General features: G+C 47.1%; 1 protein-coding gene and 1 long non-coding RNA gene across 5 annotated transcripts; one reads left to right on the top strand and one right to left on the bottom strand.

Moving 5' to 3' along the window:
* Window positions 1-21,837: 21,837 nt before the first annotated feature.
* Window positions 21,838-38,148, bottom strand: LOC123364269. The gene is made up of 4 exons (XR_006577055.1): window positions 38,010-38,148; window positions 35,811-35,953; window positions 22,474-22,612; window positions 21,838-22,015 (listed from the first exon to the last, which is right to left on the bottom strand). It is a non-coding gene; the product is annotated as an uncharacterized LOC123364269 (long non-coding RNA).
* NFE2L3 (NFE2 like bZIP transcription factor 3) lies at window positions 36,703-65,974 on the top strand. 4 transcript variants are annotated; one of them, XM_045006230.1, is made up of 5 exons: window positions 36,703-37,533; window positions 53,765-53,941; window positions 56,395-56,478; window positions 56,917-57,024; window positions 63,905-65,974. In XM_045006230.1, the coding sequence occupies exons 1-5, from the start codon at window positions 37,069-37,071 to the stop codon at window positions 65,153-65,155; spliced, it is 2,085 nt and encodes a 694-aa protein (XP_044862165.1). In that variant the 5' UTR covers window positions 36,703-37,068; the 3' UTR covers window positions 65,156-65,974. The 4 variants fall into 4 exon arrangements, 2 of the variants coding, with proteins under 2 accessions (XP_044862165.1, XP_044862166.1); XM_045006231.1 differs by having other exon boundaries at window positions 64,183-64,357; XR_006577054.1 differs by having other exon boundaries at window positions 56,922-57,024; window positions 64,183-64,198.
* The last annotated feature ends 5,815 nt before the right edge of the window (window positions 65,975-71,789 follow it).

Here is a 71,789-nt window from a genome sequence, read left to right as displayed (position 1 = left end):
CCTGAATCTTTTTTTTTTTTTTAATTCAGCCACTGAACCAGAAAATTGACTATTAACACAGCTCTTCTCTAAGAACTTGCCAGCTATTTTCAGGATACATGCAATCAGTCATTGATTGTTGTTTGTTTTATTATAGTGCCTAGGAGCCCCAGTCAGAGACCAGGACCCCATTGTGGTAGGCAGCGTACCAACACGGAACAAAAAGATCAATCCTTCCCCAAAGAGTTTACAATCTAAGTATAAGACTAGAGACAACGGATGGGTACAGACAGACCAGGGAGAAAAGAAAACTATGCAATAATATTGGTCAGCATGATGAGAGGCAGTGATCTCGACACTACAGCAGCCTAACCATTGTCAAGTTTTTTGTAGGCATCATGTCAATGGAAAGCTTTGAGGAGGGATTTGAAGGTGACTAATGGGTAAATTAGTTGATGTTTTTAGGGAGTAACTCCCATGCATGGGGGGCAGTATGGGAGAATGCAAAAAGGTGTTTGTTTGAAAATTTAACAAGTAGGCAATGGATGCTGACTTCATGGGCCAAACAGAGGTCAGTGTCAATGGATCAATAGCAAATGAAAGTGAGGATCGACCGTGAAGAACCTTGGAAGTAAAGACAAGCAGATTATACTTGATGTAATAAAGGCGGAGTCAGTGAAGGAATGCAAACAGGGTGACCAGATCACCACACTAAAATATTGGGGTGACACCAGCCCTGCCCACAGTCCACTCCCGCTCCTCCCATGTTCCCCCCTGGGGAGGAGGAGCGGGGATGCAGCACGCTGAGGGGAGGAGGCAAGGACGGGGTAGCTTGATTGCAATTTTTCCCTGTGGGTGCTCCAACCCTGGAGCACCCATGGAGTCGGCGCCTCCCTCCCGCTCGCCTCCTTACCTGACTATCGGGACAAATGGCCTCCTGATCATACATTGATCGGGACGTGGGACAAAGGGTTAAATATCGAGATAGTCCCAATTTTATTGGGACCAGGGGCGGCTCCAGGCCCCAGCACGCCAAGCACGTGCTTGGGGCAGCATGCCGCGGGGGGCACTCTGCCGGTCGCCAGGAGGGCGGCAGGCGGCTCCGGTGGACCTCCTGCAGGCGTGCCTGCGCGGAGAGCCCGCTGGTCCCGCGGCTTCGGTGGAGCATCCGCAGGCGTGCCTGCGGGAGGTCCACCGGAGCCGCAGGACCAGCGACCGGCAGAGCGCCCCCCGCGGCGTGCCACCGTGCTTGGGGCGGTGAAATTGCTAGAGCCGCCCCTGATTGGGACATATGGTCACCCTAGATGCAAGAAAGGACTGACATGGTCAAAACAACAGGCTAGGAAAATGACCTTGGCAGAGCATTCTGAAGGGATAGGAGTGGGACAAGACTGCATTTGTCAAGTCCAGCGAGAAGGAGGTTGCAGTAAGTGAGACATGAAATGATGAGAGTTTGGGTCAATAAAGACTTTCTTAAAGTCTCTAAAGCAGGGATCAGCAACCTTTGGCCCGCGGCCCGCCAGAGTAAGCCCCCTGGTGGGCGGGCTGGTTTGTTTACATGCTGCGTCCACAGGTTCAGCCAATCGCAGCTCCCTCTGGCTGCAGTTCACTGCTCCAGGCCAAAGGGGGCTGCTCTAAAGCAAACGTGTAATTTTTTTTCTAGCAAAGAGCTCTCTTGCCATTCTTTTTATATCTGAATATTTTAGATAAATAACCTGTTGCTCATAAGATAGCTCTTGATCACTTAAGTTATCCTTTTTACACTTTTCAATAATCATTATGTTTTGCATTTCAATGGGACTTGCCACGTTAGGGGGCCAGTTCTGCCAGTGAGACTATTTACAGGTTTTAACGGGAACATGTGATGGGGTTTACAGACCCCAGGCTCAGATAAAAGGAGTGATTTAACAGTATTGGGCCAAGAAGGCTCCAATCTTCAGCAGCTGCCAGGCATGCTCTCTTTGGAGGACCTGCTTAAAAGGGAGCTCTGGCAGTCCAGCATGGGGGAGTATGGAGGAGAGACTGGCTTCAAGAAAGCAGACAGGCTGTAGCCACTGAGGCAGAGCAATTTACAGGGGAAGGACTGGGACTGTGAGTAAGACTAGGCTGGGATCCCCCTCCCCCTGACTAAGTGGGGGACAACTGGACTTGGAGGGTGAACTAAGAAACATCCCCACCATTCCCTTCAGCTGAAGCCCTGAATTACTGAGACAGTAAGCAGAAGGCTGGACCATGCTCCAAACTGAAGGGAAACAGGGAAGGTAGGAGGCGGCTCAGGGGATTATGCGCTGGTACCTCTCACTGTACCTGAACAAGTTTGAGGTACTGCATTGAGTGGCATGTGACCACAAGAACGTGGACTTCTTTTTGCAGGACAGAGGAGACCTATCCATACAGATCAACCCTGCAGCACTCAGCCTGAGGGGATGGGTGTGTGATGGGGCTTACAGACCCCACACTATGGAAAAAAGAAGTGGGGGAACAGTATAGGGCCAAAAAGGCCCTCTCTCTGAGCTGGGCATGCTCCCTATGGAGGGCCTGCTTAAAAGGGAGCTCTGGTAGTCTAGCGGGGGAGCATGGAGGACAGAGTGGCTGCAAGTAAGCAAACAGGCTGCAGCCACTGAGGCAGAGCAATCTATAGGGAATGTACTGTGATTGTGAGTAAGACTTGGCTGGGATCCCCCTTCCCTCTAAGGTGTGAGGGGGGACAACTGGACTCTGAGGATGAGCTGGGAAACAGCCCCACCATCCCTTGCATCTGAAGCCCTGAACTTTCTAGGCTGTAAGCAGAAGGCTGGAGGCCAGGCCCCAAACCGAAAGGAAACATGGGAGGTAGGAAGAGGCTCAGGGGAAGGTTGATCTAGTGTGGCAGCCTAAAAGGGCTGAGACACCCCTCACCTCTCTCCCTTTAGGCCCTGGGCCAGAACTTAGTGGAGAGGGAAGGCCTGGGTCCCTCTATCATTCCCTCTTCCCCCAGACTCCTGAGAGATCCTGGAGGATTCCAAGCGGGTATGACAAACTGTGGCTTGGCCACTGGAGCCACAGACTGTCCGGAAGAGCCATCTCAAGGTTTGGGGAGATTATTTGGCTGTGGCCTCACGCAGGCCTGCTGGCCCCCACCCAAAGCCCACTACAGACCACTTGTGGAGGAAGGTGCTACCTGTGGTGAGTGAAGACATCCAAATCAGTCCAGTGTGAGCAATGGTGGCAAAATCTGGCCCTGGGTGTGCAAATTGGTTTAGAATTCCCAACAAGTATTTTCCTCCACACCTTAAGATGGGCTTGCTCTGAGTGTTATGATTTTTAACACCAGGTTTGTTCAGACTTTAGGTGTTGCATTAAAGCCTTTACAGAATTACATACAAATGCAGTTCATAAATAGAAATGTTTAGGGAAGTGGGTTGATTCTTCAATTAAGGTAGGGCATATGCACTAGTGTGGTGATAAATTCAGTATATACACATTCAGGCTCTCTGGTTAGGCCCAATGTTTGCCTGATTCAGCATAGCATGCTTTAATAATGTAATTCAATTCTTCCTCATTTTTAATATTATTTGAGCCTGTTAATATAATTTGGTGAGCTATTACAGTTGTTACAGCTGCTAGTTTTGCCCTTAATACTGATTTCACTTATGACCTCAGTCAGAACAAGATTTAAAGTTTGGGATGATGTAAGTGAATAAGGATTATTAGATTTATTCATATGGCAATTTAAATAAGAAACTGCCTGGCTTAAAATAAACGATAAATGAAAAATGCATGTGATTTATAGACCCATCCATTCTAAAGATTTATAAGTGGAGGAGGATGATTAAGTAAGAGACAGACCTGATTACATGAAATATGTAATTTTTATAATGCAATATTGGAAGCAAGCTGCTAAACAGCACCAGCATAACAATGATTGGCTAAACAGTTTATTACAATATTACTGTACAGCTGGTATGCAGTGGACATGCAGACCACTGAGCATTTTTATTCCCTTTACCTCACAACTGGGGGATAATATGTTTGATGAAAAGGCTCTTCCTTTCAGTCACTGCAATGGAGTCTCTCTCAGAGCATGCTATGAAATTTGTGTCCCTTTTAAGCTTTGTTTATTCCACTCCTATTTCAGAGCCCCGATGAATCTTCTCTCTTTTTCCACTTTCCTACAAACAGAAATGCAGGCTTCCTCAAGGCCACACGCCATGATTCCTGCCCTGTCCTCTGCAGTCCACCAACTTTCCAGAATCAGCCACAGAAGGGGATTGCTGCAGGGCCCTATATGGCATTCACTCCTTCACAGGGGTGGAGCAGGCTCAGACGCACTGTCGCAGAAACTAGAGGACCAAAAATAATTGTTCAGCTTTTCTACTAGTTATCAGATAAGAGCAAACTAGTTTGTTCCCTGCATTAAGCTTATATTATATTGCATGTCATAGACTTTAAGGACAGAAAGGACCTTTATGATCATCTAGTCCAGGGGTCGGCAACCTTTCAGAAGTGGTGTGCCAAGTCTTCATTTATTCTCTCTAATTTAAGGTTTCGCCTGCCAGTAATACATTTTAACGTTTTTAGAAGGTCTCTTTCTATAACTCTATAATATATAACTAAACTATTGTTGTATGTAAAGTAAATAAGGTTTTTAAAATGTTTAAGAAGCTTCATTTAAAATTAAATTAAAATGCAGAGCCCCCCGGAACAGTGGCCAGGACCCGGGCAGTGTGAGTGCCACTGAAAATCAGCTCACGTGCTGCTTTTGGTACACGTGCCATAAGTTGCCTACCCCTGAACTAGTCTGACCTTCTGCATAACACAGGCCACAGAATTTTACTGAGTGCTTCCTGAATTTTATCTTTATTTTAGCACTGAATAGGTGCCACTGAAGGACAACATTTCTTTCTGTGAATACTTGCTCCTGATTAATGTACTATAAAGCCTCATGAATTACATAGATTAATAGTACTTTGACATCTCTAAACCCTAGAGCCCTATTGTGAACTGCAGCTTGAAGAAGTGTGTGCAATCTGATCACAAACAAATAAAAAATAATGCACTGTCTGATGATTGTGACTAGACAATGCATACTCACCTGCAGCTTTGGTTAAGGGTACCAGCCTATGCCACAGTAGAAGAATTAATAAACTTTTTATTGGGAAAAGTAACACATGCATTCAAAATGAGGGGGTCTTCAATAACATAATTTGCATGAAACAGAGTTGACCCAGAAAATTCTAATCTAAATCCCAACCTGATTTGTATAGAGTAATTTAATTTCCTCCCTACAAGTTATATGGATTTTATCAATTATACCAATTAAATTGTCAAGCAGATTTATTGACCAGTCATCCTCATGACACTTTCTTTGATGTACTATTCTGGTATCATCAACTGGTCATGCATGTCTATTTCAGGTTTTGGTGTCATTATGTGCATTTGAAAAGCAATCAGAATTCTCAAAAGGAAGGCTTATAATAAATTACTGCTATGAGCCAAACTTTCAAAAGGGGTCGCTACATTTTTCACCTACAATTTTGTGCCTGCAATTAATGGAAGGTGCAATCAATTTAGATGCCTGACAATCTGATTTGTGGGATATATGACAATTCTGACTACAAATCAGGCAGTTAGGGATCTGTATGTTAACAGCTAGATTCCAAAATAGATTGCTTTTGCAAGAATGCACATGCAATTCATTGTGGATGCAAAATTTCAGGTAAAAAATTAGAGGCCCCTTTTAAATTTGCCAACCTCAGTTTCTTTTTACACTGAATTCTTTCTATTCCTTGGTGTGCCAGTCAGTTGATAAAATTTTCTGAAATAACCTTGTTTGACTAATAAAATAAATTTGAATTTGACAGAATGAATTAATAGAATCAGACACCTCATTTCCATGAAATTAGTTGCAAAAAATATATTTTTATGTGTTGTAACTCTGGATTTCTTTTTAACCTGTTCTAAAACATTACACACAGGTTTGCAAAGACAAGAGAAAAATGTCAGGAAAGTCAGCTACTATCTGCTAGTTGCAGTCAAAGAGAAATAAAGGTGCCCATTACCCTGGAGAAGATTCGTTAGTCAAACAGAAAAGAGCAAATCTAAGTAACAAGTAATCCATTCATTAGAATGTATTTCCCCTCTCCAACTAGCTGGGTTGCTGTAGTCGGAGCAAGAGCAAAGCTGACAGAGTCAGTGGAAAGTGAAAGTAAAAGTATTCTGGGGTGTGGTGCAGCCATTAGACAGTTCTAGGGCAGACCACCACTTTCTAAAGTTAGGGATGCCAACTTTCTAATCACACAAAACTGAACACCCTAGCCCCCCGCTCACTACATTCCCCCTCCCTTGGTGGTTCACTCTCCTCCACCCTCACTCACTGTCACTGGGGTGGGGCAGGGGGTTGGGGGAGGGTGGGGGGGTGAGGGCTCTAAATGGGGGTGCAGGCTCCAGTGTGGGGCCTGAAATGAGGGGTTCAGGGTGTGGGAGGGGGCTGTGGGTTGAGGCGGGGGGGTGAGGTGCAGGAGGGGGTACAGGCTCTGGAATGGAGATGTGGGCTCAGGTGGGGCTGAGGATGAGGGGCTTGGGGTGGAGGAGCGGGCTCTGGGTTGGGGCACGGGCTTAACTTGGCAGCTCCTGGTCAGCACCACGCTGCGCTCCAGAAGCAGCCAGCAGGTCTGGCTCCTAGGTGGCGGGGCCAGGAGGCTCTGTGTGCTGCTCTCACCCGCAGGCTCTCAGCCACAGTTCCTGGCCAATGGGAGTGTGGAACTGGTGCTTGGGGCGGGGGCAGCATGCGGAGCCCCATGGCCCCCCTGCCTAGGAGCCGGACCTGCTGGCCACTTCCAAGGCACAGCACAGCACCAGGACAGGTAGGGACTAGCTGCCTTAGCCCTGCAGCACTGCTGACCGGACTTTTACCTGCCCAGTTGGCAGTGCTGACTGGAGCTGCCAGGGTCCCTTTTCCATTGGGTGTTCCGGTCAAAAACTGAACACCTGGCAACCCTAAGTTGTATTTAAGGATTGTTGATGTTGAAGACAATGTGGACTCATCCTGTTCCTTTGGAGATCCCTGGTCCTATAGTATCATCGTGGCACATTTCAGAGCTGGTCTCTGTATTTCCCACCCCAAGCATTCAAAAATCATAAGTCAGGTCCCTCACCCCACCCCAAATCATAAGATTTGCTTTAAAGGATCTTTTTAAAAAATACACGAGGGGGGGGAGGGGCTGTAATTTGCCTTCTAGCTACTGAGCCTTTAAGGTACACTCTGGTCATGTTGTCAACCATGAGGACTAGAAACTTTCTTTCCCACCCCCCACCCCCCAATGGAAGACGAGATTCTCACCTACTCACATGCTTCCACAAGCTAGAATTTAAGAAAAACACCCCCCAAAAATGACACTTGGCAACACTATTGGGATTAGCTCCAAATAGTACATTAGCAGATAAAACTGCAAAGTGCTTTTAAACCAGATTACAAAGAAGTCAGTTTTTAGACAGTTTTACATGCCACTTGCCATTAATGTGTGTTATAAAATAAAAATCAATCAATCAGGAGCAGGTCAGTTGCCAGACAAAGGGGTGACAGTGATAGTTAGCACTCTTATTTAACCCCTATGACAGGGATCGGCAACCTTTGGCATGCGGCCTGCCAGGATAAGCACCCTGGTGGGCCAGGCTGGTTTGTTTACCTGCCGCGTCCGTCTGCAGGTTCGGCCGATCGCGGCTCCCACTGGCCATGGTTCGCTGCTCCAGGCCAATGGGAGCGGCGGGAAGGGCGGCCAGCACATCCCTTGGCCCGCGCCGCTTCCCGCAGCCCTCACTGACCTGGAGTGGCGAACCACGGCCAGTGGGAGCCGCGATCGGCCGAACCTGCAGACGGACACGGCAGATAAACAAACCAGCCTGGCCCGCCAGGGTGCTTATCCTGGCAAGCCGCATGCCAAAGGTTGCCGATCCCTGCCCTACGATTAGTGTAAAGGTCTGATGGTCTCTCCAGAATTAACTCATGTCATCCAGATGGGCCATTTCATCTTCAATCACTGGAAGTCAAAGTTCCATAAGTGCTATACCTACCTGGAGCCAGAATCCCACTATCGACTGTCTTTAGCATTGCAGTATTTATTCTGACGGGACATGCTAGTACAGAACTATCATCAGCTGAAGTTCTTTATGGAACAGATTAGCCACAGCTGCAATGAAAATTAACCACCTGGTCTAGGGTCAGTCAGCATGTTATGATGAAAAGTGCCCAGTGAAATAAAGATGCTAAGCTGAAATGACTTGTTAGCAGAATTTACAACAATCTTTACAACACTGGCATTTTCCAGCCAAATGCATGCAGGTGAGCATGTGTATGTATTTGCAGCACCCAGAAAGTACAGAGCCAAATAACACTTCCTCTGTGCCAATGTCCTTTCCCAGAATTCCCATGCATGAGGCAGCTACAGCTAGCACATACTGAGCATGGGCAGTAGGGTGCTGCTAGTGTTGCCAGCAGCACTAAACACGACACAAGAAGTTGTTTTACTGGGTGTGTGGCATGGCCATGGAACTGTCTCCCCTGTTCACTAAAAGTCACCAGGAGCCCTCTACTGGAGGCAGCATAGGGCTACATCCTTTCTAAAGCTGTTACCTTCAGCACCTCCCGAGACATTCTGCCCAGCTCCTCTCCCATCCACTGCCACACCATTGCTGCGCCTCCACTCCAAAATACAACTCTGGTTGTTAGGACCCTTACATGTGCCCCAAAATCCCCTTCCTCCTGAGGCTGTGCAAGAATATAAGACTAAGAACCTTGATCAAAGGATGCTTGTGCAAGAAACAAGCAGATCCACCTTAACAGACCAAGATGTGGAACAGGAATGCTTTTAAAACAACAGCAAAGGAAAAGGGTTTTTTAAAATGTTTAAAGAAATTTGTGAAATGGTTTTATTTCTTCATGCACAATAACTTCAAGCTAACAGATAGTAACGGAGACAGATATCAAGAACTATTGCATTGCAGAATGGTCCTGACACTAGTACGATCACGGGATGCATAAATAGGGGAATTTCAAGTAGGAGTAGAGAGGTTATTTCTCCTCTGTATTTGGCACTGTTGTGATTGCTGCTGTGACTGTGTCCTATCCTGGTGCCCACAATTCAAGAAGGTTGTTGATAGATTGGAATGAGTTCAGAGAAGAGCCATGAAAATGAGTAAAGGTTTAGAAAACATGCCTTTTAGTGATTGAGGTCTTTGAGCCTATCTATTTACCTGATTAAAGAGGTTAGGAGGTGACTTCATTGCAGTCTATAAGTATTTAAACAGGGAACCAATATTTAATAATGGTCTCTTCAATCAAGCAGAAAAAGGTGTAACATGATCCAATGGCTGGAAGATGAAGCTAGACAAATTCAGACTGGAAATAAGGTGTAAAATTTTGACTGTGTGGATAATTAACCATTGAAACAATTTGACAAGGGTCGTGGTGGATTCTCCATCATTGACAATTTTTAAAACAAGATTGAAAGTTTGTCTAAAAGCTCTGCTCTAGGAAGAATTTTGGGGAAGTTCTATGGCCTGTGTTATACAGAATTTCAGAATAGGTAATCACATTAGATGATTCTGGCCTTGGAATCTAGAACTATGAATTAAATATATTACCTGTAAAAATATTTAAAAAAAAAACAAACTTAGGAAACTATGTAGACATCAAAAATCATGTACTCTATTAAAAGGGCTTAACCGAGAGAAGATAATGGTCCTGAAATATTAATACAGACATCCTAAATGAAACTAAAAACTAGTGTTCTTGGCACAATCACTAAAGGGAAATCTCCAGGCCACAAAGGCAAAGCACATTAAGAATTATGGGAACTAAAAACAAGCCCAGTACCAGAGCTACTGTACAAGGACTGGAAAAAATTAAAGAAAAGTTTCATCTTGCACACAAGTTAAGAATAGCCATACATCATTCTAGGTTACATCAAGAGCAAGACAATAACATTTTGCTTAACATATTGGAAACGTAATTTCTTCCAGTTCACTATCATAGTACAGATAAAAAGTCATCTCCATGCAAAAATGTTTCTATGCATTTTTTCCTCTATTTCACAGAAGCAGGGCCCATGTCCGGGGGGAGGGATGGGGAGAATCACCTTACAAGCAGGCTTAAATTTATATATTTGTACTGATTTGCAATATATAATTTATACATGTGAAACTGCATTGAACCCAGGTGTTACAGAATGGAGAATATGCTCCTTCATTCCCATTTTAAAGTCATTTGATAATTGTGGGCCTGATTTTCTCATCACACTAGTTTTACACTGACTTCAGTGAAGTTACTCCTGATTAACCCCAGTGTCGGAGAATCTCTATAGAACAAATTCTGATCTTGTTGACACCTCTAAATCTGGAGCAATTCCACTGAAGCCAATGGAGTTCCTCCTTGGCCTTCCAGCCACCTTTGACACAGCTGATTGCAGTTCTTGAAATTCTTTCCTCCCTTGGCTTCTTTGTCCCGGCCCTTTCTTGGCTCTATTCCTACCTCTCTAAATGCTCCTTCGGTGTCCTTTGGAGGCTCCTCCTCATCCACCCCCCGATTTTCTGAGAGACACCCACAGGGCCCTGTCCTTGGTCCCCTTCTCTTCCCCTATACATCTTATCTCTAGGTAATCTCATCTGCAAACTCTAATTCAACTATCAAATCTGTGCTGAGAACTCACAGATCTACCTTTCTACTCCAGACTTATCTCCTGTCCAAACTAAAAGCTTGACCTGTCTGTCTCTGCCAGTTCAAGCTGAATATGGCTAGACAGAGCTCTGAATCTCCCTCCCCTTGAAGTCCTCCCTCTTTTCTAGATCACCATGGACACCACCACCATCCTGCCTGCCCTGTCACTCAGACCATAATCTGAGTGTCTTCTTGGACTCTGACCTCTCTCTAGGTCCTCATAGCCAGGCTATGTCTAAATTTTGCTGATCTTTTCTGCACACCAGCTCTTTCCTACTCATCCACACAGCTAAAACTTTTGTCCAGACTCATCTCTCATCTTGATTACTGCATCATCCTTCTCTCTGGCCTTGAGAAATGCAATCTTATCCCACTCATATTAATTTAAAATGCTGTGCAAAGCTCATTTTCATAGCTCATCACTTTGACCACATCAGCCCTCTCTTTGCATCCTTCCACTGGCTTCCTCTTCTTTATTGTATCAAACAAACAAACAGATGGTGTTCATTTTCAAGGCCCCTCATAGTCCATCTCTACCCTAGCTATCTTTTCTTATTGGTAACAAGCTGTCGATTCTCAACTCCAATCAACCCGGGATGTCAGCGTTCACTGCCCAATTGTTAAACTCTCAAATACACACCTTCATGCTTTCTCATGCTGCCCCATGCTCTTGGGAAGCACATCCCACAAATATCCACAAAGCCATCTCAAATCCTTCCACAAACCTCTCCTTTGCCATGATGCCTGCAAAAAACTTGAGAAGTTAGTCCACTGGTGTGCTGAGACCACAGCCTGTCATGCTGCCCAGTAGTGTCTCATTGTTTCCTTGTCCTCCTCCATCTGTTTGTAGTCATCTGTTATTTCTCATTTCTGCTTAGATTGTCAACCCCTTTCGGCAGGGGTCTTTGTGTTGTGTTTGTACATCACCTTGTACGATGGCTTAAGTCATAGACTTGGATCCCTCTAGGCCAGTGGTGGGCAACCTTCAGGCCTGGCTGCCGCTTCCCGCAGCTCCCATTGGCCAGGAACAGCGAATCACGGCCACTGGGAGCTGCAGGCGGCCGTGCAAATGTAAACAAATGGTCTGGCGGCCCACATGCGGCCCGTGGGCCACAGGATGCCCACCACTGCTCTAGGCACTATGGTAATACAAATCATTAATAAATAATAATAAAAAAACTAGAATGCGATCAGAATCTGGCTGTACAGTACTGGTCTATCTTTTAGAGATGCTAAACACCTGCAACCAATGTCAATGGGAGACGCAAATATCCAGCCCCTCTAATATTAGGCCATATGGGCTTAGCTATTGTGCCCCAGAATCTGGTGTTCTGTGCCTCAACTGTGTTCTGTTATAACCTGACTGAAGACTTATCTGTCGTCTTTGACTCAAATTTTGTTTCATGTCGTAATTTTAAAACCGGTTTTAAAATGCTTCAGGACACATTTGTCAAAAGCATAAATGACATTGTATTATAAACATAGGCTGACAAAAATAATTAGCTAGAGCTTTCTGTATGGCAAAGATACCAGGACAGTGATGAAATGATTTTCAAAGGAGTCAGCTATGAATAGTTCATAGGCCGCTGCCAAAAATCAGCGAAGACTATTTAAAATATAGAATTAAAATATAAGTCGAGTGATCATTAAGAAGGGAGAAAGCTTCATGAATTATTTGAAAATTGTCATACTGTGAATGAGACAACAATGAATTGTTGAGCTTTGCCAATAAGTACTATTAACTACTACTCTTTTGATGCTTACTGTGTAGGGATATTAAAGGTCTATATTAAACATGGTTTATATGAGAAATGATATATTGATTTATTGTTAATCTTATTTGTTGTGTGTGCTTAAGGAGGTCCTGACCTCAGTAACTTTTATTGTTTGATGGCTATTGCAGCATCAAACTTGGGCCTCATCTTATGTGTCAATGTACCCAATTATTGTAATGGTTATGGTTTTATTGTACTCCCAATTATTATAACTATAATTGTTTGGATTTGTGTTTAGGTTATATCTGGTCTTTAGTCAATTGTAATGGTTTTAGTTATATTCACCTGGTTATAATTGTTTGCTTTGTTTACAACAGATCACCTGTGTCCTACCATAACAACAACTACTGTAATGATCATAGATCAAGGGGCAAAGTGTTAGCAGCCCCCCCAGTAGATAAATGTAAATGCAATGTCAGTACTGTTTTTACAAAACAAATTACAACCTACCACTGGTATGATATATTCTCTGGATGGTCCCCAACCACCACTGGCATCCTACCAGTAATGCTACATCGCTTGATAGTTGTCTTAGTATTAAATTGTATTTGTATTATTAAAATGTTTAGTATGTGCTTTTGGCACAACCCATGTTGCCTCACAGTAACTTATTTTAAACAGGTTACATAGAAAGTGACACTAACGAGTATATGTATATCGTAGTGTCAAAAGGGGGATTATGTAGGGATATTAAAGAAGGTCTATATTAAACATGGTTTATATGAGAAATGATATATTGATTTATTGTTAATTAATACTTTATAACTTAAGGTAAATTTGTTATTCCCAACATTTAGCCTCTAACCTGCAAGCCACCAGCTGTGTCTGTGTAAAGCCTGCTCAAAGAAATACTTTGTATAAAACTTGCTAAACATTAATTAACTCTTAAGTAAGCCAAAACAGTAGCTGTTATAGTGTATAGATAGAGACCCCCACCCTCTGTAAGTTTTCATCTCACTTTATCTTTGCTTGTTAAAAGACAGGGAGTCTCACATAAATTGGTAACACCCCAAAAAGTAAAGAGACAGTAAAATAGATGTGATTAAGATAGAGAATGTATGTAAATGAATGGTTAGGGAGTCACCAGCTTGAAGAATTCAGTGTCGGCTGAAGAAGGTGTCAAGTGGAATCAACCAGATGACCCCCGGAGGGCAAACTGGAATCCACCCACTACACCTCAAAGGAAGGAAAAACAAAACATCTAATAACATGGAGCCAGCCATCTGCTGATTGATTTAGCAACAGCAGAATGAAGCAACTCCTATGAACTAACATAGGGAAAAATCCCTATAAAACTGAACTCTAAAGAATAAGGACTTTGAGTCAATGGTTCTGCTGCCAGCCTCCAGGAGCATCAGGTGCACCTGACCCAGACTCGGCTCCACTCTTGTGTACAGGATACCTGGCCAGTATTCTGTCACAAGCAACTTCAAGCTGGTAACTATAACATCTATACAGAACCTGAATGAATGATTGTGTGGATGAATATGTGTGTGTGTGTGGGTGGGTGGGTGTATAAGGAATAAGTAGTAATAGAAATAAGTAGGAAAACAACGTTGTTTGCTTTTGTCTTTTGCTTTACTATTATATTTACAATAAATGTGGCATCTTTGCCTTATCCCTCTTAATAAGGTCCTGCTAGTTTTTATTGGTATAACAACTGAATAAAGTTATAAGGCTATAAATTTCAGGGACCAAATCCTGTTCTCTGGCATAGATTGGTGGCAATATACTGAAGGAAATGGAGTTATTTTGGATTTATACTTGTATGACCAATAGCAGAATAAGGCCACAAGTGAATTAGATTAATTAGATGGAGTAGTTACACATTAAAGACCCAAGTCCATTTAGAAAGAAAATTACTTTTCAAAGCACTGAAAAAATCATTTGAAAACTTAAGGAAAAACTTAACTAAAGGTTTCCAATATTACTGTGTACGTGTATTAGGGAATAGCTGGGTACGTGTATTAGGGAATATTCAGGTTAGCAAACAGCTATCGTAAACTGCAATGTCACACTGTCACTAAAATACAAATAATTATCAACTATTCCAGTGCTGCCTTACATACCTGATACTGTATGTGGGCAAAATGTACCCACATCCCTGTCCCCTGTAACGGGTACCGTACTTCAGGTTTAAGTTCAGATGGAAGTTTGCCATGTGCTACCCTCACACAGAGGCTCCTCTGGTTTAAATATTGCCTCCTTGTTCAATAGCAGTTTAAAACCTAAGGCAAGTCAGACCACCTCTAATTAAAAGGGGTTAGGAAGAAACTTTCCCTTTGGGCAGGTCCTCCCATAATTGCTAATTTCAGGGCTTCTTGCTCCTTCCTATCGGCCATTGTCAGAGTCAGGATCTTAGATTAGATTGACCACAGATTCAGTAAAGCAATTCCAATGTGCTTGCATAAATGCGCTGAAGCCCAGATTTTAGGCAGCATCCAAGCTATGCTCAGCACAGCTCAGGAAGTGGGGGACATTAAGCAACCTTTACACCAAATGGCCACCAGTTTTGTCCCCAGCATGAAGTAGAGTAGCTACTCTATTTTTCACCAGGTGCCCATGTCTTCTAAAGGCCATTGTGGCAGCTAGGGATATCTGGAGTATAGTGAAGCTCTAGCTATCCCTCCTCCCACCTGAGCAAGCCTCCTACCCCAAGGGGTGGCTTAGGAGCCACTAGGGCAGACCTACTCCATCTGAGAATTCCCCTGTCTATTTAGGGAGGGCTTGTTTTCTAGTGTTGCACTGCTGTAGGAAGTAGTGTGGTGAGCTCCAGGGGATACAGAATACCTGGCATTATTCAAATGGCACAAGAAGTGGCAATGACTGACTAGAAGGAATGAGAAGCAAGTGACCTCTTCCAGAGGACAGTCACTACAGTGCAGAGTCTTTGACATAATGAAAAAGTAGAAATGATGGGGAGAACAAGGGTCTCCTGTTGGAGTACAGGATCCCACAAAAGACTGCTGTGTCTTGTTCCATTTATGACAAAGCAACAGACACAGGCTGAATGCCATTAGTTGACAGCAACTCCCACCTCATCTTCTTCCAGCTCCTTTCTGTAATAAATGCTGATGGTTTCATATTAAAAAAATATTCACACTGCCTTATGGATATAAATAGTGCAACATAAACCATGCAATATCAAAAGCACAAAGACATGTGCATCAGCTAAAGGAGTAACTCCACAAGTCGGCCAGCAGATGTCTCTGTATTTCTTGTATGTACCATGTAATAGAATTGTTTTTTATTGCTTTATGTGAAGAACGGTAAAATTCAGACATTTAAATGCACATTAGAGTGGGGGACCAGGCAAAGCTCCAGACTCAAAATGGTGTCCATTTCTTTTATTTAAATTTCTCTCTTTGGAATAATCTTGAAAGCCTTTTTGGAAGAAGAGGATGGGGCTAAGGACAGGGGTTGAGCAAGATATGGGTTACTAAATTAGGATTGTAAATTTTTCATTTACATTTAAAAATTAAGAATAGATTTGAGACTCAGCAGTAACTTTACTATATTCTTACTAAGGCTTAAATAACACAACCAGAGAGGCATGATAAGAAAAACACCTTTTCACATAAAATCAGATTTTAAATGTTATCAAATTGCAATCTATACACAGAAAGACACCAATTAAATAAAACAAAGTCCCTCTTAAGTGAGCATTAAGCATGGATCACTAAAACATCACCACCAAGTTCACTCAGACTATTGTTAATACACCAAGTTGACCGAAAAGTGTCCAGATTCCAAGTCAATTTATAGGAGGTGTAATCAATCTGAAGACTGGCCACAATCAATGCCTGGAACAGCCCTAACACATCACACTCCTCTACTGAGACCCCTCTGTTCTCGTGAGATTTCAAAATGGCTAGTAACCAGTTAGCCAGGTAGGAAACCAGCCGAATGCAAGCACCACATCTCGCTCCCAGAACAAGCAGAGGCTTGGAGAAAGCCAATTCCAGATTGCTGAAAAGCTGCTGCAGAAAATAAAAGAGAATTCAGATGGGGGAGGTAAAGGAAAAAATTAAACATCGTGTCTGAGGACTAACAGAAAGGGCACTGTGCAGACACCTTCACAAAATGACTGGTTGCTAGGATGCTGTGCAGGACCCTCCTCTGAAAGTAACTGAAGTGCTTAGAAAGAGGAGCTTTGAACAGCATCCTCCAAGCCAGGGACGTGTAGAATCACCCAGGGACAGAGCCATGGTCCAGGTTGTATAAGGGAGATCAGAGATGGTGGGATAATGCTGCACCTTGACACATACTATAGAGCTCCTTCTTGGTAATGGCTACAAAAGGAACATTTACCAGGACAATAATCTGCCTGGGAGTGCAAGGATCTCATCTGTGGAAGGGGAGACCACCAGTGAGGGGAACACAGAATTCCACCCTGCAAGCACAGTCCCTGCAAAAATTTTCTGCAGATGTTGTGCAGCCCACTGAGGGAGCACCGCCCGGAATTCAGTGAGAACCTTATCCAAAAAATGTAAGAGCTGCCACTATTTCCAGTATGACTGACAATGAACAATCAGGTGGGACAGGTTGGTCAATCCAGGCTGAGTAAAGGCAGAAAACGGGCTCCTGCAGGAATGAGCTTCAGAGGGGAAAAAGTGGGTTAAAAAACAGTGGCCCTTCCAAGAGTCACAGTCTAAAAAAAGCCGGGTCAGGCTGTGTGCTGTATAGAAGCTGTTAAAAAGGCCACTATAGAATGGAGGCAAATCTAAACTCTAATCGACCAGGTGCAAGTCAAGGCCAATCCACACAACACAACAGAGGACAGAAAGGGCAAGGGACCTCCAGGCCAAACAGGAGTCTGAGTACAGCAACCACTGAACAAAGTGGAGGCGAAAAGCTGCCATCCTACTGACCAGGCCAATGAGCCCCTGGCCATCCTCAATTTGTGGCTGGAACAGTAAAGCATGGCACAACCAGTGGTAACCATCAAAAAAAATGGTTAATATTCTTCTGAATCTGGTCCAGGAGGCCCAGAGGAGGATCCAGCCACACCAGTTGGTGCCACAACATTGAGGTCACAAGTTTGTTAGCGATCAAAGCTCATCCTCAAAAAGAAAATCCAGGAAGGAGCCAGCGCCATATCTGAAGGCAGTTCTGCACCTTCTCCTCAGCCCCCTCCCAGTTCCTTAACATGCATGTTCAGATCCAAAAAATAAAAATAAATAAATAAATAAATAACCTAGCACCTAAATCCCAGAGGTACACCATTGTACTTCTTGGGGCAACAGTAGGGGAGCGCTACAGCGCCAAGAGCCTAATAAGATCCAATTACTCTTTGCCCAGTTAATTCAGATAGAGGACACTTGTTCATATACTTGTAAACAGGCACAAGCTGCCTGCACATCACCTTCAGATGTCATGAAAACAAATGTTATCCCCATAGGCTGACAGATAAAATGGGAAATCATCTAGCAACCCTGGCACAAACAGGCCAGTCAAATGGCTTCTTGGGAGATGCACGAATGGCTCCAGACTCAGGGCATACAACATCCCAGACAGAAGGCAGCCTGACGTATGCAGACTAGGAAGGAGCAGCTAAGACCCCATTAATCTTTAAGACACTAAAAATGTTATGGTTAAGAAATATATGAAGTGAACATTGCCCCAATCCCAAAAGCTTCTAACATTTTGAAAAGATAGCTATGGTTAACTCGATAAAGGCCTTCTTTTGAGCCATTGAAATAAGCTGCACAGCCAGATTAAAAGTTTGCTGACAGTATAAACGTCACAAATTAAGAACAAGTATATAGCAGTTGGAATACATTATGTTTGGTCAGGATGTAGCAAAGAGTCCAGACAGTCCTTTAGCTGCCTGGCTAAGGACCTGATATAATCTTATAATTAGAGCAGAGAAGAGAAATAGGTCGTCTCTTATTCCTTAAATTGCAGAGGTCTCCTTTTCTGTGAAACAGGGTGATCTCTGCCCTACAGCCGCTGAGGAGTAGCTCTTTCTCCTAGCTCCATTACAGCACCACTAGAAAAAAGTCAGGACCAATAAGATACCAGAAAGGTTTGTTGAATTCAGGTACAGAAGCTTTGCTTGTAGAGAGCTGCTGGTCTGCAATAGAGAGCTCCTGTAATGGTAGCAGGATGTCCGGTAAGCAGGCCAGATGAGCTTGTCTAATGTGTGTCCCTCATCCGGCACCGAGACAAAAAACAGACATGGTTTTATCCAGTTCCAGACACGGGATGCCACAATGGGGAGCGCGCTGCTCCATCCCTGCTGGTATGACTTCACACACACTATGTATGCGAGGTCATACCAGGGCAGGGCAGCATGTTCTTCAAAATGGTGCCCCCTCCACCCCCATGCAGCACGCTGGTGTAGATGGGGTCACGTTGACGGAGGCAGGCCCAAGCTGTTCCCAGAATGTCCAGTGTTCTAGGATTGTGCAGGTGGCCACCCTAGCATCCAGGAACTGCGGCGCCTCACCAACTAGACAGGGTAACCCCTGGTGTGGTTCTGCCATTGCCAGCACTTCACAGGCCTTGGGTGATTACAGGGTACTGTAAAAGGAAAGAGCTGCTGTCTGGATCTCAGCAGGGTCAGGTTCAAACGACCAATCGGCAGCCAGAGACAAGAGACCTGCCAATGGTCCAAAGTCTTTTTCTCCACCCAGAAGAAAGAAAGAAAACAAACCCTCCTGGAAGCATCCATGTCATGTAGCTCGATAAGATGGCTCAAACCAGGACTCCCTGCACCTTCTCTTCCAACAAGGATCTCAGGAGTCAGTGTTTCTCAGTTACAGTTTGATGAATGTGCACTGAATTCCCCCATCAAGGTTGCCATGAAGGTCCAAGATATATCTCAATCCAGGGTGCTCATGGCCTGATGCAAGGCCTACATGGCAACCTGGGTGCACTGCTGGCAGACCAGTTGGACCTGCACCTTCCCACATCCCACCACTGTCTCAGAGATTCATACAGTGGCTTTTGCAGCCACCAATGCTCCCAAGCCACAGGGAATATTTGGGTGAAATTTGAGTCCTGTAATAATTTGATATTAAAGTACCAGTTGGAAGCACTGGCAGGAAGAGGGATAGACACTGACAGAACCATAATGATGATTAGACAAGTCAAAGGGAAACAGAGAAGACAGGAAATATATTCACACTGGCCTTGGGGTATAAAAGTGATCTAATCTACACCCGAGACCTGGTTGGGAGTAACCTTCAAGGGTACTGCCTAACAGCAGGTGAGAGAACGTCCAAACATCTACTAACCCAAAGGTGTGCAGGAGACATAGTTCCCTGGCTGACCGAGGGTGTGGCTCCTCATGGTTCCTGTCTAAAACAGTCTACAGTGCAATTGAAATCCCCTTCCAGGACAATAACAGTATCAGAGTCACATCCAAGCATGGCACGGGCAAATGTCTGCAAAAAGGAAACAAAGTCTCACCTAGCATGGGGTCATACACACTGAAAAGATTAAAAACCAATAGTGCCAATACCTCGAGGAGCCAGCCCAATCTCCTTCACAGACAGGATCTATGCCCCTGCACCCCAGGGAAAAGAAAACAGCTCCCCCAGCAGTGATATTGGGCACAGGCACCGACTTTCCAATGTGCCAGAGGAAGGGAGGCTCGACCCCTGGCTCTGCCCCAAGCTCTGACCCCACTCCACCCCTTCCTCCAAGGCCCCACCCCTTCCCCACCCAGCCTCTTCCTGCCTCCACTCTCTCCCCCAAGAGCACCACATCCTCCCCCCTTCCTCCTCAGAGCCTCCTGCACACCGTGAAACAGCTGATCCTGGCAGGCACGAGGAGGGAGGGGGAGGTGCTGATTGGCAGGGCTGCCGGTGGGCGGGAGGCACTGGGGGGGAACTGATGGGGGGGCTGCCGGTGGGTGCCACGGGGTCGACGTCTATGACATTGGCGCCATGGCTCAAGAAAGGTTTTCCCTTCCCTTTCTTTCAACCAGTTCCCCGATTATCAGGGTCTGAGTTAGTCTCTTGCAAAAGGACAACATCAGCCCGCGTTTGTGTGAGAAATTCAAAAAATGATGCTTTTTTATGACCATCCTGACCTAAAAGTCCTTTCTGTCCTGAAAGTCTATGAAATGCAATATACTATAAGCCATGCTTAGAGAGCCAGAGTTGAGCAGCACCACGGAGACTAGAAGGGGAGAGCCAAGAAGCAGAGAGAAATGAAGGAAAGTGGAAGTTCTTTGAACAAAAATGAGCCATGGGGAGGCCTGCGTATCTTGTACAGTCCCCGCACATGTCCTGACCTTGCTCAACAACTTTTTGAGACAGAAATGTTTTACGATCAACCAAGGTCTCTCTCAAGAGAAGGGAAGCTGAGTGATCAAAGCGCTGTAAATCAGAGAAACAGGCCTCAAACTCAACTCCCCACTTCCCTTTAGTGCTGTCCAAAAAACCACTAATCTCTTGCACACTGTACCCACCCTTCCTGGCTAGCTGAATGGCTGAGATATCGGGAACCAATGAGGAGTCAGACAGCTCATCATTGTGCTCTTCATCTCCTTCAGACCGCCAGCTCAGAAAAAACACTGAGGGCTATTACAGTCTCATTATTCATGAAGGTAAGAGATTCAGTGGGAGCAGCTGGCATATCTATTTTTCCAGAGTGGCAGGCAATGCAGGCCCAGGCTGGGACCTAGCATCATCACTGCAGTATGCAGGATCAGGGACATGAGGGCTCGCCATGCCAGGGGAAAACAGCAACCCACTGGGACAGAGGCGGGCAAACTTTTTGGCCCAAGAGCCACATCGGGTTTGGGAAATTGTATGGAGGGCCAGTTAGGAGACGGGGTCCCCACATCTAATCTGCAGTGGACCCCATGGAGAAACTTCCCACCCCACAAGGAGAAAGGGGAGTGTAACGGGGTCCACTGACCACTATGGCACCTCCTCATGACCGATACAGGAATTAGCTCTGGTAGCCATGCACCCTGCTCTGGTGGTGTTCTGCCCATTACCTCTTCTGCTCCTGGACCCACGAAGCTTCAAGGACCACAGCGTCCTCTTCAGTAACAGAGCCCTCCAGCTGTGCCACACACTGTGCTCCCCCTTCCGGGGAACGTCTCTGCAATCCCCGTCCAGCCACTGCTCTCAGTTGCAATTGCAGTCTGTCTAGCCACTTCCCCAGGGACAAGGGAGGCAGGGGGGTGAGACCCTGTGGAAGGTCGCTGCTTGCTGCACCCCTTCTGACTCCTCAGTAGATTTCTCTGGGCCACTTCCCCAGCACCCTTTTTGCCCTTGCCTCAGGGCCTTAGCCTGCAGATCCCTACAGCCCACCAGGAGCTACCTTTAGCTCCCTGGGTCTCTGTCTGTGGCACTGCTTTGTCCAGGGTTCCAGCTTTCTTCAGTCTGCAAGGCAGCCAGTCCTTCTCCCTCCTCAAGCTCCCGGGAGTAACTGAAGTTGCTCTGCCCTGCAGCTCTTCTTATAGGGGTCTGCCAGGATCTGGTTAGCAGCTCCCCTCAGCCCTTCTCTGATTGGCTGGCTCCTGTGCAGCCTCTCTAAGGCTCTATTAACTCCTTAGAGCCCAGTCTGTGGCAGGCACCACATCACAGGGGGGAACAACAACAGCCTGAAAACAAAGAGCAAGTTACAAAACAAGAAGATACACAGACTAACAGAAATCCAGCTAGTGACCACAGCATGTACCAAACACAGCCTCACACCCAGGAACTCCCACAATCCCAAAAGAGAGAGAGAGAGACCAGCATTCACACACACAGTTAGCAACTTCAGTCACAAGTCACTCCATCAGCACTTCTTCATTATTATAATCATTGCTTATTACTTTATAGCACCACACCCAGGCTAAGGACTTCACAGAAACACAAAGAAGACAGGTCCCTACCCTGAGGAGCTTACAGCCATCTAAGTGATGTATTTGGCAGTCCAGTGAAGATATAACATCCACTAAGGCAGGTGGCATGCAGAAGGATGTGGGCTACAGAAGTATGATTCTGTGGTTACTCATTTTAGGCACACATACATTTTGGTGGTTGATCTATCATGTTTGTTTTTTAACGTACTCACTGTTTGCAGGCAGTCAGCAGAAGAGAGTTTTTAGGAGTGGTTTGAATTAGGCAAAGGTGGAGACTTGGTGAACAGATCTGGAAAGGGCATTCCAATCATCAGGGATGGCATGGAAGAAACAGGGAAGGCACCAAGATGTCTGTAAGAGACAAGGGGATACTGATGCTGGCATTGTCCGAGCAGACAATGGAGACCATGCAAGAGGAAGCCAGGCCAGAAATATAGGTAGAAGCTGCCTTTCTCTGCAAACTGCCTTTTAGGAACCCAGATACTATATTGATATGAGCCCTATAGGTACGTACATACAAACATAGCACCAGTTTCCACACACACTCATGGACATATAGAGTCCATTTCTCCTCTCACGGCAAGGCAGTCAGATACTAAGGTGATAGGTGTGATTAAGAACCTAGATTGATAAGACAAACATTGATGTTATCATACTCTACACTCTCTTTGCTAAAGTGCCTTGGTGGGTCATAGGGCCATACAAACAATTAGGATACTTTGACACACACCCCCGGCACACAGCAACTGACATGGGTGAACTGTGAGTCATGGACTCAGATACCAATAAGGGGAAAGAGACAGAAATTAATATTAAAACTATAGGGAGGAAATATACTTTTTAAAAAAATGTATGTTCTAGAAGAAATCAAATAAATTACAAAAATTAGCATAGTAGCTTCAGAACAGTATAGCTCCCAGCTAAAATAAATAACCTCAGAGCTAAAATAAGCCTTTGTCCAGGACTCCAGACTAAACAAAAACTTTTCTGATTAGTTTAGCTCTCTGCCAGGCTACCAAGGCCCTCCAGAGCAAGACAAATGGCCTCCCAATGAAGGAGGAATAGTAAGATGAGTCCTGTCCAGGCAGACCATAAAGGAGACAATGTGTGAGGTCAGAGGTCCACTACTGTCAAGACTCATGTAAAGTAGGAAATCAAACATCTTCCTGATTTTGAAAGGAATCTACTGGCTCTTTCTTTTCTTTTCCCCAGTTGGCAGATAGAAATTGGAGTTGGGTCACTGGACAGGAAAATCTCAAGCTGTTCAGTTTCCTGCTGGAGGCAGCGGTGCACGAGAGCCTGCATGGAGCACCAGAAGGGAGTTTTGAGGAGGGATTTGGAGACAGAGCGTAAGCTGATAGCTAGTTTGTCATTTGAGGATGAACTCAGGGATTGCCTTGCATAGTGTAGGAGCATGGCCGCTTTTTACTATTCTACAAACTGGCTCCACACAGGGCCCATTGATCCTGTGGGCAGTTGGCCTGGTGTGCAAGTGAGAGACCTCTTTATTTTTGAAGGAACTTCCTCTGCTGTAAGGGCAGCAAGCATGGCAAAGCAATTGCCTTCCCCTTCGCAATCCCTTAGCAGCCCGCTATGGCTATATATATATCCCAGTTGATTACCTCCCTCCTGCTGGGGCAACAGGAATTACCATAGCCCTAGGGATCCACACACCATATAGGCCAGTCAGGCTTAGCAGGGTAACGGATAGGGGTAAGGATGGGAGGGTGAGTGGTTATATAAGCATCACATGGCTGCCTATGAGTAACCTAATGCCCCACTCCCTCATGATTTGCCTCCGCCTCTATAGTTATGGAGCCCAGCAGCACTGTGCAGCAATTTCAAGTTCCACAGACACAGGGGTAATTAGAGACTCTCTCCATCAAGGACTTATGAGGATCTAATCACTGAAATATCTGATACCTGACATACAGGAGGGCTGGCTTCAGTCACATAAGGGTCAAGATCCTAAACATACCATGACAGAAGTCAGCATCCTCCGATTCCAGTAACTGCAGTTACATCCTCCCTTTAAAAGAATCAAATTAAAATAAAGGGTAGGGCCAGATTTTGACAATACATTAATGAAGGAGATTAATATATTTTTGCATTTAGGAGTTTTGTTTTGATAACTGGCTGTGGCAAGAATGGGAAGTACTATAAGGACTTACATGGGAATGACTTACAAACGGTAGATGCGGTAAGATCTCTTATGCTGGAAGAAGCTTAGGATCAACGAAAAGTAAGACAGTGGTGCCACAAGCACCAGGGGAGAGGTTTCTAAAAAGTGTGCCAGTTGGTCAGAGTCAGATTGACAAGTTAATCAGTGGGACAGAAGTCAGTCAGCTAATAGGCTAGCAAAGCTAAGAGGCTAGCAAAGCATTGGAGACAAGTTTTTGAAATCTATAATCTTGTGAGTGTGAACACCTCTTTCCCAAACTGCTCTGAAATAAGTCCACACGGTGTATAGAATCGGGGAAGGATAGTTCAGTGGTTTGAGCATTGGCCTGCTAAACCCAGGGTTGTGAGCTCAATCCTTGAGGGAGCCATTTTGGGATCTGGGGCAAGAATCTTCCTGGGGATTGGTCCTGCTTTTTGAGCAGGGGGTTGGACAAGATGACCTCTTGAGGTCCCTTCCAACTCTGATAATCTATGATTCAAACACTTGCTCCCTTATTGGGGTTTGGCTTCAGTAACCTTGGCTGCTGCAAAGGTTCCTACTTCAGGACTACTTATCTCACACCATAAATCTGCTTTCTCTAAAGAGCCACTCCCTGCCTCCTTTATATCTGGGTGAGGTAAAGTAGCATCTGAATGAGTCAGTAGAACCCACATAACCCTTTACCAGCAGGATCAGCAACTGATAACAGAGTGGGATGTTTGTTAACACTTCTCTGGGGGAGCATTAGGCATTACTGAACATCTTGATAGAAAAAAAAAAGTGTGTTTATGTTTATACAGAGGAATAATGGACCGGATAATGGAGGTATAAAGCATAGGGAGTTGCATGGAAGAAGGTATGCTGATAAGGTATTACAGAAAGTAAATGATGATCTGAATTTAGTAGCAGAAGAAATAGCAAAACACTTTCTGATAATGATATGCATCAGATAAAACTAGACTGAAACTGTCAGCAAGTTTCTCTGGGGGAAAAAAAAAGGCTGGCTTCGAAGAACTTAGATGTTTAGAGTCCATTTCTCCTTTGACTTGCACTGGTGTAAATCAAGTGAAACTCCACTAAACTCAATGGAGTTACACCAGTACAAAATCAAAGAGGTGAATAAGATCTAAAGTATCAGCCTCCTTTGTTTACCTCATAAATGTTCACCAAGTAACTAAACTATTGACTCATTGGAACAATAATCTTCAAGCTCCCAAGAGAGCAAGCGTTCAGTCAGAATCAAAGACAGATGTGCTCCCTGTGACAAATGAGGTCCTGGGAGCAGACAAACTGATATAAACTATCACTGTTATGCAGTCCTTGCTTAAGAGGCAATGAAACTGATTTATGGTAAGAGAATCTCATATGAAGGGCTCTGTGGTGCCCTGGCAATGACCACACTTGCAGTTAACTTCCCCAGATAGACAAATGAAAGTGACACTTCAGTAATAGGCTCGATAACTGCTGAAATAATAAACCTTGGTGAGGATGACAGTGTTTTTTAACAGCTTGGGAGTCTTTCGTGAGAACATCACCTCTGTACCGGTCTTGGACTAATTCACGAATCATATCTGTGCACAAACAAGAAAAAAATTGCTCAGTTGCCTAATAGATAATAATGAAGGGGGTAGGACCTACCTTTGTAATAGGAGGTAGTAACAGACACCCACCAGAGCTGCTGCACTGTTGGTTTAAGACAGAATACCCAAACTTGTTGACGCCAAAGCCTATCTTGTGTGTGATGCTGGCAGACCAGGTGCCAGCTCATGCCAGGGACCCCAGGCCTCACTAAACACTGACAAATGCATAGCTGGAAGCCAGTCTGGCTCGCCTTTGTGAGAGTACTGTTAAAATAAAAGACGGTTACTCACCTGTAGTAACTGTTGTTCTTCGAGATGTGTTGCTCCTATCCATTCCAGTTAGGTTAGGTGTGCGCGCCGCGCGTGCACGGCTCTTCGGAACATTTTTACCCTAGCAACACTCGGTGGGTCGGCTGGGCGCCCCCTGGAGTGGCGCCACTATGGCGCAGGATATATACCCCTGCTGACCCATCCGCTCCTCAGTTCCTTCTTGCCGGCTACTCCGACAGTGGGGAAGGAGGGCGGGTCTGGAATGGATAGGAGCAACACATCTCGAAGAACAACAGTTACTACAGGTGAGTAACCGTCTTTTCTTCTTCGAGTGATTGCTCCTATGCATTCCAGTTAGGTGATTCCCAAGCCTTACGTAGGCGGTGGGGTCGGAGTTAGATATTGCAGAATGCAAACTGCTAAGCCAAAGGCTGCATCAGCTATGGACTCTTGGACCAATGAGTCAAAAGTGTGGATCGAGGACCAGGGAGTTGCACGACACATCCCCTGAAAGGGTATGTGAGCCAGGAAGGCAGCAGAGAAGCCTGAGCCCTGGTGGAATGTGCAGTAAGATGGCTCCATGGAACATGGGCCAAAAATCCAGGAGGTGTGGATGCACAACGTCATTGAATATGAAATCCTCTAGGAGGAGATAGGTAAGCCCTTCGTCCGGTATGCCGGTACGACAACGGTTTAGGGGCATTACGAGAGGGCTCTGTCCGCCAGATATAGATTGCGGACGCCCTACGGACGTCGAAGGAGTGCAATTGTTGTTCTCCTTGCAATGAGAGTGGCTTCGGAAAGAAGACCTGAAGGAAGACATCTTGGTAGATATAAAAGGCCGACACCTCCTTAGGGAGGCAGGGCGGACGTGGTAAGAACTGCCCTTGTCCTAGAGGAACACATTATACTGTGGGCCTAGCGTGAGAGCCTGAATCTCGGAGACTCGTCTGGCCGTTTGAAAGGCTACAGGAAAACCGTCTCCCAGGACAGGTATATCAATGAGCATGCTGAGATTGGCTCAAATAGGGCAGGCATAGACTGGTTAGAACCAGGTTGAGGACCCAGGTTTATGGCGGGGCCCCACTTGGGGGGTATAAACGCTCCAAGCCCTGAGGAACCTGATGGAATGGATCGGGACCTCGGCGGGAGAAACATTGCGTGTTTCGAAGCAGCAGGAGAAACGCGTCCACTTGGCCAGATACATTAACCGAGTGGAAGATTTTCTACCACCCCGGAGAATCCTGTAGACCCGAGGCAGAACCACGTAACTCAGAACGGGTTAGCCACGCAGCAGCCCTGTTGTGAGGTGCAGGGAGTACAAGTCCGGGTGGTGAAGCTCGCCGTGATCCCGCGACACAGGGTCTGGGCAAAGAGGGTTGGCTACCGACAGGTGTAGCAACATGGTGCACCAGTGCTGCCCGGGTTACGCTGGAGCGATCACGATCAGGTGCGCTCTGTCCCTGCGGAGTTTTAGCAGGACCCTGTGAACCAGCGGGAACAGTGTAAAGGCGTACAGCAGATGGCTGATCCACGGCCTCAGGGAAACCCCCCCAAGATCGAGCCTGGGGAGAGGCCTTGGAACGAGGAGAACTTCTTTCTCTCTTCGTTCTCGCGAGAGCGAGGAGGCTATGCGGGAAAAGCTCCACGTCCGGAAAACGGAATGGATAATGTCCGGAGGAAACGACCACTTGCGAGACAGGAAGGATCTGCTGAGGCGATCCGCCAGCTGAGACGCCTGGTACACAAGGCAGACCGGTCTCAGCTCTCGGACATTGATGTGTAAGGCCATCTCTCGCGCCGACCGAAGGCCGTGAGTGCGAAGCCGAGCCAGGGGAGCACCCAGCCGAGAGATGGGGTGTCTGTCCGGAGGGACCCCGAGGGGTGAATGGAACAGCCTCCATGGATACACCAGGGAGGGCGCTGACTCCCGGTCGAGGGAGCCTAGGATGCTCGGGGGGAACGAGACGACCACGAGTATGGTATCTCTGCCCGGGTGGTACACCCAGGTGAGCCACAATTGAAGTGGACGGAGGCGAAGCCTGGCATGTTCGGTTACAAACGTGCAGACAGCCGTGTGACTCAGGAAACCTAGGCAAGTGCGAGCCAAAGTTGTCGGGAAGGACCGTAGGCCTTGTACAATCGTTACCCTCGCCTGAAACCGAGGCTGAGGTAAGCAGGCTCTGGAGAGACTGGAGGCCAGGGCGGCCCCAATGAATTCTATTCCCTGTGTGGGAATGAGAGTGGATTTTTCCATTGATCATCAGGCCTAGACACGGGAATAGGTCCGTGTCGATGCCCACACGACTGGTAACTTGAGCCTGGTGGTCCCTTGAATGAGCCAATCGTCTAGATACGGAGAACGTGTATCCGACGGTGGCGAAGAGACGCGGCGACTACAGCCATGCACTTTGCATACACTTGGGCTGTATAGAGGCCAACCGGGAGGGCCGTATACTGGAAACGACGGTAGGCCCCAAACGAGGGCACCTTCTGTGTGGAGAAGAAATAGTGATGTGAAACATGCGCCCTGCATATGGAGGGCGGCGTACCAGTTTCCGGGATCCAAGGATGGGATTGACGTCCCCCCTGGGTACCGTGCGGAACTTATCTGCATCGTGACTTGTCACGGTCCCGCAGGTCTAGGATAGGTCTGAGACCTCCCTTCGCCTAGGGGATAGGTTTCGTCCTTAGGTACCTCCTGTACCTTTGGGGTCCGGATTGACGCCCACGACCGCGTAAGCCACGCCCGCTGGCAAAGTACTGACTTTGGCAAGGCGCAGGGAAAGAGCGGATACGCTGTGGACGGCAATGTCGGTTCTGAATTACCGGCGTGTGTATGCCGACAGAGAGAGAGCTCAAAGCGACCCTGCTGCCCTCTAGGCTTTGCCGCTTAGGGCCAGTGTTTCCAGGGAACAGGCCTTTGTCATTGAAGGGCAAGTCCTGTACAGTGTGCCGCAGCTGCGAGGGAAGGCTCGATAACTGGAGCCATCTTGTGGCCACCCCCGAGGCCAGAGCGGGAGTTCTGAAGAACCGCCTCTGTAAATTTGGCTGCCACCATAGTAGCGGCTAAGCAGGGCTTGCCAGTCTGCCACACGAAGTTGCAGGGCCCCCGCCGAGTATATCTTACGGCCCAGTAAGACCATACGCCTAGCCTCCTTAGATATAGGGGCTGGTGCGTTTGGATTAGAGGAGGGCCCGAGGAGTATGTTCCTGCCCCCCCTATCCGGGGAGGAGGAAGAAGAAAGGCCAGGGAGAAGCGGGTCCTGTGTGGGCTCGCGCTCCTGGACGACCTCCTGATCCGGCGGGATCGGGGAGCCCGGTGGATGAACCGGGGCTTGCTCCATACCGGTCGGAGGGGGACAGCCAATTGTCACCTCTGGCACCCAGAGCTCCGACGGAGCGGAGCGAGATGGGATCACTGGTACGCCGCTGGCGTGGTAGGACACCCAAGGCGTCCAGAATGACCACTGATAGGTCTCCTGGAAGACTCTGGAGGGTCCATCGGAAAACAGAGTCCTACGCATAGGAAGCGTCCGCACGGAACGACACTGATGCGTGTCTGGATGGCCCTGGAGGAGCTGAAAAGCCCATGGTAGAGTCTGCGTCTGTAACTGACGTCACTCGACGCTGCGCCCGGGATCGGTACCGGGATGGATCGGTGCTGCGGGACGCTGACCGGTGCCGCGAGTACTACTGGTACCGACATGGAGAACGGTGCCGAGACTGAGAGCGGCGTCGGGACCTCGATCGGCGGGACCGAGAACATCTGCGGGACCGCGATCGTAAACGGTGCCGCTCTGCGGTGCCGATGGAGGGTGGACTGATCAAGGCAGGCTTGCCGATTGACTATGTAACCCGCACCGGCGGTGCCGGGGGTTGAGGCAGCGCAGGCTCTGCCCTCGCCAGCAACTCCCTCGCTGTGGAAATGTTTCCGGCGTGGAGGGAATAGTGAGCTCGACCACAGCTCGCACCACAGACGCCACTTCATAGCGAGCTCGACCACGGGCCGTACCGGGGAGCGTTCCCGCACCGGACTCGACGCCTTTGCCTGGCCGGAGTTAATGGTGCGGGTATTGTCAGTGCCGCGGCAGACATCGGTGTCGGGTGGTCCGACTGAGCATCGTGCTCGGCTGCGGAGCAGGCAGCTCGGACGCAGCTTCAGAGCGAGCTCGACCACGGTCCGTACCGGGGAGCTTGCCAGCACTGGACTCGACGGTCCTTACCTGGCCGGAGTTGATGGTGCGGATATCGTCGGTGCCATGGCAGACATCGGTGCCGGGCGATCCGACTGAGCATAGCGCTCGGCTGCGGAGCAGGCGGCTCGGACACAGCTTCCTAGCGAGCTCGACCGCGGTCCGTACCGGGGAGCTTTGCAACACCGGACTCAATGGTTCTTACCTGGCCAGAGTTGATGGTGTGGATATCGTCGGTGCCGCGGCAGACATCGGTGCCGGGCGATCCCACTGAGCATAACGCTCGGCTGCGGAGCAGGCGGCTCGGACGCAGCTTCATAGTGAGCTCGACCACGGTCCGTACCGGGGAGCTTTCCAGCACCGGACTCGACGGCTCTTGCCTGGCCGGAGTTAATGGTGCGGATATTGTCGGTGCCGCGGCAGACATCGGTGCCGGGCGCTCCGACTGCCTATAGCGCTCGGCTGTGGAGCAGGCGGCTCGGACGCAGCTTCAGAGCGAGCTCGACCACGGACCATACCGGGGAGCTTTCCAGCACCGGACTCTACGGCTCTTGCCTGGCCGGAGTTAATGGTGCGGATATTGTCAGGGCTGCGGCAGACATCGGTGCCGGCCGAGCCGACTGAGCATAGCGCTCGGCTGCGGAGCAGGCGGCTCGGACGCAGCTTCGTAGCGAGCTCGACCACGGTTCGTACCGGGGAGCTTTCCAGCACCGGACTCGACGGCTCTTGCCTGGCCGGAGTTAATGGTGTGGATATTGTCGGTGCCGTGGCAGACATCGGTGCCGGGCGATCCGGCTGAGCATCGCGCTCAGCTGCGGAGCAGGGACGTCGGCGACGGTCGGTGCCAAGAGGCCTTAGCGGTACCGGCGATCCGGTGCCGAGGGAGCACTCCTTGAAGATTAACCAGCGCTCGGCGCCGAGAGCGGAGGAGCAAGAGCTGCCTCCCTCAGGAGCTGCTTGAGGGGAAAGTCCCGCTCCCCTATGTTCTCAGATGAAAGGCCTCACAAAAGCGGCACTTATCTGTGTGGTGAGATCCCTCGAGGCACTTAAGAGAGGATCTCTTGTCGGCAGCGGCTTATGGCCGGCCGAGCATTACACAACCCTGTGGACCGGGCATCGGACCCGGTACCGGGTGAGGGGAAGGGGATAAACCCCGAACCCCTGTAAAATAAATACTATTCTACAAACAAAATAAAGTTAACTACAACTGTAAACAGAACGAGAGAAACTACGAGTAGCTAGGGAAGTGGAGGTCAGTTAAGCTGCGCTCCACTGTTCCAACTGGCCGTCACGGGCGGGAAGAAGGAACCGAGGAGAGGATGGGTCGGCAGGGGTATATATCCTGCGCCATAGTGGCGCCACTCCAGGGGGCGCCCAGCCGACCCACCGAGTGTTGCTAGGGTAAAAATGTTCCGAAGAGCCGTGCACGCGCAGCGCGCACACCTAACCTAACTGGAATGCATAGGAGCAATCACTCGAAGAAGAAGTATTAGATTTATAAAAATATACTCAGTGTTTAGGCTTCCTAAAATGCTTGAGAGTTGCTGCATGCATTCATCTCACTTATACTATCTGTATCCCACTTTATAAGACAGTATTTAAGTGTTTCCCCTGAAACTGTAACCCCCCTCTCCCCTCCCCCCAGTCAAGAGAGAAGCATAGACACCAGACAAGTCATTGTGGAACATCAGAGGACAAAAGACTTTGTTGATTGCTTCCCTCCCCCCACCCCGCCCAAGAAGAGGAGATGTATAGGTACACTCATCCCATCATCTTGAACTGTGGGGGAAAGGAATAAAAACCCCTGACAAGAAGGAACTGTATCTCTTTATGCTGCTTGAGCTCTAAGGGGCAAAGATTTACAAGCATAAGCAAGGGGTCCCCAGCTGCTTAGCCTGGGTTAGTCCTAAAAGACACACAGAGCATACACGTCACAGCAGCTTCTATCACCTTTTGAAACCTAAGATTGTAACTCATTTGAGTGTGTATGTTTGTCCTTTAACCTTGTAAATAACTCATTTCTTTTTCTTACTTAATAAATCTTTAGTTAATTTATTATTGGATTAGCTACAAGTGTTGTCTTTGGTGGAGGATCCAAGGTGCAATTCACCTGGGGTAAGTGGCTGGTCCTTTGGGACCGGCAGTAACCTGAATACTATTATGATAAATGGTTCCTTACACCAAAAATCACAGAGGCAAGCTTATCTAGGTGGCAAGATATACCAGAGCACCCAAAAGGACTGTCTGTGAATCTATGTTAAGGAAGTTATATTGCTTGAGGAGTTTACACTTGGTGACATCTAAGTATAGGACTCATAACCAGCTTGGGGTTTGTGCACTGCTTCTTCACAATCTGCCCTGAGGTTGGTACTCAGGCTCGTGAGCCACTCCAGACAGTTTGACAGAGGGGGTCGGACTTACCTTTGTAAGATGAGGAAGTAACAAAGACACCCACGTGACCCACCATAGCAGCACTATTGGTTTAAGACAGGATGCCCAAACTTGTTGGTACCAAAGCCTATCTTGTGTCCCTCCTAAAGGAGCATTTCCTGGTTTTCCAACAGTTGGGTTCCAGGGTCTGAAGTCCCACATTCTGGAGGGATTTGGGGAGCATAAGGCACTTGTGACAGCAACTTTAACTCAATTTTAATGAGTGGCTGGCAGGAGGCTCCAATTTCTCTCTCCACAATCTCAGTGGACTTACTCTCTCATGGCTAGGCCATTGCTTTGAGCCTCAGGGAGTTGAATTCAAGGGTCATCCTTGACAACAGTGCTCCAGAAACAGCAGCCACAAGAGAGCCTCTGCACAAAGAGAGTCTCTAAAGAGCCACCGTCTTGTAAAAGGAAAGAGATTAATCACTAGTGAGAGTTTAAAATATGCTACAGTAAGCACTGCACTGGCCCACATTTTCCCCAAACACACATTATTTCCTCTGGGGTGTGTAGTGATAAGATAACTATGGTGAGCAACACACAGAATGCTCAGGCACAGAAAATGCCACAAACCCTGCTGAGATTAGTTCCAAGTATTTCTGGAGCTGCACTCACTACTGGCGATAAAAGAAAAAGTTACACAAAGCCTAACACTGGTTCCTAGTCCTGAAAGGTGTCCAAAACATCATCCCTACTGATGTTTCCCTAGGATGTACCGACCAGGACCTCCAGAGTGCCTGCCCCTTTCCCTCTGCCCCTCACAAGGCAGGGTTACTTGTGGCGTCTTTGGAAGCCTCACAAGACTTCAAAGATTCAAAATAGCCTATTGGGGCTCATGGGGAAGTCAGAGGTGTGCAATTAATGAGGCAAGGGCACCCTGATCACTGACATTGCTGCAGCCTGGAGAAGGTTGCAGGCATGGATGCCAATTCCATGGGTGCTCTGGCGCTGGAGCACCCCTGGGAAAAAATGGTGGATGCTCAGCACCCAACGGCAGCCCCCACAATCAGCTCCTCCTCCTCCCTCCCAGCACCTCCCATCCGCCACGATCAGCTGTTCAGCGATGGGGGGAGAGGGGAAGGAACAAGGGTGGAGCACACTGGGGGAGGGGGTGGAGCAGGGGCAAGAAAAGGTGGGGCGGGTGGGGTCTTGGGGGAAGGGGTGGAGTGGAGGAAGGGCCTGGGGTGGAGATCCCCAGCAACTCAGAAAGATGGCACCTCTTGTAGTAGGCCAAGTACAGGTTAGGGGATGCCAATGTTCCAGGATTGTCCGGGAGTGTGCAGGAATTAAAGACTAATCTTTAATTAAAGATTATGTCATGTGATGAAACCTCCAGGAATATGTCCAAGCAGAACTGTCAACCCTAAATTGAGATTGAGGTACACTTTCTGTTGGGGGATAGTGAGCACCTGAGTGACAATCACTGGGCTAACACGCCATTTGGGGAGACTATAAGGGGAAGAAACAGGAAGCAAGGACAGCTCAGGAGGGGTTCAGAAGGTGAGCCTGGGCTCGGGAGTGAGGGCTGCAGGGAAGCCTAACCTTGTTGTAAGCCTGTATTGCATGGTATTTACGTAAGAGAGGAATAAGCACTCACCTTTGTGAAAGAAACAGCCCAGTGTGTGTTTGGGAACTAGCCAGGTAGCACCAGAGGTGACATGGTCACATAATTAAAGACTGTGTCATAATACAAACACATCTCCTAACTTTTGAGGGCTGTTTGTAATGCAAAAAAGTTAACAGCAAATACTAATGTACAATGTAAGGAGCCATCATTTTCAATGTTCTATCTTTTCTGTGTTTACAGTCTGAACATAATGATAAAGTTCTTGCTTTTGTCTTAATACTCTTGAACGTTTTAGTTTACATGAGGAGTACAGGGCATATAACTATTATGAAGGAAAGCTATAAAGGTAGTTAAATGTGAATGCAGCCAATGACACTGAAGACTTTAGAGGAGTGGTGGGCAACCTGCGGCCTGTCAGGGTAATCCGCTGGCAGGCTGCAAGACAGTTTGTTTACATTGGCCATCATCAGGCATGCCCCCCTGCAGCTCCCAGTGGCCGTGGTTCACCATTCCCGGCCAATGGGAGCTGCGGAAAGCGGCGCGGGCCGCAGGGACGTGCTGACTGCTGCTTCCCGCAGCTCCCATTGGCCGGGAACGGCTAACCCCGGCCACTGGGAGCTATGGATGGCCATGCCTGCAGACAGTCAATGTAAACAAACTGTCTTGCAGCCCACCAGCGTATTACCCTGACAGGCCCCATGCAACCCACGGGCCGCAGGTTGCACACCACTGCTCTAGAGACAATAAACTGGTTAAATGTATTCTTTAGACAGCAACAACACATTATGCTGTCAAGAATGATGACAGATTGCATTGCAATGAAGCTGGTTCTTTCAGCTTTGTACAGATCTTTCCATAATTTATTTCTTTGCAGCAACAATGTGAACCGTAGATGAACTTAAATGAACCTACTCGGGAATGAAGTCATCAGTCTCATCATACCTAGTAAAATGTAATAGGTACATGGTTCTATTAGATCAGGGGTTCTCAAACTGAGGGTTTTGGCCCCTCAGGGGGTCACAAGGTTATTACTTGGGGGTCACAAGCTGTCAGCCTCCACCCCAAACCCCGCTTTGCCTGCAGCATTTATAATAGTGTTAAATATAAAAAAACGTGTAGGCTTGCTGTATGAAAGGGGTCACCAATACAAAAGTTTGAGAACCACTGTATTAGATGGACTTTTTCTTTGGATTACTGAAAACAGTCAAGGACAACAGGGTATCAATAGTTATAGTGAGGATATTTTTAGATGCTTGTGTTGAGTAACAGCATATAATTAGCAGAACTGAAAAAGGGAAATATCATCACTGCCAAAAGAAAAATGAGAAATATTACCCATTACCGGCAGAAATTTCTGTTTAGGAAATGTCACTTTCAGTGTCTGTCCAGCAAGGTATTGTTCCTCTTAGTGTCAAAACAACTGTTTGAGACACTTAGCTGATTTGGGGTGAGGAGAGATTCTTCAGAGCAGGAGGGGGAAAGGACCTGTTCAGAAGACACAGAGAGTAGAAGCAAGTAATTAGAAGGAAAAAGCAAAAATAGCAAACTACTCTAAGCTATATAAATACTCTAAGCTATATAATGGTCTTTGTCTGAAAGTGTATAAAAAGCTTGTGAAACTTGTGTGCAGTAGAGTCTTCTGTATCCATTACAGAGCTCTCCTTTCTTCTGCAGAATAAAGCATTTTTTCCTTATCCCTGTCAGGCTGTTATTGGCTCTCAGCTAGGCAGACCCGATATTTCGGTAACATGATCACGGCACACAAGCAGCGAGTAGCCGGTGAAGATCGGCACACTAACAACCCCCCCTGGGTCGCTGTTGAAGGGGCGATGCAGAGTAAAAAGGAGAGAGGGGAGACTTCAATCCCCAGAAAGCTTTGCGTGTCTTTCCCCGATCGTCGACCTGTTCCAGCTCCTCCTTTCATTAGGCTACACAGACAGGAGGCGCGTTTTTCCCCCCTCCGCTGCTCCTCCAGAGCCCCGCCCGTTTAACCAGCCCCAGGCGCTAACTTGCTCCTGGAGCCGTGCCAGCGAGGCGGAGTTAAAGTGACAGGACAACAACAAAGCGCCCGACTGCGGAATAGCCTCTCGCGCGAGGTCGTGGGGTCCGGCCTGGAAAATGACTCGGACCGGCCGAGGGCCGCCCGGCTCTTGGGAGCGCGCTGCGGGGCTGGCCGGGCGGGGGGCGGGGCACGTCCCGTCCCCCCTTCTGAGCACATGGTCCCGGGCGCCAAGGGCTGCGGCCCGGCCTGGAGCCGGGAGGCTCCACCCCGCACTCCGGCTGCCTCTCTCCGCGGCTAGGGCTGGAGGGTGGGATCCAGGGGCAGATGGCCCGGCCCAGCTGCCTGTGGCGGGGTGGCAGCGGGTGCCCCCGGCCCACTCCCTAGTACTCGCCGCCCTAGGAAAGGGCCGGTCCCTTCGTGGCTCGCTGCAGGAGCCGGAGCGGCAGCAGCGCGCTGGGCTCCTTTGCCTGGTTTCTCTTTCCCTTCCCGGCACAGCCCCACACACGTGCTGCCCCGGCCTCCCCTGGGGGCGCGTCGCGGGCGGCGGGAGCAGGCGGCCGGCTGCTGGCGAGCCGCTGGGGGAGCTGCGTGAGCGGAGATGAAGCCCCTGACGAGGCGCTGCTGCTCCGAGGAGGGGCTGCTGCTGCAGGTCACCCTCCTGCTCAGCCTGGCGGGGCTGCGGCTGGACCTGGATCTCCCCTGGCGCCGGGCCCCGGACATTTTCCCTCCGCACCCCAAGTGCCCAGAGCGGGACTGGGCCCGGCTGCTGCTGCTCCGGGAGGTGCGGGCGCTGGGTGGCCCTTACATCCCCAGCACCCGCCTGGATGCCTGGCTGGTGCACGCCGTGGCCGGCGAGGAGAACGGGGCGCTCCCCTCCTCGCCTGTCAGTGGCGCCGGCGGAGATGGCCCCAGCGAGAGCGGTACCCAGGAGGGCCCCGGCCACCCCCGCTCCGCCCGGGGGAGCAGCCTGCAGCAGCAGGCCCAGGAGGAAGGGGATGGAGGAGTTGCAGCGGCCCCCGGAGCCGAGCCCAGCCCGGGGGGGAGTGACTGCCCTACCCTAGAGGTAAGGGGCAGGGGAGGACACAGAACATCGCTCCCCGCCGGGGGTTTGGAGTCCGGAGGTAGCTTGGGGACCCACAGGGCCGGGGAGGTGGGGAGAAGACCTGCCTCCCCTTCGCGCACCTTCTGCAGGTGAAAGCGGGTATCTACAGATCGGAGAGGAGGAGGAGTCTCGCATGCCAAGGGGTTACCCCAAGCATGGGGGGGGGGGAGATACATACATGCCCACCCTACCTCGAGGATGCATCCATGGCGAGATGCTCCTCACACTTTCCCCTTTTCTGGTTATGAAATAACTGGGTGTTACACGGTGTTGCAGAACTACTGGGGGCCGCCCGGAATGCTGGGACCAGCTGGCCTCCCCGCCCCCTTCCACAAAACAAAGTTTGGCAAAAGGAGATTCAGGTTTGGATCTGAATTCCCCAACTTGCGCCTGTCCCTATAATGGGACAAATCCTAAATGTCGAGCGGCTGACATACCCACGCCGAACTTCCAGGAAGCTTGGATCTCAAAATGCCGCTCTCTTTCATGATTCCCCAGCTGAGGACGACGCAATGCCGCCCTCACTCCTTGGAGACAGAGTTTTAATCTGAACCTATTACTGTGTATCCTGTAACAAAAGGAGGAATGGGAAGGAAAAGGAGGCAGCTTAAACTGTCAGAGCTTCTTCAAGAAGTGAGGACACAGTTTGAGTTTTCTGCTGTCTGTAAAAAGACCTCCAAAACCAAATGATTTCATCTTGGGTGTGTGCTAAAAAAGTCTATACAGATAACAAGGTTCCATTATCTACTTTATTCACTCTAGCACCATAACTGTACTCGCTGATTATAAGTAATGTAGAGCAAATAAATAAGTAATTTTGGCTCTGGAGAGGTTATAATCTAACAAAAGCAGGTGAACAACTGGGTCATCAAGCAGACTAGTTTTTAATTAACTAAGCAGGGGCACATGACTATAGGACCCAATCCTGCAGAGATTTAACTGTGTTTAACTTTACTCATTTTAAATTCTGTTGAAATCAGGGTTGCAGGATTAAGCCTTAGCTGTAAGTATTTTCTTAATGTATGCACATGGGCACTTTTAAAAGTAATTTATCCATGATCCATCAAAACTGGGACTGCACTATATAGTACTACTTGTGGTAGACCCACTATCTGATACCATGTTGGCGGTGATACATAGATGAATAATAACATTGAGTTGTGCAAACGTACACCTCTACCTCTATATAACGCTGTCTTTGGGAGCCAAAAAATCTTACCGTGTTATAGGTGAAACCGCGTTATATCGAACTTGCTTTGATCCACCGGAGTGCGCAGCGCCCCCCCCCCCCCGGAGCGCTACTTTACCGCGTTATATCCAATTTTGTGTTATATTGGGTGGCATTATATCGAGGTAGTGGTGTATTTGACATATTTGGAAATCTAAAGTAAAATAATACTTAGATGCAGGGGTGAGCTGCAGACGGTTCGCAACGGTTCGCGCGAACCATTTGCTAAAATTAGACGCCGGACAGAGAACCGGATGCTAAAGTTCTCTGTCCGGCGTCTAATTTTAGCAAACGGTTCACGCGAACCGTTGCGAATTCTGCCTCCACCTCCTGCCATGAAGCTCCTCCTTGCTTCTCCTCCCCCACGGCTTCCCGTGACTCAGCTGTTCGCGCGGGAAGCCTGGGAGGGCTGAGAAGCAAGCAGGCTTCCCCGGCCCAGGAAGAGGACGCTGAGGTAGGAAACGGGGGGGGGGCGTGTGCCCCGGCCTCGGCCCGTCCCCGCCTCCCCGGCCGCGACCCTGCCCGGCCACCCGCCCCCCGTCCCCGTCCCCGGGTCCCCCCGCGTTCCCGGCCCCGCGTTCCCGGCCGCGACCCTGCCCGGCCCCCCGGGTCCCCGCCCGACCCTCACCGGCTGCGGCATGGCCCCGCGTCCCGTCCCCGGCCGCGCCCCTCCCCGGCCCCGCATCCCCGACTCCCCCCGAACCCCTCCCCGGCCGCCCGGCTCCGGCCGCACCCTCCCCGGGTCCCCGCCCGAGCCTCCCTGGCCGCCCCCCCCCCCCGCGTTCCCGGCCCCGCGTTCCCGGCCGCGACCCTGACCGGCCCCCCCCCGGGTCCCCGCCCGACCCTCACCGGCTGCGGCACGGCCCCGCGTCCCCGCCCTCCCCCCGCGCACCCCTCGCCGGCCGCCCGGCCCGGGCCGCCCCCTCCCCGGGTCCCCGCCCGACCCTCCCGGGCCGCGCCCCCCCCCCCTCGTTCCGGGCCGCGACCCTGCCCAGCCCCCCCCCCCCCCGGGTCCCCGCCCAACCCTCACCGGCTGCGGCACGGCCCCGCGTCCCCGACCCCCCCCCGAACCCCTTCCCGGCCACCTGGCTCTGGCCGCAACCCCCCCCCCCCGGCCCTGCCGTGCCCCCACCTACCGGGATGCTCGGCTCTGGACACGGCCCCCCACCTCCAGCCCGGCCTGGCCCCGTGGCTCCAGCCGCCCCTGCTGTTTTGCCAGGGGGCCGGGCTCCGGCAGCGCGGGTCTGGGCGTGGCGGCGGCCCCGGCTGCCCGGCTCCAGCTCTGGCCGCAGCCCTCCCTGGCTCCACCCGGCCAGCCACCTGGCTCCGGCCGCTGGGCTCCCGCCGCATCCTCCGGCCGCGCGACTCCTGTCCCGGCCCAGCCACGTCCAGGCAGCGCGGTAAGGGGGCAGGGAGGGGGTGTTGGAGAGAGGGTAGGGGAGTTTGGGGGTGGGGGGGTCAGAGGGCAGGGAACAGGGGGATTGAATGGGGGCAAGGGTCCGGGGGAGCAGTCAGGAAAGAGCAGGGTTGGATGAGGTGGTGGGGGCACTCAGGGACAGAGAGAAGGGGTAGTTGTATGGGGTAGGGGTTCTGGGGGGCCATTGAGAATGAGAGGAGGGGTTGGGTGGGGCGGCAAGGGGCAGTCAGGGGACAGGGAAAGGGGGGATGGGTCAGGGGTCTCGGAGTGTGTGTGTCAAGGAACATGAGGGGTTGGATGGGGCATGACCCCCCCCCGGAGGGCGGGGGGAAGGAGGGAACCCGTTGTTAAAATTTTGGAGGGAGGAGGGAACCGGTTGTTAAAAATTTGGCAACTCATCACTGCTTAGATGACCATACTTTTGCATACTAGATTGTAATCTCTGAGGGCTAAGATTTTTTCAATAACTTGAGTTCAGTGTCAGAGGGGTAGCCGTGTTAGTCTGGTTCTGTAGAAGTAGCAAAGAATCCTGTGGCACCTTATAGACTAACAGACGTTTTGCAGCATGAACTTTCGGATGCAAGCATCCGAAGAAGTGGGTATTCACCCACGAAAGCTCATGCTGCAAAACGTCTGTTAGTCTATAAGGTGCCACAGGATTCTTTGCTACTTCTTGAGTTCAGTGATCAGCTGCAACTGATGCTGTCTAATTATTAAGAATACTTATATTGTAAAAAAAAAACTCTTCTAATTTTTCTTAATATTAGGATTTTGCACAAGGATTAGCTTGGTTATGATTCTGTACTGTATTGATATTATTTGTGTAGGTAGTTGCAGAACTAGTTTCTCCACCCTAACCAAAAGGGATCGCTGTACTGGAGTGAGGAATGATTCATTTTCTGTGCTAATTTAGCTCTGGACCTCTCTGGAGCCCTACTTCCCTAAAGTATAGAATGGTTGAGAGAGAGAGACTAGTAAACTGAATCCCAAATCTCAATACTCTTGAGCTGAAACATAAATGGGTTCCTAGAATGAAAAAATCCCGTGTCTTCTCCAACAAATTATCTAGCTTCCTAATAAATGAACAGGCATAAAATGCATTGTAATTGGAAACTTTTATAGGATTGAAGACCCTTTCTCTTTATATTTATTCTGTTATGGTAGTTACCTTACCAAACAGACACGTTTGGGGGATATTTTCACATACTGAAAATAGTATGTATGGTCATTTTCTCTTTTGTTAATGTGTTTTTGAATAATCCTCTAGGGAAATTCCTGCTGTCTTTTCAAGGCCAGAACTTGTGCATAAGATGAAAGACAGAAGAGAAGTTTCAGCCTTTTAACAAAAGATGATCTCCATACCGTTAAAGGCCACCTATATTGTAAAAATGTGGCTGCAGTAATAAATAAGATTACAAGGCACTTCAGCTAATTTGTAGCTTTTACTTCTGCCTTTCATGAAAAGTAGTCCAGTGCTATTGCCAGCTTCCCACTCTTAGGGTGTGTCTACACTGCTCATGTTACACTGTGGCTGTGGCACTGTAAATGAAAAGTACAGTGGCTGATGTGTCCTGTCTGGGCATGCAATCATTTACAATACAGTTTGACCTGTTTTTTCTCTTTAGTCCTCTGAGAGAAGACACAGTGGCTTGTCAGTCTTTAAGAACAAGTAGAGCTGTATAGGTTTTTCTGCATTAGATTGTTACACAACAAATTGAGATCAGCCTAGCCTTGGTATTTACTGTGATGGAACCAGACTGTCATTAAATGGATTTTTGTAATAAAATATAGGCTTCACAATAATGTACTGTTGCCTTACTAATCAAACCAATCAAGTAAAAATCTAGTAAAAATATGGCTTGTAAAGTAAAAATGGTATAAATGACTAATAGCCTTGTAAAATTAATGGAACTATGTTTAGCATGTTAAAAGTGACATTTATGTGAGTAGGCTGTTCACTGCATACTACTACTCACATGAGTAAAGTTAAACATGTACATCTTTTTTTTCTGGATCACACACATAAGATTATATTATATAGGCAGAAGACTATAATTTTTGCATTGCTACAATTTTAAAATTGATGTCCCATGGATTCTTACTGAAAATTGCTCAAGAAATAAGTAAGGAGGAGTTTGAATGCAGAGAGGGAGAAAAGTCAATGTTGGAAAAGGGACCGAGACAAGGGTAGAAAAAGAATATAATATTTTGGGTTGTGCTAGATCTAGCAAATGAGTGGGACCCATTTTCTAAAAATACCTTTAAAGGTGTGACTATGGAGTTTTAAAGATCTCAGCACTGTGACCATGCCTGTGTGGGTCACAACTGAGAATACCAAATTCAGGACAAACTGCTGAGAAATACACCCCAGAACTGGTGGTTATTCCCCCCATAAGTTATATCAAACCAGCAACAAAAGTAAACTTCTGTTTCACCCACACTGGCTAACAAGAAATCAGAAAAGCAGTTTCCCTAGGCATTCCAGTTCTTGTGTTACCACCAAGGAAACTGGATTTAAAGATGAGTGGTTCGTTCAAACGAATTTCATCAAATAAAAGGTTCTTCTGATCCCAAAGGACCAGCTACACACCCAGGTCAATATATAACTCAGATCTTACCCAAAAATCACGCTGATGCCAATTCTTGAATATCTAAAATCTAAAGGTTTATTTATGAAAAAAAGGTGAGAGTTAAATTGGTTAAAGGAATCCAATACATAAAATAAATGCAAAGTTCGTGCATCAGGCTTATAGCGGTGATGGAATAAACTGCCGGCTGGATAAGTCTCTGGTTGCTTCCAAATCATGGGAAAGACCTCAGTCCCTTGGTTAGAATGCTCCCATTTGTATAAGTCCATGGTTCAGAGGTTTGAGCAGGAAAGAGACAAAAGGAGGTGTTTGCTGGGCCTTTTACAGCTTCTGCCATGTGAAGGGATACCCATTGTTTCAAACAAAGCCCTCAGCAGCTAGTGGAAAATTACAGGTAAAAGATGGGGTTTGGAGTCACATGGGCAAGTCACATGTCCATGCATAATTTTGCTTAGTTTTTGCAGGAAACCATTACCTATACTTCAAATGGAAAGTTCACAGAAAAGTCCATTCAGTGTAGATGGGTGTCTCCCATGGTCCATTGTGAGTTGTGTCCTTTTGATAGGCCACCTAATTTACATAGTCCCTCCAAGATGTGCTGGCTAACTACCTTGTGGGCGTTACCTCAGGAGCAAACATTTGAAATCCAGGTATAGAGCCAATACTCATAACTTCAAATACAAAAACAATACATGCATACAGATAGCATGATCATAACCAGCAAATCATAACCCAGGCGTAGGCAACCTATGGCATGCGTGCCAAAGGCGGCACACAAGCTGATTTTCAGTGGCACTCACACTGCCCAGGTCCTGGCCACCAGTCCGGGGGGTTCTGCATTTTAATTTAATTTTAAATGAAGCTTCTTAAACATTTTTAAAACCTTATTTACTTTACATACAACAATCATTTAGTTATATATTATAGACTTATAGAAAGAGACCTAAAAATGTTAAAATGTATTATTGGCACGCAAAACCTTAAATTAGAGTGAACAAATGAAAACTCGGCACACCACTTCTGAAAGGTTGTCGACCCCTGTCATAACCTTTTTATAGACATCTTACATGCCACGTTTTGTATAAGATTTGTTGCAAATATATAACTGTGGTTGCAACAAAGATCTATATGGTCATATTTTAATCAGATAACGCCACAGACTCTTAAAAGGTCTGAATATGGAGTTTTAAACATCTTAGCACAGCACGTTATGTCATTCTTATCCATGTTGCAATAGCATCTGTCCTCAAACACAGGAAGACACAATCCTTGCCTCAAGGAGCTTACAGTCCAAGAAAAGTTCACAATCTAAGGCCCTGTTCTGCAAAGACTTATGCATGAGAGTTGTCCCATTGAATTCAGTGGGACTGTGTACATTCATAAGGTACTCACGTGTAAGTGTTTGCAGGAGTGGGATGTAAGAATTGGAGTAGAACTTTCCTTTCAGTGGCATTGGGGTTTGCTGCTTTTCATTCAAGAGAAACAGTTGGGGACTGCTTGGGTCAGAAGACTAGTAATGGGATATGGAGCCTTGTGATGGCTGTATTACTTGCCTATGTGGTCAACATCACAGCAACCAGTATTACAGCTGGCATTAATCAGCACCTGGCTGGCAGTCTTGGCCGAGATGCCAAAGACCTGAGTGAGCATTGAAGCTGAACTCCTGACTCTGTCCAACTCAGGAGTGAGACACATTGGCAGTGCTGGGGAAAGCTATGTCCCCCACCCAAGCTGGATTTGCTGTGTAGCTTAGCTCCATTTTCCAGGGCTGTGTTTGTCTGGTACCTTGTGCAAGTACTGAATTCACACACACAATTACAAAATGCCTGCTTTAATTATTAATTTAATTACATTGTTTATAAATTATGAAAGTCAGGGAAGCAAGGGCTACTTCAATAATGTTATTGTTTGTTTTCATAACTGTCTACAAGTCCATCTTTGGGGATCTTATTTTGGGGGAGTTATATACAGCCTGTGAATAGTACCCAGTAAATTCTGCTATCTTTTTTTAAGGCAAGAGCAGTTGAGGGAGCTAAGATACTATAAGGATATAACCTGATCCCTAATTTTAAACTTGTTGAAAGTCTTTACATGGAATTAGAACTATTTGAATTGTACAGTATAATTGCTTTTTCCAATGAGTGTTGTCGTTTCAGTGAAGTAATGCAGATTTAGTTTTTGTAATGCAATTCTTAAATTCATATTGCTGGTAACAATATATGATCATAGAAATGTAGGGCTGGAAGGGACCTCGAGAGGTCATCAAGTCCAGCCCACTGCACCAAGTAAATCTAGACCATCCCTGACAGGTATTTGTCCAGCCGGTTCTTGAAAACCTCCAATGATGGGGATTTCACAACCTCCTTTGCACGCCTATTCCAGAGTTTAACTACGCTTATAGTTAGAACATTTTTCCTAATATCTAACTTAAATCTCCCTTGCTGCAGATCAAGCTCATTACTTTTTGTCCTACCTTCAGTGGACATGGAGAACAAGTGATTGTCATCTTCTTTATAGCAGCCATTAACATATTTGAAGACTGTTTTCACCCCTCCCCCCCAGTCCTCCTTTCTCAAGACTAACATACCATTTTTTAACCTTTCCCCATAGGTCAGATTTTTCTGAACTTTTTATCATTTTCATTGCTCTCCTCTGGACTCTCCCCAGTTTGTCCACATCTTTCCTAAAGTGTGGCACCCAGAATTGGACACAGAACTTCACCTGTGCTGAATGGAGGAGGACAGTTACCTCCCCTGTCTTACATATGACACTCCTGTTAATACACCTCAGAATATTAGCTGTTTTACAACTGCATCACATTGTTGGCTCATATTCAATTTGTGATCCACTATAACCCCTAGATCCTTTTCAGCAGAACTACGGCCTAGCCAGCTATTCCCCATTTTGTAGCTGTGCATTTGATTCCCCCCTCCAGTGAAGTACTTTGCACTTGTCTTTATTGAATTTCATCTTGTTGAATTCAGACCAATTCTCCAGTTTGTCAAGGTTCTTTTGAATTCTAATCCTATCCTCTAAAGTGCTTGCAACCTTCTGTTAGCTTAGTGTCATCTGCAATTTTATAAGCGTGCTCTCCACACCGTGAATGAAAATATTGACTAATGCTGGACCCAAAACTGAGTGGTGGTGTGTTCTGATTGTGCATCTTACAGCATGCTGCAGTGTGCCTACGGTTTGAAAGAGCCAAGTGAAGCAAGAGGGCCAGAACAATAGAGTGTGGGTCAGACTTGGAGGGCTAAACCTTAAGAAGTGTCTTGATGTGTGCAATGCAATCTCAAACATGTGGGAGGGCACTCTGGGTGTAGGATGTGCATAAGAGGCATTTATGGGAGAGAGTCAGGGGCATGCTGAGGCGTGAATTGCAGGAAATGAAATGCAGACAGGAGCAAAGGTGAGGTCAAAGAAATCTGAATTTGATGTAGAAGCAGATCAGCAGTCAGGACCAGTGATTCAAAGAGAAGGTGACCCAGTCAGAGCAGTGGTCAGGGAAGATGACTTTTCTACAGCAAGTTAGATGGACTTGGGAGGATACACTGCTAATTGGGAAGGATCAAAAGAAAGAGACTTCAGTAGACGACATGAGAAATTACCAGGGTTTTAGCAGTAAGGATGGTAAGGAAAGGACAGATGTTTTTCTTATAGAGAAAGTACTGACAGGATGGGAGTAGTGGAAAAGGAGAGAAAGAGAGAGGAGTCAAATATAGCACCAAGGTTGTGTGATTTACCAACTGTGAGAACTGGGGCATTGTTGACCATGATAAAGAGGGGAGTGGTGAGATGGGTATTTTGGGGGAGGAGGACAGGTGAAAGAGAAAAGGAGTTCTTTGTTCACTATGGTCAGCCTGAGGGAGGGACTATATTTCTTCCTGGATGTCTAGAGACACTTGCAGATGTAGGACTGAACAGAGAGGATAGGGAGGATATGGGAGTTGTCAGCATAGAGACTTTAATTATCACCATGAGAATGGATGAGGTTGCTCAGAGGTATGGTGTTGTAGGAGAAGAAGAAGAGGAGGGAGCCTGGAGACTCTATTAGAGAGGAGAAGCTACCAAGGGGAATCCTGTCAAGAACAGAATTACAAAAGCCCAAGGAGGAGGGAATAACTGATAGTCAAAGGCAGCAGACAGTTTGAGCAGGATGAGGCTAGAGAAAAGGCCCTTGAACTTGGCAGAGAACTTAGTGAGAATGGCCTTAGACGAGTCAACAGGCTGGAAGTCAAAGTGCAGATTGATGAGAAAGATGGAGGAGAGGAAACAGGAAATGGGAGAAGACGACTTGCAGAAGGAGTGTGGAGGTGGAAAGAGGAGTGATGGGGCCGTAGATAGGAAAGTGGGGGGAGGGATAGCTCAGTGGTTTGAGCATTGGCCTGCTAAACCCAAGGTTGTGAGCCCAATCCTTGAGGGGGCCACCTAAGGATCTGAGGGAAAATCAGCACTTGGTCCTGCTACTGAAGGCAAGGGGCTGGATTCAATGACTCTTCAGGGTCCCTTCCAGTTCTATGAGATAGGTATATCTCCAAATATATATATAATGGTCTACACTAGAAATGCAGACACAGCTTATGCTAGCAAAAAAGTCCATGTAGAAGCCTGTTTAACTTAAACCAGTTTGGTGAGCAAAATAAGCTATAGCCATGAAAGCACTCTTATGCTGGTATAACTGCAACTACATGAGGGCTTTTGTTAGTATAGAAATGTTGTCAAAAATCAACACCGTAACTGACATTGCTATACTGGCAAAAGTTTCTATTGTAGATTTGGTCATAGGTAGTGGATGAAGAGAACTCAGGAGGGAATACAGTTTGAAGGGAATAAGGAAGAGAATAGTAAATAAACAAGCTGCTGTGTTGTACAGTTCACAAGGTTTATTATTTAGTATTTGTATTACTGTAGCACCTGGCTTCCTGGCCCATGACTCCTATTGGGCTAGGCACTGCACAAACACAGAACAAAATCCATTTTACAAATCACTTTGTCCTTTCTATTAATAGTTCTTCCTTCAGGCAGAAATTAACTCCTGGTCTAGAGGGCCAATGCAAGGCCAAACGCTTTGACTGAAAACCTAAAGGTCTATTAAATATTTTCTAGAAATGCTTTAAAAGGCTAATTTTTGAATGTTTTAAAGGGATGTCAGTGATTTTTCAAGTTATGAACCATGCAGTAATTGAATCTATAGTAAGTTAATAAAAATATCATAGCACTATGTATTTTGCTTCTAATTCTGTCCATCACTACTTGCATTCTAAGGGAGGAGTCGTATGTATAAATGTGTGTGGTATATTGCATACACACACTTAACAGTGTGTTTTCAAGTAAACATGATGGTTGACGTAGTAGACCCAGTGCTGTGTAAATACTTCCCTCTCCCCCCCCCTGCCCCGTGTCTGTTTGATCCAATAGACTTTCATGACTGTTCTGAAGCCAACAAGGGTATCTTCAGTAGTGTGCGCCTATTTGCAGCCCAGAGTACATTTTCAGGATTGAGATATTTGAAATAATAATAGATGTTAGGTGCATTTGAAGCCACGGCTATAATATTCAGTTAACCTAAATAACTAACTTGACTAATTTTAGCAATCTTAATAAAATGCCTAGACATGGCATTACATAAAATATGTAATCCAAGGCAGCCTGATTGTCATAATCCTGATATTTCCAGTTCTACTGTTTTATCTTTAAAAATTTAAAAAGTGTGATTATATTTCAAAGGATAATGTCCCTTTCAGAGGACTTTAAATGTCTGTGTCTGAGGGGAAAAAAGGATGTTTTGTTTCATTATGAATGTAGAGGACTGCCTTGATACATGTTCCTTTTTAGTCCAGATTAAGCAGATGTCAAACAATTTGTAGAATTGATTATATGTAGCTTTATTTAAAGTACACAGACAAATAGCAGCAGCAGTAATCAGATAGCAAGCAGCTGTATAAGAACTAGGTATTTTTATTACTTAATCAAACATAGTAAAATAGACACTGCTGGTTGTGTAACCAGTATCTGTAGCTCTTTTGCATAGGTCTGTCTTGTACTGTATGGTGTAAATTTGTGTAATATGCAATTTGACTTTGTTTAAAGTGTAGAGAACTTGGTGAAAAAAATCACAAAAATGTTCAACTAGTGATGCTTCTTGCCAATTTATCAGGACAAAATATGCATTTTAGCTTAAGAGCAAGCTGTAGCTTGAGAAATCTGTTAACATCTATTTTTGTCTTTGATAAAGTTATCTATAGTTTTACAAAGGAAAAGGGACAAAAAACCCATAGCAAAGCAACACACAGATTAACAACAACAATGGAGTGAGTATTTCCAGTCCAGGCTTAAAACTAAATATAATGGAAAGTGAATAACCAGCAATAAAAACAATGTCCACACATAATCGAGGGTCAAGTTTGGAGCGTTTGACTCACTGTGAAATGCATGCCCTGAAGCAATGATGGGTGGAAAGGCAGCGAATGCTGGTTTGTACTGTCTGCTCCTACTAGAGATGAGACCTCTTTCCCACCTGTGTCTTAATACTTTGCACTCTTTAAACCTTACTTATGAACTAAGTCCATATTGTTACTTCAATGTTAAAGATTGGTAAACTGAAGCTGAGAGATTAAGTGATTTGTCCTAGACTGCACACCAAGCAAATGCCACAACCAGGATTAAGAACCCAGGCCTCCTAGATGCAAGGCTGATGCCTAATCCACTAACTAGATTTACTCCTAAATTCTATTGTCTAGTGCAGGGGTAGGCAACCTATGGCACATGAGCTGATTTTCAGTGGCACTCACACTGCCTGGGTCCTGGCCACCGGTCCAGGGGGCTCTGTATTTTAATTTAATTTTAAATGAAGCTTCTTAAACATTTTTAAAACTTTATTTACTTTACATACAATTATAGTTTAGTTATATATTATAGATTTATAGAAAGAGACCTTCTAAAAACGTTCAAATGTATTACTGGCATGCGAAACCTTAAATCAGAGTGAATAAATGAAGACTCGGCACACCACTTCTGAAAGGTTGCTGACCTCTGGTCTAGTGTAATTAAAAGCAACAAGTGTCAGAGGTGAGAATAGAATTTGGGATTCCCTGGCTCTCAGCATTGTGCTTAATGCACTAATCCAGAGTTGTCAAACACGCAGCCTGTTCAACATGATGCGGCATTTTCAGAACCTACAGATCTTAAGTTTTTTGTTTGTTTGTTTTGTTTTTTAGAGTAAGTCTCTACATAAGAATGGCCACTCTGGGTCAGATCAATGGTCCATCTCAACCTGCAACCTGTGGGCCACTTACAGCCCAATCAGCACACAGCTGCAGCCCATGTGACATCCTCAGAGCCATACAGATAGTATATATATTGTGTGGATGCAGCCTACATAATACATAGAGAGCTGCATATGTGGCCCACAATGGTAAATAGGATCAGAACCACTGATCTTGCCAAGTATCCTATCTTCTGACAGTGGCCAATGTCAGGTGCTTCAGATGGAATGAACAGAACAGGTAATGATCAAATGATCCAACCCCTGTCTCCCATTCCCAGATTCTGGCAAACAGAGGCTAAGGACACTTCAGGTTTTAGCCATTGATGGCCCTATCCTCCATGAACTATAGTTCTTTTTTGAACCCTGTTATAGTCTTGGCCTTCACAACATCCTCTGGCAAAGAGTTCCACAGGTTGACTGTGAGTAGTGTAAAGAAATACTTCCTTTTGTTTGGTTTTAAACCTGCTGCCTATTAATTTCATTTGGTGACCCCTAGTTCTTGTGTTATGAGAAGGCGTAACTAACACTTCCTTATTTACTTTCTCCACAACAGTCATGATTTTATAGACCTTAATCATATCCCCCCTTAGTCGTCTCTTTTCCAAGCTGAAAAGTCCCAGTCTTATTAATCTCTCCTCATATGGAAGATGTTCCATACCCCAAATCATTTTTGTTGCCCTTTTCTGAACCTTTTCCAATTCCAATATATCTTTTTTGAGATGGGGCGACCACATCTGCATGCAGTATTCAAGATGTGGGTGTACCATGAATTTATAGAGAGGCAATATGCTATGGCTCTAGCCCTTATGGTTATATAGAAAATCTTCCAAATATGACTTCTGCAGAGTTGTCTTCCTGAGTCTGTGGACAATCTGAATCAGGGGCGGCTCCAGACCCCAGTACGCCAAGCGCGTGCTTGGGGTGGCATACCACGGGGGGCGCTCTGCCGGTCGCCGGGAGGGTGGCAGGCGGCTCCGGTGGACCTCCGGCAGGTGTGCCTGCGGAGGGTCCGCTGATCCCGCAGCTCCGGTGGAGCATCCGCAGGCACGCCTGCGGGAGGTCCACTGGAGCCGCGGGACTGGTGACCGGCAGAGCGCCCCCCGTGGCGTCCCTCCGTGCTTGGGGCGGCGAAATGGCTAGAGCCGCCCCTGATCTGAAACAATGGCTCTGAGAAGCGTGAACTTCCCCACCCCATTGATTTCATTGGATGTGAACGCTAAAGCCTATGCAGGTCCTGGCCTCCTGAAGCGCTAGGAAAGGATCTGAAAGCTATCTTTGAATTGGTGGTGGCAGTAAAGGCATGAAAACCACTGACTTTAGTAGGCTGTAGAAATATTTGACCACTGGTTTTGCCCTTATAAAGGAACTAACCATTCTGAAGCATCAGAAAAGCGTTTGTCTTCCTGATGATGGAACAGCTGTTAAAGGCTAGCCTAACTACACAATAGGCTTATAGCAGGCTATCAGCTGTTGCATATGCCATTGTAGCTAATGCAATTTCAAAAGCTTTGCATTATCTACACTGCAAACACGTGTCCATTACTGTTCACAAAGCTGCTGCGGCCCAATCCCCCCATCCCCCAGAGGTGGAATGAGGTTGCGCCCTTTACATTTCTGCTAGGAATCCTGAGGATGCTGCATATGTTGCCGCCCCATTCATAATTTTCTATTTATGCTTATCCTTTGGGACACCACATTGCGGCTGTTATCCTGCAAGCTAAAGATTCCTTCATGCCACTTCTCAGTCATCCAGAAAGGTTGCTTTTGAGGGGTAGATTTGCTCTTTTATGCTGGGCTGAACACATGTATTGCTTTCAGCATGCTGTACACCTACTAGCCAGGGGGAGTGGCTGCAGGGTTTTTATACCTATTTATCCATGACTTTATATCTCAGTTTTTGATTGAGATAGTAATGCATTATATTAATTTTGGTCAACTATAGGCCAGCTTTTTCTAGAATTAAAGACTTAGCTCTGATTGTACAAACACGTCTGTGTGTGAATAACTGTATGCACAGATGTAGCCCTACTGAACTCACGTAAGCATGTGCAGGAACATGACCTTCGTTATTGCAGACTAAAAATCTCACATCCTAAACTGCCTTTCACTGGTATTCTACTACGGGGGGCGGGGAGGGGGGGGCGGAAATTATATTTTAAAAATGTGCAGGTGTTTGGAAAAACAAATTGCTTCCTGATCTTTGTTCATAACAAGCACATTCTCTGATCAGTTCAACATATCTAACTATTTTCTCAGTTGCAGTTATATTGGAGTCTCCCTATTAGTACAGGGCTGCCCGGGGAGGGGGGAAGGGCAAGTGGGGCAATTTGCCCCAGCCCCCGCAGGGGCCCCCACAAGAATATAGTATTCTATAGTATTGCAACTTTTTTTTTATGGAAGGGGCCCCTGAAATTACTTTGCCCCGGGACCCCTGAATCCTCTGGGCAACCCTGTATTAGTATCTGGGAATTGTATATTATATATATTGTGTGTGTGTATATATATATATATATATATATATATAGGATAGAGACTTGCATCAGAGGAATTGATTAATGCACTTGATGGCTGTTTACCATTGGAAAAGACTATTTTTAAAATTAAGGGTTCCTTTATGACTTTTGGAAAAGTGGTATAATAAAATTAGGGTCCTAAGTTACTTTGTTTCCCAAGAACATTTAGTACATTTTAAAATACGTTGTCTATGTTTTTAGCTTTATTGACAATTCAAATAGTTTTGAGTCTGTGTTTTGTATCAAGTTGTACTTAAAAAAAACCAGGCACTTTTTGAAGTTCAGAAAAAGCTTTATATAGGAGAGAAACTGATACAAGCTGGAGAATGTATACAGTTCATGTCGGGGGATCAACAAAGCCTTAAACCTAAATTCATGGTGCTCCAACATACAATTTTGGAACAGAGATGGTAACACTTGGTATTCAATTGGAACCTACCTTTTCTGCTGTTGCTGAACATTCCATTCTAGAGAATGGAGTTAGCCATTGTAGATGTTGTCTTTTTAGTTCTCGTTTGAAAGTTCCAGTATGTATGCTTCTGCTACCCGTTCTTCTCAAACACCAGAAACAACATTATTCTGATTTCAGTGTCTTCTGGATATCATTCCACAATAACGCACTGAGATGGAATATAGTCACAATGTATCCACCATGCAATGAAGTTTTAAGTTATATACAGACAATTACAATAGTAACTATTCTGACCCCCCTCGTCCCTGACTGCCTACATGGAAACAATTACTCTAATAGCAATTGCAAACTCCTTCCTGCCATATCACCATGAGCACAATTTCATGTAAGTTGTGTGTCACTGCTTAGCATGTTTGTATATTAAAAACTTATGGTAGCGTCTGCTTTTATGTCCAACGCAATTGTGGGTCATCGTTTGCATCCCTATACAATTCAGCTACCCCCTGCTGGTGAGTGAAGCAGAAGAATGTCCAGGTATACCATAGGGAGGGTCAGTATCCCCATATAAAACTGGAGATGTAGAGCGTACATTAGTGTATTACACATGCAGGATTCTGTCCTACTTTAGTCCTAGTCTCAGCTTGTCATGACATTTATATATGATCAGATATATGTTTCACTGGAAATTATATAATATGGCTGAATTAAGCGGGGGTGTCTTTTTAAAGATTACTTTTGACATTAATATACTTTTTCTGACTCTTCAGGATGTAGACTTGAAAACTGGTCAGGAAGCTTTGGATTACTATTATCCGCATAAAGGAAGTGAACAATCAGAATCGCAAGAGGGGGAGGAGAAGATAAAGCAGGTGAATGAAGAAGAAAATGAACAAAAGGCTAAAACTGAGGGGGAAGAGAGAGAAAATACAGATTCTAGCACTGAGGTAAGTGTAATGATACAAAAAAACCACACAACCCCTGGATAAATAGTTTATCATTTGTTCTGTGAGTGCCAGCGGCGTATTATTACCTAGGCCAACAAGGCCTAGGCCTAGGGCGGTAAATTTTCAGGGGCAGCAAATTTGCTTGCAACCCTTCCCCAACTCTGCCCCTTCCCCAAATCCCCAGCCCACTTCCTCCCCCAGGCGCGCTGCGCTTCCCTCCTTCCACCTCCCTCCCAGGCTTGCTGCGCGAAAGCGCTGGGAGGGAGGGAGAAGCGAGTAGCGGTGCGATCGGAGGAGGTGGCGCAAAGGTGAGCTGGGGCTGGCGAGCATGGGGAGTGACTCTTGGGTGGGGGGGGGGGGGTAGGGTGACCAGACAGCAAGTATGAAAAATCAGGACAGGGTGTGGGGGGTAATAGGAGCCTATATAAGAAAAAGACCAAAAAATCGGGACTGTCCCTATAAAATCGGGACATCTGGTCACCCTAGGGGGCAGGGAACTGCTCCCCGCCCCAGCTCACCTCCACTCAGTGATGAGCTGCCAAAATCTTAACAACCGGTTCCCCATAAAAAGTTCTGATTTAAGTGGGGAGGGGGGAAGCGGGGGAGGGGCCAGGGAGAGATCCTCGTGGGGCCGGAGGCCCCTGCAGGGCCTGGGCCAATTGCCCCACTTGCCCCCTTCCCTCCCCTCTGGCCAGCCCTGAAGCTTGCAGCAGCCCCCTCACACACACACACCTTGCTGGGCCATTCAAAAAGTGGCAGCAGGACGACTCCAGAGCTCAGCTGAGCTGCCCAGCTGGTGCCGGCGGCTGGCCACGCTGCAGCTGGGGGGAAGCGGGGGAAGGGCCGCGGGAGCCTCAGCCTCCCCAGCTGGGAATCCTGGGAGCAACAGGATGGTCCGGCCCACAGACCAGAGTTCTTTGCCCACCCTCTGGCCCTTTAACAAACGGTTCTCCACGGAGGTCTAATTTTAGCAACCGGTTCTTGAGAACCTGTGGGAACCTGCTCCAGCTCACCACTGCCTCCACTCCACTGCTGCCATCCCCCGAGCGTGCCACAACTCCCCTTCTCCCTGCTCCCTTCCAGGCTTACCGCGGGGGAGCAGAGGTGAGCTGGGGGGGGAATGGCAATTTTTTGAGGGCCTAGGGGTGCCAAATTTGTTAATCCGCCACTGGTGAGTGCTATTAGGAAAATTAGTAAAGAGGCAATGTCTGGATGCTATTCTGTAAATATGACATTCCCAATCTCCTTCGCAAAAATTAGGCTCCCTTTACAAATATGGTTTCACCTTGAAACGTTCTAATCCTTCCAAAATCAGTCATCTTAAAATTAGTTTTTATTTTATTCTGTTCATTCTAGTTCTGAAGACAGCAGACCTTCCCTCTCCAAGCGTTCAAAGTTAGCCACATAAATATTTGAGACAAGGATGCTAAATTATGCTGATTTCACCTTTACTATGGTTTATCGCAGTATAGATGGTGCTTTATGCTCACAGGATTTAGTTTTATGTAGGATTGGTCCTAAAGGATTAAATTTTGGGCGACTTGGTTGCCAATACCCAAGCGTTGCTGTATATTGAAGGGGGGGAATTACACTAAGGTTGCCACATTTTACAGTTACGCTAAAGCATGGACTTAAAATCAAGTAGGCACTTTTGGCCTGTCTCTTTGCAATCTGCAATAAAGGGATTGCTCCTTCTTTTCCACATGAGAGCTGAGAATTTAATTTCCAGTCATTTCACCAGCAGCCCTGCCTGTTCCTACCCAGTCTGTTTTCAACCTTTACTGGACTTAGAGGCTTGAAACGTGTTTCTACTGTTTGTCAGGATAGCGGGTGCAGCTTCATTGAGGAGGAAAGCACAAGTGCTCCGTTTGTGGGGCAGTTGTGATGCTTTTAGTTGTAGGATCATTCTGTCCCTCCTAACAGCATAGCATTTCCTCTTCCAGATGAAGGGTCTATGCAGGGTCAACAGCTCCAGCGCATCTCACTATATTGCACTGTTCCAAAGCAGCAGCAAGTTAAGGAGAGCACCTGTGCTCTTTTGTACTTCTGGCAGCCCCAGCAGGGGCTTGAGGGACACCTTACATTTTAATGGGATTACAGTGTTCCACCTAAAACTTTAACCTAAAGATGCCACTGACTGGTAGAGTGGCATCTGCATGATGGTGAAGATGTGATAGAAAGCCGATTTGCTTAGGTTTTTGCATATTTCAGACCCTTGCTCAAAATTACAAACCATTGAATCTGCATTAGCTTTTTTGCACTCATTTGTGTCTGATGGTTAGAGCTGACTGGACTGAAACCAGAGTGGGAGGAGCAAGGGAGGAGAGGGAGCTCTCCCTCTGTTTTTAAGCGAAGAAGGGACTGTGCTCCCTTCCCCCGCAACCCTTACTTTACCCCTTGTTTGTCTCTAAGGAATTGTGCTTTTCAAAATGTGTTTGTTTCCTCCACTACAGAGCAACAGAAATTCCATAGATTCCTTTCCCTTCTTGGAGGACTGTTTGCTGCTCCAGTCATCACAAACAGAAAACGCACTAGAGGTAAATGTGAAATTTCACAGCTGTACTAGCAATGGATTATAACTGGTATAGTTGGATAATTGGGATAGTCCATTTAATGTAATTAAAGAGTAAGCAAAGAGTATGTCACCAAGTCAGTTCAGTAATTTATCTGAAAACTCTGTTGTAAAAAGGTAGTCTGGTCATTACCTTTTAGCATAGTCATGACTTACCAGCTTCCTGAATTTGTAAAATTACATAACTTATTATTTGAAAACTGTTTCAAAATTCCAGTTCTTCCCAGTGCCCCTCGATGATATTCAACAAGGCAGTTTATCTATGTAAAATAGACAAACTCATGCTTTTATTACCAAACGTTGACAGTATTTTCACAGTCTGTGTTTAGCAACCATGCGCCTTTTAATTGCTAGCAGTTTAAAAAAACAACAGATCTTGAAAAACTTCCATGTTTCTTTTAAGAGCAGAATTGAAAACACCAGCTCTACCTCCCAGTCTACAGCGGGGCTAGTACATGATAACTCCATAGAAGAAATATGGCAAGACTTTCTTCTGTCACCTGAGCTACAGGTAAGTGTAGTAGATAGCTCAGTGGTTTGAGCATTGGCCTACTAAAGCCAGGGTTGTGAGTTCAATCCTTGAGGGGGTCACTTAGGGATTTGGGGTAAAATCAGTACTTGGTCCTGCTATTGAAGGCAGGGGGCTGGACTTTATGACCTTGCAAGGTCCCTTCCAGTTCTGTGAGATAGGTACATCTCCATATATTAACTTTAGGTGTATATATATTGTTCTTCTAAAAATATACACACATCTGACTTGTGCAAGTGCATCTGAGATTATTTGCTTAATGAGCTGCAGTCTGATAAGCCCATTTGGAAGTGAAAATATGTAGGATTTAACTGTGTGGACACCTTTCCATACACTTCACAGTTGCTGAGGTGGAGAACATCATTGGCTCTGTCTAGATGATGAAGCCAAGTATGGGTCATCTGACTTTAAACAAATCCTTCCTACCATCCCCCTAAATAACCATTAGACAGAACTTCATAACCTAACATTTTTCTGTTCTGGTAGAGATGACGTGTTATATGCTCGTTGGTTTATTCATAATACTTTTCTGTTTCAAATCCTGCTTCTGGCTCCAGACTTGGTTCTGTAACTGGACCGGTCAGTAGGTCTAATTTTGCTCTGTTATGTGTTTGTAAATCCCACTGTTTGCAAAGGGGGTTGCAGTTGCATAACTGAAAGCAGAAACAGGCCCTCGCAATATGCAAAATACTGGGACAAGCATAGTTTCAGAATATAAACAGATAAATCTGAATATCAGATTACATAAATCTGCAAAATATTAAAACCTCATTATTTGATAAAGGGTCTCTCCCCACTTCCCAGCTCATTTTGAATGCTTTAGAAATCCTGTGTTACTAAAGTGTTATCTTTATGTACTGTGATATATTCACAATGAAGCACTGTACATAAACTAAGCTGTAAAGGAATCAGATATCAGAGGGGTAGCCGTGTTAGTCTATAAGGTGCCACAGGATTCTTTGCTGCTTTTAAAGGAATCAGAGTTTATCTAAATTCTCAAACCTTACTTTATATTTCAAAGTATGTTTTGTGTCTAACTTTCCATAAATGTTACTAACATTTGGTACGTAACAGAGATTAAAGGGGGGAAAAAGACGGTTACTCACCTGTAGTAACTGTTGTTCTTCGAGATGTGTTGCTCCAATCCATTCCAGTTAGGTGTGCGCGCCGCGCGTGCACAGCATCTCGGAACTTTTTTTCCCTAGCAACCCCGGCGGGCCGGCTGGGCGCCCCCTAGAGTGGCGCCGCTATGGCGCTAAATATATACCCCAGCCGGCCCGTCCGCTCCTCAGGTCCTTCTTGCCGGCATCACCGACAGTGGGGTAGGAGGGCGGGTCTGGAATGGATTGGAGCAAACACATCTCGAAGAACAACAGTTACTACAGGTGAGTAACCGTCTTTTCTTCTTCGAGTGATTGCTCCAATGCATTCCAGTTAGGTGATTCCCAAGCCTTACCTAGGCGGTGGGGTCGGAGTGAGACGTGGCGGAGTGTAATACCGCAGAGCCGAAGGCTGCGTCGTCTCGAGACTGCTGCACCAACGCGTAGTGGGAGGCGAAGGTGTGCACCGAAGACCAGGTGGCCGCTCGACAGATGTCCTGGATTGGGACGTTGGCCAGGAAGGCCAGAGATGAGGCGTGTGCCCTCATCGAGTGTGCAGTGACACGGCCTGGTGGTACAACGAGCCAGCTCGTAGCAGGTCCGGATACACGCAGTGACCCAGGAGGAAATCCGCTGGGGAGGCTATCGCATCTCCCTTCATGCGGTCAGCCACCGCGACGAACAGCTGGGGGGCGAACGCCGGAAAGGGACTTAGTCCGCTCAATGTAGAAGGCGAGCGCCCTACGGACGTCGAGCGTATGTAGCTGCTGCTCCCGAGGCGAGGCGATGCGGCTTCGGGAAGAACACCGGGAGGAAGATCTCCTGATTGAGATGGAATGCTGACACCACCTTCGGGAGAAAAGCCGGATGAGGGCGCAGCTGTACCTTGTCCCCATGGAAGATCGTGTATGGCGGAGCAACCGTTAGAGCGCGAAGCTCAGAAACTCGCCTCGCTGAAGTAATGGCAACAAGGAAGGGCCGTCTTCCACGAGAGGTAGAGCAGGGAGCACGTGGCCAGCGGCTCGAAACGGAGGACCCATTAGTTTGGCCAACACGAGGTTCAAGTCCCAGGTCGGGGCAGGGCGCCGCACTGGCGGGTACAAGCGGTCCAGGCCCTTGAGGAAACGGGAAACCATCTGGTTCGAGAAGATGGACCTACCTTCCACGGAGGGACGAAAGGCGGATACCGCTGCCAGATGAACCCTCAAGGAGGAGACCGCCAGACCTTGCTTCTTTAAGGTGCCAGAGGTAGTCCAGGATGGTAGGGACCGGTACCCAGGAATGGATTAAGACCTCGGTGATCACACCAGAGTGCAAACCTCTTCCACTTCGCCAGGTAAGTGGAGCGAGTGGAAGGTTTTCTGCTCTCGAGCAGGACCTGTTGAACCGCTGCAGAACAGCCCCTCTCCGCGTGGGTCAGCCACTCAGGTACCAAGCTGTAAGATGGAGGGATTGCAGGTTCGGATGGTGGAGTCTGCCGAAGTTCCTGGGTGATGAGGTCCGGCCACAACGGCAGGAGGATGGGCTCCCGAACGGAGAGCTCGAGCAGCAGGGTGTACCAGTGCTGCCTCGGCCAGGCTGGCGCCACTAGAATGATGTGGGCTCTGTCCCTCCGAAGCTTCAGGAGCACTCGGTGCACGAGCGGGAACGGAGGGAAGGCGTAGAGGAGGCGATCCGTCCAGTGATAAAGGAAGGCGTCCGTCAGGGAGCCTGGCGAGCGACCTTGGAATGAGCAAAACCGGTGGCACTTCCTGTTCTCTTTGGAGGCGAAGAGGTCTACTTGGGGAAACCCCCACCTCCGGAAGATAGTGTGGACGACATCTGGACGGAGAGACCACTCGTGGGAGAGGAACGACCTGCTGAGACGGTCGGCCAGCGTGTTCTGCACTCCCGGAAGAAAGGATGCTTCCAGGTGAATTGAGTGGGTCACGCAGAAGTCCCACAGGAGCATCGCTTCCTTGCAGAGGGGGGAGGAGCGGGTTCCGCCTTGCTTGTTCACGTAGAACATCGCGGTGGTGTTGTCCGTGAATACTGTCACACAACGACCTTGGAGGCGAGCGCAGAAGGTGCGACAGGCCAGGCGGATGGCGCGTAGCTCGCGAACGTTGATGTGCAGTGTGAGCTCCTGGACCGACCACAGGCCCTGCGTGTGGAGATTGCCCAGGTGGGCCCCCCAACCGAGCGCTGAGGCGTCCGTGGTCAAAGTAGCGGACGGCCGAGGAGGGTGAAATGGGACTCCCGCACACACGACGTCCGGGTCGAGCCACCAGTGGAGGGACTCGAGGGTCGTCCTGGTGACCGTGACCACCATGTCGATGGGGTCTCGATGGGGGCGGTACACCGACGCGAGCCAAGACTGGAACGGGCGGAGGTGGAGCTGCGCGTATGCTGTGACATACGTGCACGAAGCCATGTGGCCCAGGAGGCGGAGGCAGGAGCGGACCGTCGTGGTTGGGAAGGCGATGAGGTCCCGGATGATGGAGACCATCGTCTGGTGCCGAGCGCGAGGCAGGCAGGCTCTGGCCGTCGTGGAGTCGAGGACCGCTCCGATGAACTCCACCCGCTGCGTCGGAATCAACGTGGACTTCTCTGTGTTGACGAGAAGACCGAGCCGCTGAAAGAGAGACAGAATCTCTGCCACGTTGCCCATCACAAGTTGCCGGGATTGGCCTCGAACCAGCCAGTCGTCGAGATACGGATAAACGTGCATCTGACGTCGTCGGAGGGCTGCGGCGACCACCGCCATGCATTTGGTAAACACCCTCGGGGCGGTGGACAGTCCGAACGGTAACACCGTGAACTGGTAGTGGGTGTCGTTGAGTACAAACCGAAGGTAACGACGATGTGGAGGATAGATCGCGACATGGAAGTAGGCGTCCTTCATGTCGAGGGCGGCAAACCAGTCTCCCGGATCCAGAGAGGGAATGATGGTCCCCAGAGTGACCATGCGAAACTTGGGCTTGAGCAGGTACTTGTTGAGCTCGCGAAGGTCCAGAATAGGACGTAGCCCGCCTTTCGCCTTGGGGATGAGAAAATAACGGGAGTAGAATCCCCTGCCCCGTCTGTCCTGAGGCACTGCTTCTATGGCACCCACGCTCAACAGAGTCTGGACCTCCCGTAAGAGGACTTGCTCGTGAGAGGGGGTCCCTGAAGAGGGACAGGGAGGGTGGGTGGGAAGGCGGGGGCGAAGCAAATTGCAGGCGGTATCCCGACTGGACTGTGTGAAGCACCCAGTTGTCTGATGTTAAGCGGGACCACGCGAAAAGAAATGGGAAAGGCGGTTGCAAAACAGAGGGGAAGGATCCGGTAGGGAGAGTGATGGGCCGTCCTCAAGCGTCCCATCAAAAGGGCCTGTTTGGCCCCCTGAGGGGTCTTCGAAGCGGCCTGGCCCCTGGTTGCGGCGGTTGCCGGATGGACGACGGCGATTTTGGGCCGGACGTCGGCTGTTGTAAGGGCGATACCGGGACTGGAAGGCCGGTCTGGAGGGCTGCGGACGGAATGGCCTACGCTGCGTCGCTGGCGTATGCATGCCTAATGTCCGTATCGCGATACGACCGTCCTTTAAAGACTGGATCCTAGAATCCGTCTTCTCAGAGAACAGCCCTTTAGTGTCAAAGGGAAGGTCCTGCAACATATATTGGACCTCCGGCGGCAGGGTAGAAGACTGCAGCCAGGCGATCCGCCGCATCGTGACTCCTGAGGCCAAGGTCCTCGCCCCCGAGTCCGCAGCGTCGAGGGCGGCTGAGATGGAGGATCTAGATGACCTCCTTCCCTCCTCCAGCATGGCCGTGAACTCCTGTCGGGAGGCTGACGGCAGCAGGAGCTCGGTAAACTTCGCCAGGGACGTCAGGATGTCGAAGACGTACCTGGCGAGGCGTACCATCTGGTTGGCAATCCTCATTTGCAGGCCTCCTGCAGAATAGACCTTCCGGCCTAGCAGGTCCATACGTTTCGCGTCCTTCGATTTGGGCGCCGAAGCCGGTTGACCGTGCCGCTCCCTGTCATTAACCGACTGGACTACCAAGGAGTCCGGGGTCGGATGCATATACAGGTATTCATACCCCGTGGGAGGGACAGAGTACTTTCGCTCAACCCCACGGGCTGTAGGGGGCACGGACGCTGGCGTCTGCCAGATATTGGTGGCGTTCTTCTGCACCGTCCAGACAAACGGAAGTGCGACTCGCACCGGCGTGTCAGCCTCGACCACGTTCGTGATAGGGTCCTCGTCCTCGCGTACCTCCTCTATGGGCAAGGCCATTGCCGTCGCCACACGACGAAGGAGGTCCTGGTGAGCTCTCACGTCAATGGGTGGAGGCTCCTTAGTTGCTGCACCGGCCACCGCCTCATCAGGCGAGGACGAGGAGGACAACCCTTGGACGACCGTCTCCGAAGAGGGGCCTGCCACCTGTCCGTCGGAGGGTGCGGGCTGCACATGGCCTTGGGATTTCGGACGCTACAGCATCCGCCGCCGGAGGCGAAGGGGCCGGTCTGGATACCGTCGCCTCTGGGACTCTGCGCTCTGACGCGGGGGGCCTTGGTGGAAAGGGCACCCCCTGGGCCTCGTACTGGGCCCATGGAACCCAAAAGCCCCACGGTTGTGCCCCTTGAGGATGGTGTCGTGGGGTGGGCGGCAAGAGTCCGTATCCGTCCGCGCCAGAAGGCGACCGGACTCGGGTCGAGAAGGCCATGGCGGTGCCGAAGCGCTCGCAGAGTGAGGTGCCGAATGGGGCCGACCTTCCCCGGGAGGCAAAGAAGTGCGAGGTTGCTCCGGCCGGTACCGGGACGGCGACCGGGTAGTGACGTCCGCCGCGGTGCCGGGAGCTCGACCGGTGCCGGGAGCTCGACCGGTGCCGGGAGCTTGACCTTGTTTGAGAACGACGGTGCCACGAACGTCCCGCGCGAGTCGCGGTGGCCGGGAACGGTGCCGGGACGGCGATCTTTGATTGGCGCCGACGCGATGGCGACCTGGATGTCGTGCGGCGTCGGGAGTACGACCGGTACCTGGTACCGCGATGACGAGCGGGTACCGGGACTGCGACCGGCGTTGTGATGGCGATCGGTACCGCGATGGCGAGCGGTGCCGAGAACGCGAGCGTCTGGATGGGAGATCTGCCGCGGGACCGGGACCGGGACCCGGGACCGGGAGGGAGCGTCGTCCATGTGGCCTGTCCAGGGACGGTGGCCGGGTCATTCTCGCCGGCTTCCCCGCCGACACGACAGCCCGCACCGGCGGTGCCGGGGGCCGGAGGCCTGGTGCCTCTATGAGCTTGATGAGCTCTCGCGCAGAGGCGAATGTCTCCGGCGTTGACGGCAGCCGGGGCTCGACCTCGGACGGTACCGGGGAGCGTGGCGGCGCCGGACTCGACGGCCCTTGCGGCGCCGGAGTCAAGGGTCCTGTGCGCGGCTTGTGTACGGGCACCGCAGGAGCTGCCAGGCGCGCAGCTGCTTGCGCCGAGGCCTCAGCGCTAGCCTGCGCTATTGCCTTCGCCAGTCTCTGCTTTCCTGTAGGTGAAAGCGAGCGGTGCCGCGACTTCTTAGCTGCTTTCTGCGTCGGTGGCGCCGCGGAGGTGGAGCGGCCCGGTGCCGCCGCCCGGTGCCGCCGGTGCGCTTTGCACCGAGTCAGTTTAGTGCTACTGTGGATTCTAATAGGAGGGAGAATATTGAAAGAAAGAAAAAAGTGTGTATATGTATAGGTAAGGAATTTAGAAGTATTTAATTAGAAAAGTTGCTGATTCTGTGTATTTTTTTCCATTTCCTTTTAGGAGATTTCACTGGGAGATACTCAACCTGTAGCTAGTAGTAGTAGAAGCATGAATTCATCATCCTCTCACTATACTGTAAATTTGACCCACGCTATTAACCATGATGTTTTCCTCCATGAAGCTATGTTACTAAGATCAAACCACAGCACTAGGGTAAATCCAGAAATAAGGAGTGTACAGAGACAAGAGTCCTTTCTGCAGTTAAATTCTAGCATCACAAACCCCGAATTATTACTTAATGGGACTAATTTGGGGTTATTTCCATCTGTTGACATTAGGAACCTAACACACCAGGATCTTCTTTCAGACCATGATGAGAACCTATTTGATGAGATAAATCTAATGGCATTAGCATTGGAAGGAAGTTTTGATCCTATAGAAGTCTCTCAGCTTTTTCAAGAACCTGGCTCAGATTCTGGACTTTCTTTAAATTCAAGCCAGAGCACAACCTCTTCAAACAATTCTGATTCGTCATCTGTTTCAACCTGCAGTGAAGGTGCCGTTGGATACAGTAGTGATATAGAATATACTTCCCACAATGGCTTAGGAGCTGAAGGGGGTCATTATCCAGAGCATAGTAAACACTGCCATCTGGACTATCAAAGCAATTCAGACTATTGTGAGGAATCCACACTTCAACATATTCTTCATAACCATACTTACAATCAGCTGCCAAATAAATTAGCATCCACTTCTGCGCATCATTCTTCATCATCTGGGAAATCAAACAAAGTAAAGGGCAGATGCCTCAATAGCACAGATAATCTTATCCATGATGAACGCCATGTGAAAGCCCTGAGAATTCCATTTTCTGTACATGAAATTGTGAGCATGCCTATTGATGTGTTCAGCAACATGTTATCGAAGTTCTATCTGACAGATACTCAATTATCACTTATACGTGACATAAGGCGAAGAGGAAGAAACAAGATTGCTGCTCAGAACTGCCGCAAACGTAAACTAGATGTGATCCTGAACTTGGAAGATGATGTGTGTAAGCTTCAAGCCCAAAAAGAAAGCCTTAAGAAGCAGAAATCTCAGTGCAATAAATCAATTAGCTTTATGAAGCAAAAACTATATGACCTTTATTATGTAATTTTTAGTAGGTTAAGGGATGACCAGGGCAGACCTGTTAATCCAAGCCAGTATGCTCTTCACTGCAGTAGTAATGGCAGCATTTTGATAATACCTAAGAGACTGGTCACACCAGAACAGAAACAAGATAACCAAAAAGAACAGAAACAAAAATAAATAATATTAAGATCACATTATTTAGAACTCATTCTCCAGACAGTGTGGTCAATATAGTGGCATAAATGCTGGAGGCTAAGAATGCTTATGAACATGTTAAAGACCCAAACTGTAATATTTTGAGACTTGTGCACGTGGCCTGCATCTTTAATTATTGGGATGGTTTTTTATATATAAATATAGTAAATTGTCAACACAGAGAAGCTACAGCAATAAAAACCTGCTAGTTTGACTGAGCTGTTGAAATGTAATTAGAGTTATTGGAGGATGCCAGGCCACAAGCAGAAGTAGAATTTCTTCTTAGTGTGGAGTTATTGCCTTTAAATGAGTTTGCACACAGTATTTGCAAATAAATATTTCACTGATATAATTGTATAGAAAAAGGGTTGGAGGGAGCAGACAGGTATATAAGTTGTCACACGTGGAACTAGGAGACTTCTCCCTATTTTGTAGAGAAATTGAAGGATCAATGCAAAAAAAACAAAACAAAACAAAAAACAAAATTGAGATCAGATGGAGGGGAAAAAAATTATATATTTTCTTCCTAACTACAAAAAACTCTTGGAAGGTAGAGTGGCCTTAGATTTTGATTTAGTTTGTTAGCACTGGCATAGTTTTTTAAAAAGCAAAAAAGACTTTGCAAATCTAAGCTTTGGCTTAAATTCCAGGTGGTTTTATGTATTTTTCCCTTTTTAGGGGTGTAAATTATTCTTTTTGTACTTTAAAAAAAAAAAAAAACTGGAAGGGACCTGAGTCCAGCCCCCTACCTTTACTAGCCGGACTAAGTACTGATTTTGCCCCAGATCCCTAAGTGGCCCCCTCAAGGATTGAACTCACAATCTGGGTTTAGCAGGCCAATGCTCAAATCACTAAGCTTTCCCTCCCTCCCCTGAAGAGGTCCTGGAGTAGCGTGACCAGATGTCCCGATTTTATAGGGACAGTCCTGATTTTTGGGTCTATTTCTTATTACCTCCCACCCCGTCCCGATTTTTCACACTTGCTGTCTGGTCACCCTATCCTGGAGGCTATTCAGACTTTTCCTCTCTCCCGCAACATAAATAAATACATAAATACACACACACACTTATAGTTGTAGTCTCAAGTAACTGGGATTGCTCATTAATTTTATACTTATTTTGACATTTTTTCCTCTAAATACATATTGAAATAGATTGTATCTGCTTCAACACTGTTACTCTATAGTCTTATGCCACTGACTTTTCTATGTAAACATGAAAGAATGCAGTAGTGAATCAGACACTTCCTATGATTTGTATCTTTTAAAATATGTGATGTACTATCTACTGTCTTTTTTCAGTCTGGATAACAATTTTCCTTTGGATAAAAGAGAAAAGTCACTTATTTTTCTTACGTTTTTAGGTTGTTTTAAATTAATCTTTTGTAAGAATCTTTACTTTGTTTTTAAAACAGAATTTTTAAAGTCTGATTTGCCAAGAGTTCTCAAATGTTCCAGGTAAAATCAGCTGTACGATCTTACTTGCCTTATGATTGCTTAGCGTGAAGATATACTAGCTTTAGCTTAGGATGTGGATTTATCTGTGCCATGAAATCTGCAAAGGCATTTACATCCTTATTCACAATAGATCATTCTCTCTTTTATACATATCCTAAAACAGGTCTGAAAAGGTATTATAAGAAATAAGTATGTAGTGATAAGAGCTTACACCAAAAAAGTTACCTTTCAAGTATTATAAGCATCAGATGCAGAATGTAGTTATGTGGATATCTGGTATCCTAACACAAAAATTGGGACCTAGTTTTAAAAAAAAAAAAAAAAAAGCTTAGTATAAGCACACCACAGCAGCACTGTCCAGTAACTCAGAAGTGCTATACAAAACATGTAAGATGTTGTACTCACAAAGGAAATGCCAAGATGACTTGTATTTCAAAGAAAAATTGGATGAATATGCCATTTATCATGGCATGAATTAAATTTGCTGCACCTATGTTTACAGTAATTAGAGCAGCAGATGCAAGACTATATTTTGTATAACCAAGTACCTACTTTCCTCATAATGCAAAAAGTTACCCCTGACAGAGTAATAGTCTGCTCCTATACAATACTCCATTCACACTGTGTTTGTACATTAAAAGATTTCTTTCTATATATGTCCAAGTTCTTTTAGTAGTCACATCTCCTAGAACAGTGGTTTTCAAACTTTTTTCCTGGGGACCCAGTTGAAGAAAATTGTTGATGCCTGCGACCCGACGGAGCTGGGGAAGAGGTGTTTGGGGTGTGGGAGGGGCTCTGGGGTTGTGCCAGGAATGAGGGGTTCAGGGTTAGATGGGGGCTCTGGGCTAGATGACTGAAGTCTCCCAAGGCTTTTTATTTCATACCACACATATGAAACACTCTCTGGGATTCAACTACTTTCACTGAGAACTACCTTTTCCCTAGTATAATTCAATAGAATACCATGAAAAAAGCTAACACCAAGCTCACTACAAAGTACAAACATTAGTAACCCTGTGACGATTACTTTGCCAAGTTCATTGTTTATTACTTGGTTTCTCTTTTTAAAGAGTTATCAGTAGTACTTACACTATAGTAGTTTTTAATCTGACTGGCCCTTCAGAATACACTTATTACCGGAGAGGGGAGGGGAGGCTGGCAAAGGATGAGAGAGAAGGCAAGGCAGTTTACAAGTTACTCAGGTGGCGAAGCCTGTGCTGAAGTAAGTAAAGGGTGGGGGAGAAGAGAATCACTCATTTCAGATGAAAATCAAAGCAAGAGTTTACAGATCAGTTTCTCCATGGTTACTGGTGGTAACATATAGATGAAATCACTGTAGGACTAATTCCTTTTAATGGCTGTTCAAAAAAGTACCCGTTGAAGACTACTGCTAGTTCAGAAAATAGTTTATTGACAGACATCAGTGTGTAAGGAACAATAGTGTGTATAGAAGATGAACTTCAACATCATGGGTTTCACTACAATTGCATAAGGCTCCATTTTGTTAACAATGGCATCTCATTGTATGATCATATAATACATATGCACTTCTAATGAATAGTCAACAATGCTTTAGTATTGTGCTATTTGAAGAATGTTTGTGTAGAACAGGTTTATAGGTCCCACAAGTTTACAGAACAAACCAACAAAGTCCTGCCCCAGAGCTTACAATCTAGTTTTAGAGCAGACGTAGAAAATATGAGTAACAACATCAGAGGGAACACAGCAACTTCAGGAGGATCAAACAGTTAATTCAGTTTAGGCATTTTCATAACGTGGTGGCTCTATTACCTTTTAAAATAAAGTTAAATTCACTTGTAGACACACAAAAGAAAGGAATCTTAATAAAAGGGAGAATTTAGTTGCTTGCCAAACTCAAGACTGGCAGGTATTCTATACCTAGGAGTTTTATGGAAAATGGCAAGGCCATTAGGTTCTAAAATAGCTTATTTGACCTGACGCACTGCTGTTTAAGAAAAAGTGCAAGCAAGCTTCTGTAAAAGTTTGCCCTTGCACCTCAAATCTAACTAACCTGCTTCTCCCTACCCCTTAAATCTTTAATCCCTTCTTGATCAGGTAGTGACAACTCTTGTGGTAGATAACTGATGCATTTGGTAGCTATGATTTAATCTAGGTTAGTATGGTTATTTGAAATCATCTGTTTTTACAAGAATACTACAGTGATCATAGATTCCATGTCCTCACCTTCTCACTGTTTCTAGCCTAGTCTCTTATAGCTCCTCTCTCTAGTGCCCATCTTGGATGCCTCATTTGTTCACTTCTGCAACAAAGGAGTATTGAGTTGAAGAGGTCATACAGATATTTGAAATAAAGTGCTGACTACCTACATCACTTTTAGAAGAGGTTAATCTTAGGGTATGTCTTCACTATCTGCCGGATCGGTGGGCAGTGATTGATCCCCAAGCACTCTCCCATTGACTCCTGTACTCCAGTTCAGCAAGAGGCGCAGGCAGAGTCGATGGGGGGGAGCAGCAGGAGTCGACTCACCGTAGTGAAGACACCACGGTAAGTCGATCTAAGTATGTTGACTTCAGCTATGTTATTCACGTAGCTGAAGTTGCATAACTTAGATCAGTGGTTCCTAAACTAGGGTTCGCGAAATGTTACAGGGGGTTCTCTGGAAAAAATTACCTAATGGCAGACAGCTGTCCCTGGGGACTCTGGACAGCACGGGGCCAGCACAGCAGCCCAGAGCCCCTGGACTTCCAAGAGCTAAGCAGATCACACTGAGGAGATTTACACTTCAAGACTCCTTATAAGAAATGGAAACGGTGGATATATTTTACTGTTTTAAAAAAATTAAATAGGCAGCTAAGCTTTGTTGTAACGTGTGGTGTTTGCCTGGACTGCTCAAGACTTGAATGCTTGTGTAAGAGGAACTCTTTGAATACCTTCATGCTGCTTTACATCTGATACTCCTTGATAAAACATAGGAGCCTGTCTTATAACAGGCTTATTCAAAGTGATACAAGCTACGAAAGTGAGATCTTGGAAGAGTGTTGCCGTTTTCATAATGTAATACAAATACTGTAATGATAAATTATTAATAAAGTGTGTAATAAGCATGTCAAAACAAATTTTATATTTCCAAGATCACTGCTTTTATCATTTATACTCAAGTAAAGGAGAAAATCCCTGTTAATATTCATTTTTAGGATGGGGTTCGCAAGACAACATTTTAGTTAAAGGGGTTCACAGGTTGTTAAAGTTTGGGAACCACTAACTTAGCTCTATTCCCCCCACCCCCAGTGTAGACCAGGCCATAGCCTCTTAAGTTTCAACTCTAGTAAATTTCTTTTCCCTACTTTGTACCTTCAGGTTCAGTTTATAGTAATAGTCACTGCTTTGGCAAAATGAAGGTATGTTGAGCCAACATGAATCTTCTATGGGGACAGCATTTCAAATATCAGTGTGATAATTTTATAGTGAAGTACACGACTGACTTCCAGTGCACTTTGGGATGGAAGTGCCTCTACTTGCCGACACTTTGAAAATAGTTTTCGGAGCACCTACTGCCTCACTGCATTCTCATCCAATTATCTGCCTCTCCTGATCAATCAGGTTGCCAGATTAGCCTAGACAGAAATGTAGTGCACCTAAAAAGGAACAGATGTGAAATCTGAGTTGTCACTAACATATTCCAATGTGCATATGCCATACATAGCACAATAGACTTGAATTATGCAGCAAACTCCCTACCCAAACCCACCATTTACAGGCAAAAAAATTCACAGCCCTTGGATTGGGGTTGCAGCTATTTCAACCCCTGGACTGGAACAACCACAGAACCTTCACCACAGGGGCCTGTGAGATGTACACAAAAGCAGACCCATGGGCTGAGAATTCCCAACTGACCTTCTCCAGAGGCCCAGACCAACTCCACAACACCCCCTTTGTGCTGCTGCTCAACCAACCAGCTTATGTGGTGCAGAGGGTCCTGGGTCAGGTCTCCCCAGTGTAAGTGTCATCTTCTAAGAGCAAAGTAGTTGAGAAACTGAAAAATCCCACTCGTATTTTTCTGTGTACCTCCTAAGGAGGCTGGAAAGAGAGGAGCCAACTGGTCAGAAATTCCTGCCTCCATGCCAGGCTCTGCATCAATTGTAATTTTGATCACTCTGCTATGCCACACTCCTGCACAAGTTAGGAGTTTGCTTGCCTTTGGTCCATCGCTGGCCTCCAGCCATCCAAAGGAATACACTCATTCACCTCAACCCTGAAGGATGAAAGGGGTGGGGGGGGGGGGAGGGAAGGCTTAAAATGCCTCCTGTTCTATGGGGTAACCTAGTCCCAAGATCTATAGCCAGGTCCTCAGTGGTCTGCATCATATTGGAAGTTTCTTGGCTGACACAGGCAATTTCAGAAACTGATGTTTAAGTGACTGAACATGATCTTGCCTTATTCTTTATTACAGAATTTTATGAAAGCTAAGTACCAGCTGTAATACTCACTTTTACTGAGGCATAGCATGCATCTTGAATGGCAAAATAACTTTTTAAATGAAGACTTACTATGCAAAAGTGGCTCCATATTAGTTTGAAGGAAAAAAAAGGAAGACAAGTTATTTAAAGACAGAGGAGCAACAACTGCACATTGCAGGACTTAGAGACTTCTAATATCAGTATTATGTTGACTAAAAACCACAACTTTCTACTAAATTCACCACTGAACAAGAAGAATCTGGACAAGCAGCACTCTTAAAAATGTGTCCCTAAATAAATGAGCAAGTAGTATGCTACAGGGAGACACCTTAAAATCTATTAAAATGTTGCAGCTTTCCACAGCTTTAGCATTGTTTCCCATTTATGTCACCACCGCCTTCCCCCCCTTACAGGGAGGGAAGGTGGTGTAGCCTCACAGAGAAAAAACAGATTATGCTTTTCGCCTTTGCTATTTTTTTTTTAAAATGTCAAATAGAAAATAGGCATCATACAAACACAAAAGGCACAAGAATTCCTCCCCAACTGTTTTTCTTCCAATTGGCACCTTAACCCACCAAGTGAGTTGAGATGTGAATACAGAATTGCTAAACATAAGTTTTTGTAAACTGGACCTGGCTCAAATCACGTCACATGTCCAAGCAGGTGAAGAAGCCTCCTGAGTAATTAGAAAACATACCAAAGAGACTACAGGTCTGGCTCT

This window comes from Mauremys mutica, chromosome 2, assembly GCF_020497125.1.
Source record: "Mauremys mutica isolate MM-2020 ecotype Southern chromosome 2, ASM2049712v1, whole genome shotgun sequence".
NCBI lineage: Eukaryota > Metazoa > Chordata > Testudines > Geoemydidae > Mauremys > Mauremys mutica.
The sequence above is the reverse complement of the archived record's forward strand: the minus strand, read 5'-3'. Positions and strand labels throughout refer to the sequence as shown.

Coding starts and splice junctions, on each gene's coding strand:
- NFE2L3 (XM_045006230.1), top strand. CDS start 37,069: ATGAAGCCCCTGACGAGGCGCTGCTGCTCCGAGGAGGGGCTGCTGCTG. Junction 53,942..56,394: donor ATACAGATTCTAGCACTGAG/GTAAGTGTAATG, acceptor CCTCCACTACAG/AGCAACAGAAATTCCATAGA. Junction 56,479..56,916: donor AAACAGAAAACGCACTAGAG/GTAAATGTGAAA, acceptor GTTTCTTTTAAG/AGCAGAATTGAAAACACCAG.